Source organism: Cupressus sempervirens, chromosome 7 (genome assembly GCF_028749045.1).
Source record: "Cupressus sempervirens isolate cs-2001-9-10 chromosome 7, ASM2874904v1, whole genome shotgun sequence".
In the NCBI taxonomy this organism is placed as follows: Eukaryota; Viridiplantae; Streptophyta; class Pinopsida; order Cupressales; family Cupressaceae; genus Cupressus; species Cupressus sempervirens.
Genome location: NC_143124.1, coordinates 185,282,017 through 185,354,105, shown reverse-complemented (window position 1 = coordinate 185,354,105; position 72,089 = coordinate 185,282,017). Strand labels below are relative to the sequence as shown.

General features: G+C 34.7%; 1 pseudogene; it reads left to right on the top strand.

Annotated features, from left to right (window-relative positions):
* Positions 1-18,091: 18,091 nt before the first annotated feature.
* On the top strand, positions 18,092-52,935 carry LOC149546114 (leucine-rich repeat extensin-like protein 2 pseudogene; annotated as a pseudogene).
* The last annotated feature ends 19,154 nt before the right edge of the window (positions 52,936-72,089 follow it).

The following is a 72,089-nucleotide window of genomic DNA, read 5'->3' as shown; positions in this document are numbered from 1 at the left end:
AATATAACAAGTAAATTTGATGTTTTTGGAAACACTAGAAGAAACTCAACTACTTGCCCATGTTCTTTTACAAAAAAAATTGGAAGAGTCATTAAAATGTTAGGTGTAGACACAACATCAAAAAAGAATTTTTTTTATAACATGTAAAGTGATATTGTTGAAAATGTTAAGAAATGTTTGAGCTCTATAGGGAATAAAACTCGTAGTAAAGATAAGAGCACTACAAAAGAAGTTATGTTGCAATCTATTCTTGGCAGTAGTATACCAAAAAATAGACAAATATCTTCAATTTCATCACATACTAGTTTTAGTAGAAAAATCATATGAAAATATATTAAGAGAAGAATGATTTTGGATGATAGCACTTTGGAAGGAAATTGGACAATTATGTGTAGAGCTCCTTGTTGTGATATGATTGATGATAGAATAAAAAATTTGGTAATATCATTTTGGAATGATAATACTCATCCTTCATCAAATATAAGAGATGTTCTTAGACATAGGGTTAGACCTAACCTTTATGAACATCATACAAAACATTGGTTGGACATAACACAACATGAAATGTATGCCTCATTTTGTAGTTCAAATCCAGTTTTAAAGATTGGGCATACATTATTTGAAAGATTGAAGCCATATTATGTTAGCCGAAACAAAGTGTTTGAAACCTGTTGTTATCATTATCATATTGAATTTGATCTCCACTATCAAGTTTATTGGAAATTTATAGAAGAAACTTTTGGTTATAAAAATGCCCCTCCTAGTAGATGAAGTGAGTTCATCTCATCTATTTTGTGTGAAAAATAGATGATCCTATTGGTCAAATTAATTGCATTAGAGAAATATGTGACATGTGTTCTAATTTGGCACTTTTTCCTTTGAATAACGAAGATATTGATGTCACAAAAATGATAACTTGCAAGGGTTACAAGTATGTAATGAATCATACTAAACTTGGGAAACAATAAAAAAGATTAGTATATGTTGAAGAGGAGATGACTATGGGAGCATTTATGGAAAAATTCAATAGTTTGATACCACCATATATTTTTCATGCATATTTTGCAAAGTGGTAAGGACAACAATTTCAAACACTTAAAAATAACATCCCACTTGGAACCATTTTATCAGTTATTGACTTTGTAGAAAACTACTCCTTTGTTCATCAAAAAGCTATTCAATCAAACTACTATTTTTCATATTAGGTTACTATTATGCTATAAGTGTGCTATAATCATGCAGAATTAGATTTGGATGGTATTCAAAGCATAGTGGAAGCAAGAGTCATCAAAAAAGAATATCACTTCTACATAAGTGATGATAAAGAACATGATATTCATTATGTAGAACATTGTTTCAAGAATTTTTTTGCATATATCAAAGAAAGAGACATAAGTATCGATAAATATTATGTTTGGTCAGATGGGTGTAACCTATAATTCAAATCATCTCGACCATTTTATGCACTTTGCCAATATCATTGTGATGAAAACACACCACATGTATGGAGTTTCTTTGAGAGTGGACATGACAAAGGTGAACATGATGGTGTTGGAGCTTGTATCAAACGTGCTCTACAAAAGTATCAAATGAATTATAAGGGAGTTCATATATAAAAAATGCACATGATGCTATTGAATGGTGCAAGCCACATTTTGCATCAAATGAGGTTGGTGCATCATCAAGAGTGAGTCAAATAGTACCATGTAGAGTCTTTTGGGAGATATTAGGTAAATGTACATGCGTGTGTATATATATTTTCTCTTAAATCTAATTTAAGTTATACACACATGGCACATGCATGAATGTGTCTATTTTTGTCTCTAATTTATTATTGTGTGTGTGTGTGTGTGTGTGTGTGTGTGTGTGTGTGTGTGTGTGTGTGTGTGTGTGTGTAATATGTGTCTTCAAGTGTGGATAGAAAAACTATGCACAGTTGCAAGATGATAGAAAAACAAAATCCTTACATTCTATTATGAGTACCAATCATCATGATTAGACATTGTACATGAGAGACTATTCATGTTTTTGTTGTTATTGCATTGCTGAGAATTACAATGACTGCATCAATCAAGATCATGGATATGTAGGTCTATGGACTTCCGTGCCACTTTTTGTTACTGATACAGATAATCAAGATGAGGATGAAAACTTTGACGACATTCCTTTGATTTCTACTAATTATAACCATATATCTAGACTAGTTTGAATTGGTAAGTAAAATTTTAAAAATAATAAATTTAAATACAAATATATTAAATTCACAAAGAAATTTTAGAGCTGATAATATATATGTACATGATATTTAAATTGTGTGTAGGAAAAGTCTTTGCAATTATCATTGATCTTGGAAATGAAGGAGTGAGTTACTATTTATTGCATTGCACTATTGAAAGGATGAAGTTAACTAAACTTGAAGAAAGTGATGGAATGTTATGCCCTACAGGTACATGTGCATTAAATTAACTAATTTAAATTATGAATGTGTTTGTATTTAAATGATGAAAAATTATTTGAAATGCATTGTCTGTAGGTTTAGTTTTTTTGGAGGGAACATATCTCAGGCAACAAAAATTAGTGAAACATGGAATTCACTTTGTTGATTACCAAATTGACAATAAAGTGCTTCAATATAGTTACCATGTTATTGCTACATCCAATTAAACATAAAGGTGAATGTCACAAGTGGAGATTAGATACTGAGGACCAAGAGAGAATATTAAATATTCTCCATGAGTGTGTGGAACCACTTGGAACTATTTAACATCTAAATTTCCTATTTTTAGAGCTTTAGCTAAAGATATTTCATATTTCCATAACTTACTACATTTAATACTCATATTTATATTGTAACTTGGTTAAAGATATTTCATATTTCATATTTAATTTATTCCATTTCATGCATGTACGTGTGTATATGTTCATTATATGTGTCTAGAGTGTGTGGAACCACTTGGAACCCATTATACGTGTATAGTTGATTGATTTCATATTTGTAAAAATTACTTTAGATATTTCATATTTCCAAGACTTGCTACGTGTTTAATACTTCATATTTCTAGATCACTTGCTTAGATATTTAATATTTCATGGTTAATTTAATCCATTTCATACATGTACATACATTGAATACTTACATGTGTAACTTGCATACTTATATTGAATACTTACATGTGTTCATTAAATGATATACTTATATGTTCATACATTACATACACACATACTTGACATGTTCATTTAATATCCATTTCATATACATGTATAGTACATTGAAGACTTACATGTTCATTTTAAATATGAAGTTTAGGAGTTTATTTTTGTACATGTAAACTAATATAAAACTCTTAGGAGTTTATTTGAGTACTTGCATGTTCACATGGCCCATAAACTAGAAACATGAATACATCACATTTAGATTTAATTGAATAAATTGAACCAATCATACATGTACACATGTCTGTTAGAAATGCTTTAGAATAACTGAGAGGGGGGAGGGTGAATTAGTTATTCAAGGTCCAAATATCCTATTCAAACTTATTCATTCATCCAATCTTTAACTTTCCTATTCCACAAGTTACTGTGAATCAGCATGCAAACATAACACATAAAAAGTTCAATACATAACACACTGATTTATGTGGAAACCCAATTTGAGAAAAACCACCAGTAACATGCTACTCAATTCTAACTCTTCTGAAGTGATGCCCTATGAAAGGCCTACTCTATTAAAGGCTACAACACATTGTTAAATGTGACCTAGTTAAAGGACTTAATCACCCTATTAGAAGTGGGCCTAGTTAGAGGACTTTAGAACATTCACTTGGAATGCCACCCTATTAAAGGATTTAAAAATGGCTATTAAACCAACCTAAGTCCATAGGATTTTCTTTTACCCTAATTGATACAATTGCTAGAGAGTAACAATAAGGGGTTTTGACCTAATTACAGAATACAATTTAACTTGTAGATTTCATATCACTTCTTAGCTCATAACATTGCCTAGCTTTCAGTCTTTGCAACTTTGACAGCTTGCCATCCTTTCAAGCTTTGTCACTTTGAGTCTCCATTCTTAATGTACCAGTGTAGTCCTCTCTTTCTGACCACTTTTTGAAGTAGAGTCTCTATGCTATGTTCTTTCTTCTGCTAGATTCCTTCTCCTTGACACCCTTCAACCACTTTGCAATTTGGCACACTGGTAGCTCTTGTTTCTTGGTTTGTGACTCCTTAAATAGAAATTTGAAACTTCCTTTCTTGCTCAATTCTTCCCCCTTTTAATTTCAATTCATATGGATTAGGTAGGATTCATTGAATCTAACCCATATTTTGTTTCTTCTAGAAACATCATGAAGAATCCTCTAGAATTAACTCAAAAATAATTTACATAAAATTCTGTGCCACCAACTCATCATCCTTATCTTCCAACTAGTTCACAAAATTCAAGGTAACAACTCTATTGTCTTAGATCTGGTGAATCTTTGACATTTCCAATAATGTAGTAGCTTGGCACTATTGAAATTTTGGTGCTCGACACATACTATGTTACTCAGCACCAACTATGTTTTACTGATGCTCAGCACTTGAAGTTCACTCAACACTTACTAAGATTTTTCTGACACTTGGCTCCTTCTATATCACTTGCACTTGAACTTCACTCAGCAACTGAAATTTACTCGACACACATTAGTTTTTGCACTTGCTCAGCTCCAATTAAAAATTTTCTCAGCTTGAACTAGCTTGCTCAACACCCACTAATGAACTTAGTTCAAGCTTTGCAATCAACCTTGTTCCAACTTACACTTCTAGTGTTTCTAAGTGTGGCCAGCCTCTATATCTTCAAGTATGTTATCAATACATCATTTAACCATTGTCTTAGTTGATCCTTGCACTTCATTACAACATCATAAATCAACCTTTCCCTTAGGTGCTTTTGTTACATCTAGTTGATTAAATCCTCTTCATCAATCAACTAAGTGACAATACTTGGATCTTATAAGAAAATGTCATTCCTACAAATAGCAGGTTTGACATCACTGACAAAACAATGATTGAAAACATTCTTTTAACAACAATCTCCCTCTTTCAATCAATCTTCTTCATCAATGATCTTTTCAATCAGATTTCCAACAATCTCCCTCTTTGGCATTGATGGTAAACCAAATTGATCAACCATCAAACTAAAATATTCAACTAAATTATCAAAATGCTAACTAGGTTAGAACAGTAAGTCAAATGCCAAAAAGAAAATTGGATTGGATTACACAATTTCTTCCTCTCTTTATCTACTATCCTGATTGCTTTACTTCTACTTCACCCTCTTAGCTACTGTATCCTTTCTTACATTCTTTCCCTCTATATGTATTGCTCATCTTCTACTATTTCTTTCTATATCCATATTTTCTGATTAGCTTCCTCATCTTCTCCCTCAACTATTGATCAATTGATCAATTTCTGATATTTCTCCCTCAATCTTCATTCTTTATCTTCTCCCTTTATCCAATTGAATGTTGTTGATCAATTTATTTATCTTCTCCTTCTTTGAAAATAATGTCAAAGACATATTAACATCTTAGCATCTTATCATGCAAGTGTAGCATTTGCAGGTTCATTCAATTTCTCCCTCTATCACCTTGCTTGTGACTGATTTGAAACTTCAACACTTTAGTTACTTTAGGAAAAATCCTAAAGTAGGTATCCTCTGCATCAATGTGTAATATTTCATTAGTCAATTTCTTTGATGTAGGGTATTCTTTGCTTTTTAAAGTAGCCTTGGCTAGTGGTATCACCCCTAACTTACCTCTAAGATACTCAAATGCATCTTAAGGTAGTGCTTTTGTGAAGATGTCAGCAATCTATTCCTTTAAGCTAACATACTCCATCTTAACTTATTTGTCTTCCACCAATTCTCTTACATAGTGATACTTGATTGCAATGTGCTTGGTTTTGGCATGCATTACAGGGTTCTTTGATATGTTGATAGCACTTGTATTATCACAATAAAGTATCACCCGGGCTCATTCACTTCTTCTTTCATACCTTGCAACAGATTTTTGATCCATACAATATTGGTGCAATTGATAGAAATTGCAACATATTCATCTTTTTTTGTGGATTATGAGGTACAAATTTGTTTTTTGCTAGTCCATGTAATCAATCTTCTTCCCAAGAAAAGTGTTCCTCCGTTGGTGCTTTTTCTATCATCAATATTACCTCCCCAATCAACATCACTATAGGCTTTTAGTTCAAAAATTTCACTCCTCTAGTAGTACAAACCAAAGTCATCAGTTCTTTTTAGGTACCTCATTGTTCTCTTTACTACCATTAGATGCTTTTCCCCTAGATTTGCAAAAAATCTTGCCACTATTCCAATAGCTAATACAATGTCTGGTCTACTATTTACAACATACTGCAACTTTTCAATCATTGATTTATAAATTGTCTGGTTCACTTTAGTTGAATCATCATTCTTGGATAACTTATGTCCTATTACTATCAGTGTGCTGACTGGTTTTGAGTCTTCTAATCCAAATGTCTTGAGTATTTCCTTGATATACTTTGATTGGGTCACAAATATGCCATGCTTCAATTGATGTACTTACAATCCAACAAAGAATTTGATTTCTCCAAACATTGACATTTCAAACTCATGTTTCATTTGATCAGCAAAATCTTTGCATAGAACATCTTTTCCTCCAAATATTATATCATCAACAAATATTTCAGATATCAAAATGTCTTTCCCTTTTTTTTCCTTGATATACAACTTGTTGATGTCATCTATTCTCTCAAATCCTATCTTCACAAGATATTTGTGCAGTCTTTCATACCACGCTCTAGGTGCTTGCTTCAAACCATAAAGTGCCTTATGTAGTTTGCAAACCATATCCTTGTTTTTGTCATCAACAAATCCCTTTGGTTGTTCTATGTAGACTTCCTCTTCTAGTATACCATTTAGAAAGGTAGACTTCACATTCATTTGGTAGACTTTGAAACCTTTGTAAGCAACATATGCAAGCAATGTTCTTACTCCTTCCATTCTTGCAATAGGAGAAAATGTTTCCCCATAATTCAATTCTTCTTCTTATGCATAGCCTTTGCAAACTAATTTGACTTTGTTTCTAGTTATCTCACCATTCTCATCAAGCCTATTCCTAAACACCCATTTGGTACCAATTACATTCTTATTACCTAGTCTAGGAAGTAGGGTCCAAGTTTTGTTCTTCTCAATCTGATCGATCTCCTCTTCCATAGCTTTATACCAGTCATCATCTTAGGCTCAACCTTTCTTAGTAGACATGATTCATTCCTTAATCTATTCCTTTTCATTGGTCTGGCATCCTTATCACCAATGATTTGATCTGCAGGGTGGTGTCTTCTTACATACTTAGCTAATATTGGTTCTATCCTTCTTTCCATGTTTGACCCTTCAGCTTTAGAGTCATTTTGCTCTTCTTCATTTGGTACTTCATCATTTCTTTCATGTATACTATTTTCAGAGTTAGAATGTGCATTTTCTTCATTCTTCAACTCAGCTTCTGAATGTAGCTCGACATTCACTGGTTGTGACTCGACTAATACTGAGATTTGTTGCTGATTCCCAACTTAATTGGCAGTATTTTCTTCAATAGCCATTCCTTCATAGAAATATATAAAAGATCTATAATCTTCTACTTTCTTAGATTCATCAACTTGGACTTATGCATGCTCATCAAAATTTACATTTGCACTCTCCACAATCTTGTTAGTGTTAGTATTCAAACACTTATATACCTTACTTCTAGTGGAGTATCCAAGGATATGCCTTCATCACTTTTTGCATCAAACTTGCCATTTCTAGTATCTTTAAAAATATAACATTTACAAACAAAGATTTTGGAATTTTTTACATTAGGTGAGTGAACATACCATAGTTGAAAAGGTGTTGCAGTTGTTCCTTTCTTTACTTGGACTCTATTCAGGGTGTAAACAATAGTACTTATAGCTTCTCTCCAGTATTCTAGAGCAAATTTTTTCTCCATCATCAAGGTTCTAGCACAGTCTATTATTGATCTATTCCTTCTTTCAACAATTTCATTCTATGGTGGAGTTCTTGATGCTGATGTTTCCCTTTTGATACCTTTGTCATTGTAGAATATCTCAAATTCCTTTGATGTAAATGCTCCTCCTCTGTTTGATCTTAGGCATTTCAGACTCTTACCTATTTCCTTCTCAATTTTGGCCAAATACCACTTGAACATTTGAAATGCATCAAATTTTTTCTTTAAGAAAATAGAAATCATCATCCTGGAGTAGTCATCTACAAATAACATTATGTATTTGTCTCCTAGGTAGCATTGCACTTCTATTGGACCACATAAGTCTATATGGACTAACTCTAGTACTTCTTTGGAAGTGTAGGTTTTTCCCTTGAAACTAGACTTAGTCATCTTTCCTAGTTGACATTGTTTGCACATTGTGTTATCAAGTTTCTTCAGTTTAGGCAAACCTCTGACTTTTTTCTTTTTGCTGATGCTAATTAGATTGTCAAATTTAATATGACACAGTCTTTTTTGCCATAAACCTTTTCCTATTAGATTTCCATCAGTGTCATAGATTTTGGCAGTTTTGTTTCCAAAGTCTACTTTACAACCTACATTGCCTAACTGTGATACACTCAACAAGTTGTAGTTTAGTCCTTCAACATAGTATGCATCATCACATGAAATATTCTCTGTAAGTTTAATGGAACCTTTTCCTTTGATTTGACATGGAGCATCATTTCCAAATCTAACACTATTTCTATCATATTGAGTAAAGGTAATAAATGTACTTTTGTCTCTTGTCATGTGATGTGAGCAACCACTATCTATGATCCACTTGTCATTCTTGTTCACACAAGTCACTAGTGTTGTTGCTTCATCTTCATCCGATTCATCCTTTATGGCCACATAGACTACTTCATCATCATTCTCATCAGAATCTCCTTCAACAATGTAGCATCTTTTGCCTTTGTCCTTGTAATCTCTGCTATCATCTTCTCTCTTGTTCTTGTACTTATTTATTTCTTTTTTATTCTTCTTCTATGTACACCTTGCAATAGTACGTCTTACCTCATTGCAATTGAAACAAATGATAGGCAACTTACCTTTGAATTTACCTTTGCCTCTATGGAATCTTCTAGCCAGTAGTGCTTCTATTGTTCCACATCTTCCTTATTTGTGTTGTTGTCACTGGATGCATGCTTTCCTTTTCTACTCTTCTTCTTTGATGTTACCTCCTTAGTGTCTTTTAATTTTAGCTTGGCCTTGAAAGTAGATTCAAGGTTCTTAGGTCTATAGTTGTCAAAGTTGGATAACTCAAATGCAGTAAGTCTTCCCACTATTCCTTCAAAGGTTAGTGTGTTTCCTTATATACACCTTAGTTCTTGTATGGTTAAAACTCTAATAGCATAGATAGGAAGCAAGGTCCTTAAGTATTTTCTATCAACATTTTCTTCTTCCAATTGACCACCCAGACTTCTTATTACACTTACCACTTCTTTCATTCTAGCAGCATATTGAGCAACATTTTCACCTTCTTCCATTTTCATGTCATCAAACTTTCCTCTGAGGCTTTCTCTCTTTGCTCTCTAGACATTTTGATCTCCTCCATAGATATTTGACAAGGCTTTCCACATCTTGAATGCAATATCATAACCTTTGATGTCATCAAATTTAGTATAATTGAGTTTAGAGGCAATCTCCAACATTTCTTGATTGTGCTCCTTCCTTTTGTTCAAATCATCTATAGAGAGGGGTCTAGTTGTGTCTACATGTCTTGTTCCAATTGAGGTTTTTGCATAATCACCTATTGATCCAAGGTGTAATTTCATTAGGCTCTGCCATGCAGTGAAGTTATCTTTGTTGAGCTTGGGAACTTCTCTCTTGGACATCTTGATCTTCCTACTTCTAGTACCTTGAAACTAAATTAGCAGATGACTCTAATACCAATTGTTAGAAATGCTTTAGAATAACTTGGGTGGGGGGGGGGAGTGGTGTGAATTAGTTATTCAAGGTCCAAATTTCCTATTCAAACTTATTCATTCATCCAAGCTTTAACTTTCCTATTCAGCAAGTTACTGTAAACCAGAATGCAAACATAACACATAAAAAGTTCAACACATAACATAGTGATTTACGTGGAAACCCAATTTGGAAAAAACCATCAGTAACATGCTACTCAATTCTCATTGTTTTGAAGTGATGACCTATGAAAGGCCTTCCCTGTTAAAGGCTACAACACACTATTAAATGTGACCTGGTTAAAGGATTTAACTACCCAATTAGAAGTGGGCCTGGTTAGAGGACTTTAGAACATTAAACCAACCTAAGTCTATATGATTTTATTTTACCCTAAGTGATACAATTGCGAGAGAGTAACAATAAGGGGTTTTGACCTGATTACAAAATACAACTTAACTTGTAGATTTTAGATCACTTCTCAACTCATAAAATTGTCTAGCTTTCAGTCTCTGCAACTTTGACAACTTTCCCTCCTTTCAAGATTTGTCTCCTTGAGTCTCCATGCTTAATGTACCAATGCAATCCTCTCTTTTTTACCATTTGTCAAAGTAGAGTATCTGTAGTTTGTTCTTCCTTCTCCTAGATGCCTTCTCCTTGATACCCTTCAACCACTTTGCAATTTGACACACTAGTAGCTCTTGCTTCTTGGTTTGTGACTTCTTAAATAGAAATCTAGAACTTCCTTTCCCACTTGATTCTTCCCTCTTTTAATTTCAATTCGTATGGATTAGGTAAGATTCATTGAATCTAACCCATATTTTGTTTCTTCTAGAAACATCATGAAGAATCCTCTAGAATTTGCTCAAAAATGGTTTACATAGAATTCTACGCCACCAACTCATCATTCTTATCCTCCAAGTGGTTCATAAAATTCAAGGTAACAACTCTTTTGGCTCAAATCTATTGAATCTTTGACATTTCCAATAATGTACTAGCTCGGTACTATTGAAATTTTGGTGCTCGTCACATACTATGTTACTTAGCACCAACTACATTTTATTGATACTCGACACCTGAAGTTCACTCAGCACCTAATAAGATTTTTCTAACACTTGGCTCCTTCTATATAACTCGAAACTTGAACTTCACTTGGAACCTAAAGTTTACTCAGCACACACTAGTTTTTGCACCTGCTCGGCTCCAATTGAAAATTTTCTTGGCTTCAACTAGCTTGCTCGGCACCCACTAATGAACTTAGTTCAAGCTCTGCAATCAACCTTGTTCCAACTTACACTTCTAGTGTTTCTAAGTATGGCCAGCCTCTATATCTTCAAGTATGTTATCAATACATCATTTAACCATTGTCTTAGCTTATTCTTGCACTTCATTACATCATCATAACTCAACCTTTCCCTTAGGTGCTTTTGTTACATCTAGTTGATTAAATCCTCTTCATCAATCAACTAAGTGACAATAATTGGATCTTATAAGAAAATGTCATTCCTACAAATAGTAGGTTTAACATCAATGACAAAACAAAGATTGAAAATATTCTTTTAACAACAATCTCCCTCTTTCAATCAATCTTCTTCATCAATGATCTTTTCAATCAAATTTCCAACAATGTCTACCATAAACTAAATACATGTATATTGAATGGTATAAACTAGAAATGAACTGCATACATATAGATCATATATCCAATGGTCATAAACTAGAAACATATATGATGATTGAATAAATTTCAAACGAATCATGTGTGATATATGTCTCAATTAGATCAATAATAATGTAGACATGTGTGATATATATAGATATATGTCAAATCATAAATGTTATATGTCTCAATCAAATCAATGAAAAAGTAAACATGTGCATGTGTCCTTAACTAGAGAATCATCTAGATGCATACAAATAGAGTGACCCTCTGACCGAGAATCATGAGGATCATGTGTCTATGGAGTATCAACTAAGCCCTATAAATTAAAATATAACAATGTATTAGACATGTATAGGGATCTATATATATGTACGCATGGGTTCTAGAGTTTTAGATATATATATATATATATATATATATATATATATATATATGCATTGATACAAGTGCACATGTATCTAGTAAATTTCAAATTAATTTAAATTTCTATAATTAAAAATTACCTGAACACTAGTGGGTGTCACATCCATCATATTTGTACCCCCATGAGTAGTAGGTGTCACATCGACAACATCTCTCCTCCTACTATGATCAGAGCCCATACTTGAAGAAGCATGCTCTACTCCCTTTACCTACAAAAATATAACTCATTTGGAAATATGAGTACATAATTATAAGTTTGTACATGGAAATTTGTTATTGTAAAAATGAAACTTAAAAGAGGTGTATACCTGTGTCCGAGGAGTAAGAGGGTCATTAGTGACATGTACTAAGATGTCATCAACATAAACTCCATCTCTAATAGTCTCAATCCTCTGAAATAGTGAGGAGTGCAAAGGACTAACAAGCTAGGATGGAAGTGGTGTAGAGTCAGTAGACTGAAATAGCAACATGTCCATGTATGATCCTATGTCACTGGGAACATGAATCTAACTCAAATCTCATAACTACTGATCAAGCACGTCAATCTATCAGTAGAAATAGATATAACTCAACTAACTCTCGAGGTACCCTTAGGTGGAACTACAATAGACTATTGTGCTAAGTGCTAAGTGCTAAACTGTTGAGCACTAGAGTGCTATGTAGAGTGCTCAACACCAAAGTCCTATGTAGAGTGTTGTGTACTCTAGCGTGCATGACTTGATGACATGTCATGGGACACTTGAAATATAGGCCTCTATGAAATCTTCTCTATGACACTATGTAAAAGCATCCCCTATGTATCTGTGATGCATGAATATGCATGTACAAGATAACCTAGAAGATACAAGGCCATCTCCATATGTCTGTGCTCTCTAGTGAGGCCACATATATTTTTTTGGGTAGGAATACGTGCAACTCTATAGATCTCATCAGTGGGCAATGTAGTACTCGATGATGCCTTAGAAGATGATCTGTGCTGACTAGGTCTACTCAAAAGATACCTACCCAAAGTGTCAAATGTAATGTTCCTATCAATAGATGTAATGTGTCCTATCCGATCAACTACTTCCCTTTGAGAAGCCATGGCAACTCTATCTACAGTAGCAACCATCGTTGGAGTCACTGTTGGGGTCCTTGATCCTACCAATGCACGATGTTGACGAAAAACACGAGTCACCTCATGGTATGCATCATGATCAAAAACTCTACCGCATCCCTAACCATAATATCTTGGAATATCTGAATAGTTGACGCAGTGCCCCAAACAAAACTCCATGCACAATTGTTGGGCAAAATGTAATAGAATTCGGCCATTATTAGGATAATGACCACATGCTGCTAGGAATCAAAGGTATATCATACAAGAAATCTATGGCACAATACATCTAGTAACCTAATATGCTCTAGCCATGGTCTTCCCCTCATAAAATGGGAAGACCTCTTATTTGATAATATCCTTAGAAACTTGGATCTAAACCTGGTCTAAGGAGATACCAATTGAGATCTTTGCTCTAAGCTCATCAAAAATCCTCTCTATGAACTGTGGTGTAAATGGAGACTATGATCTAAGTCTATCAGTAAGTTCATCAAGACTAGTCAATATCTGTTGACACATACCTCTATATAGATGATCATGAGATTACTCAATAGTTCATCTTAGTCTTGTAGTCTCTCTAGTGGAAAATTAGAATATAATCGACATATTAGGAATGCGAACCTATCCTTGTCCTTGTACCTATGCCTGTCCTTGTCCCTATGCTGGTTCCTATCCCTGTCCCTAATCCTGTCCATATCCGTCTCCCTATTCCTGATCCCAAGGCTAATCATGGGATGCCATCTACAAGTACGACATGCAAACTAAATGTTAACTTAATATTACAAGAACACAAGGGGAATTTAATGTTAACTTAATATTACAAAAGTGATGAGAGAGAGAGAGAGACTGAGGAGAGAGAAAGTAAGAAAAGGGAGAGAGTGTGAGAAGAGAGAGTGTGTGAGGTGAAAGAAATTGATGAGAGAGAAAGTAAGGAGAGAGAAGTGAGAGGAGAGAGAAACTAATGAGAGAGAAAGTAAGAAGAGGGAGAGAAGTGTAAGGAGATAGAAATTGATGAAAGAGAAAGTAAAGAGAGAAGTGAGCGGAGAGAGAAAGTTTAAGAAGAGGAAGAAAGTTCAAGAAGAGAGAGAAAGTAAGAAGAGGGAGGGAGTGTGAGGAGACAGAGAACTTGTGTGAGAGAGAAAGTGCGAGGAGAGAAAATAAGAAGAGAGAGAGTTGAGAGAGAAAGTGATGAGAGAGAAAGTAAGGAGAGAGAAGTGACGAGAGAGAGAAAGCGATGAGAGAGAAAGAGCGAGGAGAGTGAAAGTTTAAGGAGAGAGAAGTAAGAGGGAGAGAGAGATTTGAAAGGAGAGATAAAGTGTGACTTGAGAGAGAAAGTAAGAAGAGGGAGAGAGTGTGAGGAGAGAGAAAGTTTGGAGAGAGAGAGTGTGAGGAGAGAAAGTGAAGAGAGAGAAAATAAGGAGAGAAAAAGTGATGAGAGAGAAAGTAAGAAGAGGGAGAGAGTGTGTGTGAGGAGCGAGAGAGTGTGGGGAGAGAGAAAGTGAAGAGAGAGAAAGTGTGAGGAGAGAGTGTGTAAGGAGAGAGAAATTGATGAGAGATAAAGTAAGGAGAGAAAAGTAAGAGGAGAGAGAAAGTAAGAAGAGGGAGAGTGTGAGGAGAGAGAAAGTGTGATGAGAGCGAAAGTGTGAGGAGAGAGGAAGTGAGAAGAGAGAAAAAGTCTCAAAAGAGAGAAAGTGAGAAGAGATAAAAAGTTTGAGGAGAGAGAAAGTCTAAGGAGAGAGAAAGTCAAGAGAGAGAAAGTGATGAGAGAGAGGTTTTCTAGATATGGAAGGTAATTTTTTATTAAATGTTATTCATCTCTAAGTTTTAAATCATTTTTTGTTTTCTACATCTAATCCTATTTTTGGTTTTCTATATCTTAGATTATATTTTTAGTTTTCTACATTGAATCCTACTTTGGGTTTTCTACACATAGTGAATCCTATTTGTGGTTTTCTACATCTAGAATCATATTTTTGGTTTTCTAAATCCAATCATATTTTTTGTTTTTATTGTTTACCCACTTAGCATTTTAAATAAACAAAACATATAAGATTTCTTCCATTAACTACAATTTTAACAATAATTCCGAACATTTAAACTAAAATACAACATATAAACATAAAATTAATTACTCTATGCTAAAAATAACAAAATACCCATAAAAAAGCTAAATAAATTCATAAAAATAACTATTATTTAAAAAACAACTACTAATAATTCATCAAAATAACTGATGAATCATTAAAAATCACTAAATATTCATTAAAAATATAAATATGAACATACTTGGTATGTTGAATGGTCGAAGGAGGTTGAATATGCTAGTTTCAAATGATGGTCTAATTGTAGATGTTGTGAACTATTAGGAATAATGTGTCTCAACCTTGGATAATTCCTATTCTTATTATTTGTTTAGTAAATGTATTTTTTACAAATAATGTAATTAAGTGTGTGTGTAATGTCTAGTTGGCATGTTGATGCTTCACTTCACTTGTATGTGTCGACATCTTGAATTGTGTGTAAGGAGATCATGGCTGAAATGGTTATGATGGATTCCTATGATGTGTAAGAGTTATCTTTGGAAGATTTGATGATGGGTGAAGATGTGAAGACATGTTGCAATTGAACATTGAGTACTATACACTCGAGTCCCCATCTAGCACGTGGGTCAAAATTTTTTTTACATTCCTACTTTTTCAGAGAATGGTAAAACCTTAATATGGTTGTTCTTTGGAAGTCACCCTAAAAATGAAAAGTGCATGATACAAGCATTTTTAGGGTTGTAGATAGGAGAGAGTGAAAAGTGTATTGTTGGTTGCTACTAGATTTGTCTTCCGTGTCCTAAAAGAACTTGCATTGCAAGTGTGTTGTAACCTTTTTGTTGAAGATAATACATTGTGTAGGTTTTGGAGGGGTGGGGTTGTTTTACCAAAAAGTTTTTGCCCACTGGCATATCTTTGTGTTTATGTGTTTTCTTTCTCTATTTGTTTTTGTATTCATCATTGATTGCAATATTATTGTTTATATAATATCAAATCTAATATTGTAAGGATTTAATAGGAATTTTCACAATAATTTCCTTAAGGGATTAGTGTAGGAAGCTATTTTCGCACCTAAGTTTCCTTACACAAACTTTGCTCCAACTGTTGGTCCAAAATAGTTGCTATGAAAATGACTTTGAAAAGTGGTAAATTGGCTTAAAAGCCACCGTGGTTAAGGTTTTCTTGGGCTTCAAACAAAGCCTTTAGGGCTTCACTTGAAGCCTTGGGCTTCCATCAAAGCCCTCTCCAAATGGTTACAATCAAAGCCATGTGGTGGCTTCAATGGAAGCCAATGCTTCGAGCGAAGCTCCCCAAAAAAGTTTTTCTCACTTTTCATCTGATCCATTCTTGATGGAAAGTGGGAACAAGTTGCGTGGGATGACCTATAAACAATAGGAAAGCATTAAAAATGACCACTACAATAACTAGTAATGAAAATTAAAACCAGACTATACAAAATATTTATGCATAGGGACATTGATGGGTATAGGAAAACATGTCATTATAGAGAGATTGGATCAAATATTGAAGAGATGTAGGTGTCATTGATGTAGATATGTTTATTTTAGGCTCTAACAAAATGTTTCTATAATTATTTTTCCTATAGTTTCTTGTTGTTGTTTAGATGGTGTTTAATTGTGAAAATGAATTATTATAAATATCAAGATGTAATGGATAGTTACAAAAATGTGCACCACTAAGACTTCTAACGAGTAGGTAGAAGTCACATTTCTAAATTAAAAATTTTGAATTTGAAAGTTGATCCCAAGCAACTCAAAATTAATAGGAGCTGACATTTTTTAATTAAAAATTAAATGTAAGGGTCAATCTTGAGTAGCTTAGTAATTATCTAAGTGTCACAAGATTGTGAGTAATTAAAGATGACTATGTAGAAGTATGGATTGATAATATAATGACTATGTTGGATCAAACACAAAGAGAATTAGGATTAAGGTTATATATCATAAACATGAGCTTTTAGTCTAGAAACTCTTTGCTTAAGAGTTAAGGGTTGAAGGGTACCCATTCCGTTCTCAAGATCAGATTTCAATCTCATTTCTTCTGATAAACAAGTCTTGCACTCAACAATATATGATACATGATAGATTCATTGAAAATCACTCAACTTTACTAGCAGTCTAAGAACTCATTAAACATACTATATAATTTAAATGTCAAATAATCAATCATCAAACTCGTATGCATTAGAATAGTTTTTAATTATATATATATATATGTTTTTTTTTTTTTTTTTTTTTTTGCAAAAATGCCATTCACAATTCCGAAAAAAAACATATTCAGGCAGTGAAGTGTAATTTCCAGATACAATTAGAGCTCAAATATTGATATTGTTAGGTGGTCTCATACAGCAACATTATCTATCCTTCTTATCAACTCAATATCTTCATACTCTCTCACAGGTGGCTAACTGGTTTGCTTCTTAAGTAATATAATTTTATTACCAATAATGCATACAGTTTGTTTATCTTGAAATATATGTTATATTTTTCGGTTGTTCTTGTCAATGTTGTTACAAACCGATTCAGATTCCAATTTGACTCAGATAACTGATGTTATTTTTTGTTGATTTTCTGTATCTAAATAAATAGTTGCAGTTTTCTTTCGGTTACATATTCATCTTTATGTTTATACCACTATTCAATATGTCAAGAAAAACATCTAGAGACGCCTGGTTGGCATTCTTTTCGTGGATCAGAATAGTAACGAAACATTTGTAGGAAATCTTAGCGTCATAACTTGTTCTTTTTTAACTAAGTTAGGAATTTCATGAAAGCCCATTCGGCTTTGCATCTCTATAAGTTTTAGGGTTGCGCAATTGCTCATATCCACTTGAGATTTTAGGTCCTTTCTTCTCAAAGTGTATCTATTGTACATGAGCAGCAACATAGGAAATTCTGCAGTTCTTAGAATGCAGGAAATCGGTTTCACTATCCTGCTTGGGTTGAGTTTTCTACTTTCAGGACAATATGGTTTTGTAGAGTCTAGGAAGTGGCTGTCGGATGCGGATGAAAAATACATTACTCACATGCAGTTGATGAACTACAAGAATGGATACGATGGCAGTAGAGAGAAAGTGGTTGACGATCCCTGCTTGAATTTCACAAATCCAAGGCTTAAAAATGCCTACATTGCTCTTCAGGCGTGGAAAAAGGCAATCATTTCAGACCCACTGAACATAACGAGCAACTGGCTTGGTGCTGACGTATGTAACTACACTCGTGTGTTTTGTTCCACTGCATTGGATGATCCAAACATGATTGTTGTTGCAGGCATTGATCTGAACCATGGACGCATTGCAGGGTATCTAGTAAATGAACTTGGGCTTCTTACAGATCTTGCATTATTTCATATCAATTCCAACTTTTTTTGTGGGTTTGTGCCTTATAGCTTCAAAAATATGACTGAGATGTTTGAATTTGATATCAGCAATAACAGATTTGCTGGGTCATTCCCATTGGTGGTGCTCTCAATGCCCAAATTGAAGTATTTGGACATCAGGTTCAATGAGTTTGACGGGTCTCTTCCGGAGAAGCTGTTTGACAAGGATCTGGATGCCATCTTTGTCAATAACAACAAGTTTACTCTAGAAGTTCCTTCTAACCTCGGAAATTCACCTGCTTCTGTTATTGTTTTGGCTAACAATAATCTTCAGGGATACCTACCTGCTAGCTTGGGTCAAATGGCTCCTACTCTCAATGAGATCGTTCTATCCAATAACAAATTGTCATCCTTTGTTCCATCTGATATTGGGAAGCTGAGTAACTTGATTGTATTCGACATGAGCTTCAATAACCTTGTTGGCTTTCTGCCAGACAGCATCGGAGGGATGATCAGCTTGGAAATACTGGACATCAGTCAAAATCAGCTATCTGGAATGGTTCCAGAGAGCCTATGTGCTCTTCCCAGTTTGAAGAATTTTAAAATTTCCTACAATTTCTTCAGTAGATTGGCACTCAAATGTATGGCTCTTCCTTCAAGAGGGGTCATCTTGGATAAAAAGTATAATTGTATCCGTCGCAGGACTTCACAGAGATCATTCTTGGATTGTGGTGTAGCACATTCTATGGGTTGTTTTCCGTTTGCTTCCTGTAAGCCAAGTCCATCTGTATTCAAAATCGCGCCTCCTTCATTAACTCCTCCATTTACACCACCCTCTCTCTCTCATGTTCATCCTCCGCCATTTTCATCTCCACCTCCACCTCCACCTTTGTATGCGGCTTCATCTCCTCCTCCATGTGAAAAATCAAACTATTGCAGTCACTGATTATTAATCTCCTATCACAAATGATTATTAAACTGCTGAAAATAAATTCCCAGCTAATATCGAAAAATAACACAACTGCAACTTCACTTAAAATACGGAAAGAAATGCGCAACAGAATCAACACAATATTTTCGGACAAATTGTCCCTGGAAAAACCCCTAAGGGAAAACCAGTTCTACAGATGAGAAATTATATTAAACTTCAGCAAATCAAGAGATACAAAATTCCTTGCCTCACACTGGCAGAACTCCGACAACCTCCTAATTTCTCCCGCTGATATTTCTCACTGCTATCCCTGCGCTAACACTGCGCCCTTGCTAACACTGCAAGACTGTTTGCTAACACTGCAAACTGCTTCACAAAAGCTTCTTCACATCCAAAGCTTCCTGCAAGACTGTTTGCTAACACTGCAAACTGCTTCTCCAAAGCTTCCTTGCTAGCACTGCAAGACTGTTTGCTAACACTGCAAATTGCTTCTCCAAAAGCTTCCTTGCTAACCCTGCAAAGCTTACTGTCCAAATGACCCAATGACCCCTTTCTATACTACTCCTGTTGGTAAACCAACGACCGAGATTAAATCTAACCAACGGCTGAGATTAAGACAACTCAACAGCCAATAATAGAATTGGTTGCAAGGTGTCCAAAAGGGAATCTCTAAAATTAGTAAATAATAACCATTTACTAATTTTTGGCAAGTGGACAAATAGCTGTCCAAACCACCCATAAATATAACCGCTATTCATAGATAAGGACGAACAGCTATCCAAGCTACCCATAAATAGTGCTGATATTTCCGGGTCAGAAATAACAGCTGTCCAACTAACAATAATTAACACTCCCTCTTAGCGAGGAAGCTGTTCTGCATGACACCCATCTTATCTCTGAATAAGATAAATTTGGCCTTTCCCAAAGCCTTCGTCAGAATGTCTGCTACCTGCTCATCTGTAGGTATGTATTGTAGTCGAACAACTCCCCTTTGTACACAATCTCTGATGAAGTGATATCTGATATCTATATGTTTAGACCTATCATGAAACACTGGATTCTCAGACAACTTGATGCAACTCTGATTGTCACAATGTATCACAGTAGTCTCAACCTTCTGACCAAACAAGGCTACTAACAACTTCTGAAGCCATATAGCTTCACATGTCGCCATGCTAGCTGCTATGTATTCTGCTTCTGCTGAACTTAGAGCCACAGACTTCTGTTTCCTGCTGAACCAAGATACAACTCCTGATCCCAAGCTGAAACAACACCCTGAAGTGCTCCTTTTGTCTGTTGTACTTCCTACCCAATCTGCATCAGTATAGCCTATCAACCTGATACCTTCACCTCGAACATATTTGATCCCATACTCGACTGCACCACACAAGTAATGTAGCACATGCTTAGCCGCTATCCAATGCATTCTCTTTGGTTCAACCATGAACTGACTAAGAGAGTTTACTGCAAATGCTATATCTGGTCTAGTGTTGACCAAATACATAAGCGAACCAATCAACTGTCTATATAAAGTGGGATCTACATCTTTCTCCTTAGATGTATCGTCATGCTCTGTGCTCTCATCTGGAACACCTGTCACTGTCTCACGAAGCAATCTAAGTGCTCCATGATGAATATGGCCCAACCTCCTATGCCATAGCTCTCCAAGATCTCTAGGATTACTGTTGCTCATAAGTGCCTTAGGAGTATCAAACTACAATCTATAAAGGCGACCACTCCTAACTCCAATAGTTATGGGTGATTTCCAATCCTTGTGCTTAATCAACACATGTGTCCCTCTAAAGAGTACATTATACCCCCTATCCTAAAGAACAGATATAGAAATCAAATTCATACCTAAGCCTGGCACATATAACACATCATGAAGAGGAATTATCTTTCCATTCTCCCTCTGAAACTGAACAGTCCCTTTCCCAATGGGGTTGAGTTTGGACAAGTTTCTCATAGAAATCTGGATGTTGGTGTCCTCCTCCTTGTAACTGGAGAAGTACTCTCTAACTCCTGTCATATGAAATGACGCCCCACTATCTATATACCAAACACACTGTGAGGTTGAGCTAACCATACAAGCTATGAGTGCAAACTCATCTTCCATTCTGCTGGAGAGTTCTTCTGCACTTGCTGAAGCTGCCACCTGCTTCTTAACCTTTTTCCTCTCTGGGCAATCACTGACATAGTGGCCAAACTCGTGACATCCAAAGCACTTAACCTTAGAAAGGTCCTTCTTCTTCTTTTCACTTTGTGAATTTGATCCTTTGCTAGATCCCTTCTTTGCTTTCCCTTTACCTGCTAGGGCAACGTTCTCTTGTTCCACCTCATTTTTCTGACTTTTGTTGGCCCCATTGACAAGACTTAGTCTAAACTCCTCCTAAGTAAAATCAGTCCATAGTCGATCCCAACTTGGTAAAGTATCTCGTCCACTGACAACTTGAACAAAGACACTCCATTGTTTAGTAAACCCATTTAGGGCTATTCTTACTAGCTCATCATCACTAGGGCTATCTCCAACAGCTGCTAACTCATCCTTGACAAGTCTGAGCCTGGTGAGGTAACTTGTGACATCTTCTCCCTGATTCATCCGGGTATTCTTTAGCTTCTCTCTGAGAATCAACTTCCTGTTAGTGGTAGCATTCTGGTACAGATTTAGAATGGCGTCCCACATCTTCTTTGCTGTATCTAGCTCCGAGATATGTGGAACAATATGATCCTTGACACCATCAAGGATAATCCTCCTCGCTTTGGCATCGTCCTTCCTATATGCTGCAAGCTGTGTTGCATCTGTTGGTACAGGTACACCACTGGTAGCATAATCCTTGATACCATTCTCTTCCAACAATAAAGAAATTCTGGCCTTCCAGACACCAAAATTTGAGGCACCATCCAATCTATCCTGATCTCTCAAACCAACTGAAGCCATCTCAAGGGTTTAAAGCAATAATAAATCTAAAGAGATCAAAATTTCTTTCCTAGGGCAAAACTCTTCTACCATTAACAATGCTCTGATACCATGTGAAAAATCAAACTATTGCAGTCACTGATTATTAATCTCCTATCACAAATGATTATTAAACTGCTGAAAATAAATTCCCAGCTAATATCGAAAAATAACACAACTGCAACTTCACTTAAAATATGGAAAGAAATGCGCAACAGAATCAACACAATATTTTCGGAAAAATTGTCCCTGGAAAAACCCCTAAGGGAAAACCAGTTCTACAGATGAGAAATTATATTAAACTTCAGCAAATCAAGAGATACAAAATTCCTTGCCTCACACTGGCAGAACTCTGACAACCTCCTAATTTCTCCCGCTGATATTTCTCACTGCTATCCCTGCGCTAACATTGCGCCCTTGCTAACACTGCAAGACTGTTTGCTAACACTGCAAACTACTTCACAAAAGCTTCTCTCTTGTGCCCTTGCTAACACTGCAAGACTGTTTGCTAACACTGCAAACTGCTTCACGAAAGCTTCTCCCTTGCTAACACTGCAAGACTGTTTTCTAACACTGCAAACTGCTTCACAAAAGCTTCTTCACATCCAAAGCTTCCTGCAAGACTGTTTGCTAACACTGCAAACTGCTTCTCCAAAGCTTCCTTGCTAGCACTGCAAGACTGTTTGCTAACATTACAAACTGCTTCTCCAAAAGCTTCCTTGCTAACCCTGCAAAGCTTACTGTCCAAATGACCCAATGACCCCTTTCTATACTACTCCTATTGGTAAACCAACGATCGAGATTAAATCTAACCAACGGCTGAGATTAAGACAACTCAACAGCCAATAATAGAATTGGTTGCAAGGTGTCCAAAAGGTAATCTCTAAAATTAGTAAATAATAACCATTTACTAATTTTTGGAAAGTGGACAAACAGCTGTCCAAACCACCCATAAATACAACCGCTATTCATAGATAAGGACGAACAGCTATCCAAGCTACCCATAAATAGTGCTGCTATTTTCGGGTCAGAAATAACAGCTGTCCAACTAACAATAATTAACACTCCACCACCTCACCCATCACAGATGCACTCTTTACCATAGCTAACACTAGTATACTATAATCCTCCTCTGCCTCCTCTTCTTCCCCCTCCTCCAGTCCCTTATCATTCACCTCCATTACCTCCTCCATATTACTCTTTACCTCCACTGCATTCCCCACCTCTTCCGCCTCAATGAAATGAGCTCTAATCCAACCATCACCCCATCCACTCCACCTATGCCATCCCCTTATCATCTACCAATCCTTCTCCTTAGTAAGTGATGTTTAAAAGCAGCTCTCTTCAATCCTTCTCCTTCCATCCATTGACGCTGCATTTCCATTCACTTCACTTTATCTCCATCCTTACCTCCTCCCCCTTATTATCTAGCCATCTCCATTCCCTTTACTTCTATCTCCATCTTCACCTCTCCTTCTCATTATCCATCATCCTCTCCATCTCTTTCCCCTTCATCCATTGATTCTAAAAACTCCTTTCCACCACCTCCTTGCATTTCTTCCCCTTGGCCTCACTCCAATGTCATCCTCTCCCATGCATTGAGTATCCACTTTCATCTCCACCACCATTTTGCATTGAATCTCCACCTCTAGATTACACACATACTCCACCCTGGATAACTATTATCAATAGTTTCAACCCCCACCACTTTCTCCCCTGCCTCCCTCCTGTTTCCAACTCTGCACCGCCACCTCCACTATCATTTTATTTTTCTGCGAGAAAGAAATTTCTCTTTCACCCCTGCCTACCTCCTGTTTCCAACTTAGCATGATCCAAGTTATTGTGTTCTAGATAGTCAATAATTTTGTTTTGCAAATTATTAAATGTATAATTCATCATGATAATTATATGAATTTTGTCTGTAATTCTCAACATTTCAATGAGTCCAAAGAAATGTACATGCAAAAATATATTGTGTGTATCAATTTAAAAAAATAAATGTCACCAACTAAATTGCACCATTCCGCCGTATAATTTGATTTAAAGAAAAATCTGTAGTCATTTCTTAAGTTTAGCTTTGATTCTCAATTTCTTTGAAAATCTAGTGTTGTTTCCTGTTAATTCAGCTGTGCAGCAAACCTACGACAGTTCTGCCTAAATTTAGCCTTGCGTCTCTAGCTTTACATCTTATATCTTATATTTTTAGGTGACTGTATTTTGAAATTTTGTAAATTAAAAATTCTCATATTTGTTGAAGAGGATCTTAGAAAGATTTTGATGTTTTTTTAAAAATAAAAAACATATTTCTATTTAACTATTTCGTCTAGCTTCTCTTTAATTTTTGTTAGTTTTGATTGCTTTCTAACTTTTGATTGATTTATTTCTAATTTACATTAGTTTTTCCATTTTTTAAACGTGTTTAAATTACTTGTTAATTTATTTTTATTTTTAAAAATTAGTTTTATTTTCTTATTTAGATTTAGTTTTTCTAAATCCACATGCAACTTCTTATGCACAAGACTTACACCATGCTAGGAGTCTTAATTTTTCTACCACTCTTTTATAGGTCACACCCCACATTTTGTGAGTTGTTTCAATATTCAATTCCTTTTTAGTATTGGTAAATTGTGAGTCTCTAATGTACTCAATATTAACACATAATAATAATTAATCTTTACAATAATAATAAATAAACTAGCACTTGCGCCATAGGAGGTGCAAGGGAATAGTTGATAGAAAATTTTGTACACATTTTAACTTAACTACCTATATGCCTAGCTATGTAAAAAGTGAACAAATTATCTTGGTAATTCCTACTGTGTGCATCATTTGCCTTGATCCAAGAGTTTTTTTCAGCTCCTATAGTCATGGCATGAAAAACAGAGTTGCCCAATAGATAGGTTTCTTTGCCACAAATTCTTGTCACGGTAGATGGACCTAGTAACTCAAGGAACAATAAAATGAAAGGTATCTCAACCTTCTTGACTAGCAAAAATTCTAGGGAAAACCACAATGCACTATCTTGCTTCTCAAATTTATAGGGAGAATTAAGTTTAGTCTCCTTCATTGTGACATTGATGGATGCCTCTAAGACAAAGCCTTCTTGTCTCCCTTGCTATTTGTCATGAGTGCATTGAGGCAAGAGTTATTTTCCTTTTAAAGTTTCAACAATCTTTACTTTTTTAATAGGAAACCAAGTGATTGGAAGTGACTAACTATCGGGTTCAAAAAATATTGGTTTAGAGCATAACCCAAGCATCCTTTCATGTTTTGTAGTTGCCCACTTGATGGTTTGATATTTTGAGAACTAGCAAGTGAACCATTCCCACATGTTTCTATCCAACCTTGCACAAAGAACTTTGCCTCATCCCAAAGGAGGTACTAATTGATGGAAATGTAGAGAAGGCTGGGTGATTGGGGGGGTGGTCAAATTAGGAATCGATAAAACTTTAACTTAAATTCACCAACTAAGCCTTCATAAACTATTTTGATCTAATTGTATGCTTGAAAGAATGAAAGTAATAAAACATTCATAACACTTGACACAATATTTGGTAACCTAAAAACCTTCCAAATAGAAAGTAAAATTGGGGTGGGGATGATACCCACAAGCTTTAGTATTGTAGTATAAAGTTGGTCTATTAAGGCTTACAAATTATCACTTTTGGTGATCTACCCTATTAGGAGCAATAAAGACTATTAGGTTCACCCTATAAAAGGATTTATACAATACAATGAAGTATGTACTTGGTTAGGAGATTCTGCATAAGATTATGAAGTCCACCTTGTTACAGGATTTGACTAATGCATTTGTTAGGATAAACCAATACTTGATCTCTGCTTTGTAACTTGGTTTGTTGAATGAGATTCCTTTGCTGTAAAATGATCACCTTAATGTGGTGGATGAGACTCTACTTTTCCTTATACTAATTGTAGCCTTCAAACTCACATGTTCTTCATATTCCATACATTTTATATCATACTTGGATATGACAAGATATCTCTCATTTATACCAATCCAAATAATTACCTTTTGAAGTTGGCTACAATATTATATTAAACAATCTTCACCTAGTTAGCTTAGTGCTAACACTCAGGTTTAGAAGTCCACTTGGGTGATATACTGATGCTTGGCAACATAGTGAACTCAACAATCTCTGACACTTATTTGACACTAGATGTTGGTCCACATTGATCACTTAGGAGTAGGCGTGAACTCGGTTACTATTGCATCTGAGTCAACACTACTATTTGCTCTACTTTGTTAACATGACTAGCTACTATGATCAACTAACACTCCATGCTCAGTTGACATTGCCTACAAGGTTTACTCGATGGTGCTCGTTGACAATGTAACCAACCAAATGACTAAGTGTTTTGGCACTGATTGAAAAATAGTCTAGCCATAAGGTCAACAATCTCCCCCTTTGGCATTAGTGACAAAAACACTCATCATACCAAAAATTCTAAATGCTCAAAATGGTGAGTCAAAACTCCCCCTATCAATATACCTGGCTTTGTAGCCTAGTTTTGACTACCATGCTGATACTCGACTAAGACTGACTCTATTTTTTATTTTTCAAAATTAATTTTGTAGCTTTGCTATATACATAGATTCTTTCTTCCTTGTATAAAAGACTCTTATAACTATAATTCCCCCTTGGATTCCTCACATGCTATATTCCCCCTTGTTTTTGACACAAATGTCAAAAATGCATATTTATAAGGTAATAGCAAAATGTGAGAGGAAATCACTATATATCTTCAAAATTAGAGACATGGTTTTGTCCCAATTTTCTTGCAAAATTTTAGAAGTATGCAAAGCTATCTAAACTTAGCTGATAACTGTAGGGCCCATTTGCCGTTGCACCAAAAGCCATGACTGCTAGTGAACATGGAACACCACATAATTAACCACCTGTGGGTAGGGGAGCGCGTCGCATCACCCAACAATCTCCCCCTCGACGCGCATACCAGGTGCTTACGCGGGTCGGGAAGGCACCGGAGAGATTTGAACCCATGACCAAGCCAAAACTAGGCTCTGATACCAATTGTAGGGCCCATTTGCCATTGCACCAAAAGCCATGACTATTAGTGAACATGGAACACCACATAATTAACCACCTGTGGGCAGGGGAGCGCGTCGCATCACCCAACAATAACTCCATCATATGATCAACAGTAGAGAAATTGTTGTCATGGATTAATGTCTTTTCATGAACAATGTGTTTCTGCATTACATCCATGTTTAGAATTATCAAACTCTAAATTTCTGATAGTGTAGCCCTAATTCTTGCTTCTTCTCTCAACAACTCTACTTGCAAGTTGGTCAAATACTAGATCTTGACAAAATGTGTTGAGCTAGTACTAGGATCAAATGACAACTAGTTTGCACTTTTCTTTAGATCAATATTAATCTTTGATAGCTTGTCTCTAATTTTCTCTGTTAAACTTTGTGGTATCTAACGAGCCTATAAAAAATGTCATATTTATATTAATCTATATAACACTTTACCCCATGGTTTCAATATATTCTCAAGCCATTTCCATACATTAACTTGATTTATGAAGCATTAACTATGATAAATGACTTATTGATTAGCATTTGCATCTATAGCTAGTTGATGCTAAATTGTGATAATTTATTATGATAAATGGTTATTATTGAATAATAATTATCTTGCGATGATTGACATTTTTCTTGTGAGATATTTGAGTAATTTATGCAGACAAAAAGAAGGAGAAGCAAGTTGGCACTTATCAATAATCAACAGTTGTAAGAAGTGTAGAAAAAGCCAAAAGTCAATTTTGGCAAAATAGGAATATCTCACTCAATTCTTAATGAAATTAAGAATGGCTTATAGATTTGGAAAGATGAAAACAAGGCACACAAACCCTTTTGAGAGTTTGAGTTAGCTCAAAACAATTAATGAGCACCATGGATCAGAAGTTGACCGAGGAAAAGGTGGCACATTTTTAGGTAACATAAAACCACTTTCAGTACATATGAATTTTAGATCCATGGAGAATAAGAATGAAGATCTATTATCATTTTCAACACATTTGAAAATCAATAAAGACATATTCTTAGCATCATAGAGAAATTTTGTTCACATATTGATGACAAAATGTTGATTTTTGAAGAGTCAAATGAAGACAACCTTGTTTTGCAAAATGATGAAATCACCATACACAAGGTTGTTGGTAATGATGATTGTGATGTCAAATCAGAACTCCTACTTCAAGAAGAGAGTTTTGATAAAGTGAAAAATATTCTTTTCATGTTGAAAAGTAAAGAAGATATTGAAGAAGATCAGTTTTGGGATGATTTAGAAGAGTTTTTCTTAATGTTAGATGTAAAACCAACATCTTTTGTAGAGAAAAACTATAAGCCTTATGAAGATATTGCAGAAATTCCTGTACTTTTATCAAATTAGCCACACAAATTGGTTTTTAAAAGTCAAGAAGAGGATAAAGAAACAACTCATCTACACCAAGCCAACAAGAAGGGTTCAAAATTTTTTCTTTTCATAAGGGTGTCCAATTAGACATCACATTCATATGGAGGAAAAAATGTTATCACAAGCTATGGTTGCAGCAAAGAAAGAAGTTACAACTGAAGATAAGCCTCAATATGCAATAGCAACAAAAGGGGACATATTTCAGCTTACTTATGTACTTCAATATAACAATATATATTATCAACATAAAGTAATAAGTGAGTCTGTTAATGTCTTTTCAGAAGTCTTGTTGTTTATTAAGTTTCTACTAATGCTGCAACTATTTCTCATTGCTCATTAGCATGTAAAGCATTGTAAGATTTTGAAAAAAGGAAGATACTTCAAAGAACTAGCAAATGGTTTTGTTTGAGTGGGTTATATAATCTAGTTAGTGTAGGATAGGATAGGTCAGGGTAAGTTTTTCATTCAATAAGTTTTCTTACACAACATCTTAGAGTTAGTAGTTTCCTAGCTTAGTTTGTTTCCGAGTTGTTCTTGTCTCATTGAGTATTTTCGAGGAGTCCATAGCTGGTTGGTTGGCCATATTTCAAATCATTTTTCAAGGGTTTGAGTGAGTCAAGTTTCTAATTGTGTAAGAGAGCCTTTGCATACATTTCCAAATGTTCCATTGTTTAGTTGAGTCTTCATGATGTTAAGAATGTCTATTAAATGATGATGTCTAGTTGGTATTATCTATAGGTTTCATGTTGTAAAAGTCAGCCCTGCAGCAACTACTGTCTAGTTTTAACAATCAATCTTGTAGCCACTACTCTTTGATTTAATAGATAGTCCTGCGGCAACTATTGTGTGACTAAAAAATTATTTTGTAGCAACTACTACACTCTTAGAGGGACCTATCCATTATTCAATAATAAAGTGATTTGCACTTTTAGCTTGTGCAAAGTTTGAAGCTTCTCACAACAACAAATGGTACTATGTTTATGATTTCTATTTATTCATAATATTTATCATTTTTAGTAATTTATTATCTATGCATTTCATTTTGTTTTTCAATAATCATTATTGTAATTATATGCTTCATAAGTTATTTATATTACAACCTTTATACATACATTATCATTTGAGGATAAACAACCTTTTAGCTGGGGGGAGCACATTTGTACTTGGTTTTATTGGCATGAACTATAGGAGGATAAAATTGCATGCATATTTTTATACTACCTCTAATATTTTTGATGATTTATTGAAGTTGTCACAAGATTTCATTCTAAAAGCTTTCATGACTATCTAATACTTATCCCTTGCTTGAGGACAAGCAAGATTTCAGCTGGGGGGAATGATGAGCTTATGAAAAATGTCATATTTATATTCATCTATATAAAAATTTATCCCTATGATTTCAATATATTCTCAAGCCATTTCCATACATTTACTTGATTTATGAAACATTAACTATGATAAATGATTTATTGATTAGCATTTGCATGTGTAGCTAGTTGATGCTAAATTGTAATAATTTATTATGATAAATGGTTATTATTGAATAATAATTATCTTGAGATGATTGACATGTTTCTTGTGAGATATTTGATGTTGGACTATCTTATTGGAAAGAATGCTTCTATGAGGGGGGGTGAATCAGAAGTACTAGCCTTTTCACCGTTTCAAATCCTTAATAACATATTTTTGAAATGAACATGCATGCATATAAATATTAAGCAATCATAAGAAAAAAATATGCATCACCAAATAACACTTAAGATTTGGTAACCCAGAAACCCTCCAAAAATAAGAAGGTAAAACTGGGGTGGGGATGATACCCACAAAATCACTGCAGTAATAATGTTTAACCACTTCTGATGGTTTGCCCTATTAAAGGCCTGCCCTGTCAAAGGCTTTACACTGTATCAATAGTGACCTGGATAAAGGATTTCAAACACTTTACATGAAGTATTACCCTATTAAAGGATTTAATCACCTATTGAAAGGATTTACAAAATCACTGCTAAGCTAACCTATCATCAAAGGATTTACTTTCTAATACAATGGCTAAAGAGTATTAGGTATGATAAACCTGATGGCTTACAATCCTTCGATTGTTGAATATAGGCACTTGATCTACTCTTCTATGATCTTGATCCTCTTTGAGATCTAATACTCTTTTCTGTGAAATAGTTTTCCCTACACACCTTTTTCATTCAGAACTCTCTATGGGATTTCGTCTTCCTTATAAAGACATTCAAAGACTTAGGGTTAGGTATGGATCTACGATCCATATTTAATCTCTAATTTTTTCTTATTCCTTGTACATCTCTTATTGGTTGCATGCCTTCTCCATTTTTCTTATTGGCTGCATGTAGATTGCATAGAAAATATAAATGATTTGATCTTATCACTTAAATCTTTCGAGATTTGTCTTATGTCAGCTATGAAAATGGTTTACATCTGAGTTTGTGAAGTTTCAAACTCATATGCTAATTCTAAGTTGCTTGGCACATACTGTTTCCTGATGCTCGGCACCTACTGTAACTCGGTTTCTATGTATGCTCCTATCTTGCTTGGCATCCTTTAAGATTCGACACTTGAATGATGCTTGGTACTTGGATCATGCTCAACACCTATACTCACTCGACACCTGATCTTCACTTGGTACCTGAAGATTTCTTGGCGCTACTTGGCACCTAAGGATCACTCGATACTTGTTGATTTTTCTTGACCCGGCACATGCTGTGGCTCGGCATACAAGGTGTACTCAGCTTCAATCTGAAGTGTGATTAAGTGTGTTGGCACTCAAGTGTCAAAAATCATTTTGAGGTTAACAATCTCCCCCTTTTGAAATGAGTGACAAAAACACTTAACTGACCTTATGAGTATATTCACTAATCTACTTGGTATATACAGAGGTTGAAAAAACCTTTCTCAAAATTTTGTAATTTACAATATATATATACCTCAAAATTTGTGTAACTTCCCCTGAGTTGATTTTTCCTTTATCTGTGCTATCTAGTCTCCCCCATTAACTCATAATATCTCCCCCTATGTATGATATCTTTTCTCCCCCTTTTTGACACTTATGTCAAAGGGTTCTAAATAGTAATGCCATGTTTGGCCAAAAAGTTTTGTTTACCTCAAGGAGTATCTGGAGAGCTACATCCCAATTATTTAAGGCAATATCCAATGACTTTTGTTGGATTGCAAGCTCTGCTGCGAGATCAACTAGTCCTTAATGTGTAGAAATAGTGGGATCCTTCTTCAGGACTATTTCTGCATATATTTGCTCCTTGTGCAATACTTCTAGGTGAGGAGTAATGGAGGCTTAAATTTGCATCAGTTTTTCTTTGATAGTGGCCTCCTCTACTGATAATGCAACGAATTTTGTCTAAGTGTGTAATGTATGAGTAAATTGCTTTTCACTCTGTGCAGGATCTTAGGGTAGTTGCGTGCTGGAGAATTTTAATTTACTCCCAAGATTCAAAATTTTCTGATTTATTTCGTGTGTGAACCTGGAAAAATCACACAATTTATTGTAAAGAGAAAATATGTTCCCTAGTACACTTTTTACACTTTCTAATTTCTTGGCTAGGTCAACCTGACCCAAAATTATATTATTAGCTATTTTCTGGTTGACTTTTCCTATAAACTTCTTTTCTAACCATTCCATTAGTTTTACATTAGTATCATGGTCTTCATTATTTACTTGGTCAACTATATCAGATAATTGCACAAGTATTGGCCTGTTTGAATCTGGAGGTTGAAGACTAAAAGCATCCATGAATATATCTTTTATTTCATTCATTATCTGCTTGTATTTTCAGTCTTTCCTCATTGCCTCTTGTCTCCTCCTCTTATCCAATGCACTCTATATTTCATTCATCTTTTCCTCATTTAGAGTTCTTAAATCATAATAGGGTATTTTGATTTCTTCATCAAGCTCAGGAATACCGTAATGGATGGTCTTGGCTACCCTTATAGAACTAGAACTTGGTGTACTATCATGTAAAGTTATCTTTTCAATGCTCTGCTCATAACTAGATTTGATGGGAGTTGCTGTTTTTGGTAATTCAACCAAAGTTTGAATTGTAGACTCCTCTTTATTCTGGGTTTCTTCCTTCTCCTCTTCTTCTTGCTTGTCTTCTTCTTGTTGTACTACTACTGCTGGAGGTGTGCTCACTGTCTGAATTGTTCTCCCTATGATTACCTTTGTTGTTTCACTCGGCTCCTGATGAGTTTGAGTGCCTAATCTTGGTGGTAGAAATGTAAGCCAAGTAGTTTGAGTGATTTGAGGTGGTTGTTGTAATGGCACCTTGACCTCTTTAAGTTTATCTACTGACTTTTGAAGACTATCCACACTGAACAATATGGGATTTGTACACAATTGTGCTTGTAGATTCGTTTGGTCAAGCATCATAGTAAGATCCACTGCAGTTAATGGATTGATGTTTTGACTTGTAGTATCAACAACATCCTTAATATTTATGATTTCTACAAGTGTGGTAGGTGAGTGAGGTGAAATATGTATGCCTTGCACACTTTGTTGTTCATCTGTTCCTTTGTCCTCATCTTTTCTTTCCTCCTCTCTTTCTTTCTTATTTTCCTCTTCTTCTACCTTTTTCTCTTCTCTCCTCTTCCTCCTTTCTTCAGGTTTAGCAGCAGCCTCTTCTTTGTATATTTCTTCAAGAACATCTTCAAATGTTTTTTACAAGTTTTTTCATACTCTTGTTGTTCTCTGCACAACTTCTTCAATTTTGTTTTGCAGGATGGAGAATGCCCTATATTTGGGTGTAAACCTTTTATTATGGCTTTTGACTTCTTGAGTTAGCTATTCTTTTGTCAAATCAGGTAGTAAGTTTGCTAGGGTTGATTCCCTCATCTCTTTCTCCATCTTTAGGCAGAAATGCCATCTGTCTTCTATAGTTTTAGATAATTCCTTTGGCAATTGTCCATCTAGTTCAAGAGGTGTATACTTGAACTGTGTCATAAATGCATAGACTAATTCTTCTATGCTATTTTGTTCCTCTTTACTGAACTTATTGAAATCATTCTTTTTCATTTCATTTATGTCTCCATTCCTAATCTTCTTACATAATATATCAATTGAAGATTTAGGAGGACTTACCTCTTCAGTCTGATCTTCTTCATCAGTATCAAGTTGGGCCACATATCTTTTCCTTTTCTTTGGCTCTTCCTGTTACTTTTTTTTTTCCTTCTTTGTGGCTTCTTCTTTAGCCTTTTTGGGTAGAGGCCCTTGTTGTAGCTCTAGTTGTTGGCTTCTTTGGTGTTTGCATGGCAGCTTTCTTTGGTGGGGGCTGAGAGGCAAAAGAGGTCTTTGTTTTCCTTTTAGTGAATCTTTCTCTAATGGGTGCTTCCTTGGTTTTTGTTTCCTTGACACTCTCATCTTTTTCTTCTCCTTGTCTTTGAGGTAGTTCAAGTGGCTCATATTTTGGCTCACCTTCTTCTTCTCCTTCACTAATCTCTTCTTCTTCACCTGCTACACTTGATTCTTCAACACCAAATTTCTTCTTTATCTATTTTACCAATTTGTCCTTTTTCTTTACTACTGAGGTTGTCTTGAGTTCTGTTACAACTCTTGATTTTACAGTGTCATACGTTCCAAATGCCTTGGCAGATATGTCCATTTCATTTACAAGTAAAGCTGTGATAGTTTCAAAAGCTTGGTCAACATCAATCTCATATCCTAATGGTCTAAGCCATCTTGTCCTTGGAAGGACTGCTTGAATGTAGGTGTAATCAATATCAACAAGAAAACATATGTCATTTATATGCTTCTCTACCAGTGAGACTGGTATTCTCATTCTATTCTTCATTGCATTTTTGAAATCCTCAAAATAGATAGACATTTGATCGTCAAAGCTATTTCCCATTTGTGCAATGAAATCATTAATTTGATCAACAATGGTCTTATTTTGGCTCCAATTGACTTTGCCAAATGAAGGGAATTCCTTCATTACATAGAAGAACATACAAACCAACATTGAACCAAATTTATAGTGTGCTCCCTTGGATTTTCTAATAGCTCTAAGATTTTCATTGATCTGTTGCAATAGGAGTTCTGCAAGATCATAAGTGTGGTCTTTCTTTACAAGTTTGTATGCCACATCAACTGCTATGTAGGGCACACTATTTAACCTACTGGATTGGTAGAGCTTATGTGATATGATCCTTACAAAAAAATCAAAAAGGGGATTAGTTATGGTGTCTATAGTCATGCCTCTATTGTTCCATTTTGCTCCTGTATTTTTCTCAATTGTTTCCTTCTTTTCGCTTCTCCAGGTCTTTGGCCGATATAGGGTTGGAAATCCAGTAACCCTATGAACCATTTTCTTGGTAATCTTGACTTGCCCTTGTTCTAGGTAGAATGATCCATCATGGATTTTGTTGAGTATAATGCATATCCACTCATTTTTTAATACAATTGGAAAAACTAGGGCTTTGGTTAAACCCTTCTTTTCTATGACAGAAAACTCATCTTTCAGAATATCACTATCACAAAGTTTTTCATAGGCATTAAAGATTTCCAAATCTCCTATGGCTCCTATTTTACAATTATAGCATTTTGGCACATCTTGAACCATAACAACTTTTTTAGGGATGGCGGATAGGGCACCAATAGGATCATTTTTGTATGCAACCTCTGGTATTGGTCTAAACTCCGGTTGCTTAACTTTGTTACTGACAAGTTGAATTTCATGACTCATTTTCTCTTGGGTCATTTTTGAGCTTGTCACCATTTGTATCCGAACTAGGGTTTCAACAATTTCAAGAAAAACTTTTCAAACTGTAAAACTCAGCACTTGAAGGAAATACATCGATAAATACTTTGATCTCTTGGGTGGATGTTGATTTGCTGCAAATCACTGATTGAAAGCTTGAAAATCGCTCAGACATGCTCAAGGTAATCACTCTTCATTTGAATGGCTCAAGAATGAATTGAACTTTACTTTTAAACAATAGAAGAAACTTTTTCATTTAATGCATTTTAATATCTACACTTTCTTTTATGTGTGTTTGATTGATTGATTCTTCTACTCCTGCAAATATTAGTAGTATGTCCCTTTTTATTACAGTAATGACAAGTGGGTTTAGAATCCTTACCTTTGTCACTTCTTTGCTCAACACTCTTTGATGATTCACCAACTTCAATACTGTTGTATCCAAGTCCTGATGTATCATGGAATGATCTTGGGAATTTCAATAATTGTTCAAAGTACTTTATGGCTTCACTTGACTTGTTGAAATTTTCTGCTATCTCCTTTTCTCTGTTCAGTTCATTCTATAATTGTTCATGCTGCATCCTCAGAGTAGAGATCTCAATATCTTTCATATTAAGTTCATGATGAAGGTTCATCATTTGAGCAAGTGTATCCATCTGCATGTTTGAGATCCTTGTTAATTCAGTACTATTTTCTTCTAGTCTGTTTGCAAGATTTATTTTGCCATCTTCCATCATGACTCTGTCCTCAACTGCTCTTTTCTTTTGTTTAGTGATTTCACGTAACATTATGGCTTGTGATTCATGTTCCATCTTGAGAGATCTTATCTCATTTGCTTGAGTTTTTTTTTTCTCCATCAGTTCTGCTATTGCTACATCAAATTCTTTAGTGTCTCCATTGGCAAACACTTGTGTGGTATTGATCTCCTTGTAGTGTATGCCATTTTCAGCTATGGCTATCTCCTTTCTTCTTTTCAAAGATTTTCTTAATTCCACTCTAGCTTCCTCTACCTTTTGTAGCGCGAGATGCACATCTATTACCTAGTTTTCAATGATCTTTCCAAGTTTGAAGACTTCCATCCTTAGATCTTTTCCTCCAAACTGTTAGGCTCTCTTTGAGAGAAACTGGGCTCTGATACCAATTGTTGGACTATATTATTGGAAAGAATGCTTCTGTGAGGGGGGGTGAATAAGAAGTACTAGCCTTTTCACTATTTCAAATCCTTAATAACATATTTTTGAAATGAACATGCATGCATATAAATATTAAGCAATCATAAGAAACAAATATGCATCACCACATAACACTTAAGATTTGGTAACCCAAAAACCCTCCAGAAATAAGAAGGTAAAATTGGGGTGGGGATAATACCCACAAAATCATTGTAGTAATAATGTTTAACCACTTCTAATGGTTTGCCCTATTAAAGGCCTGCCCTGTCAAAGGCTTTACACTGTATCAATAGTGACTTGGTTAAAGGATTTCAAACACTTTACATGAAGTGTTACCCTGTTAAAGGATTTAATCACCTATTGAAAGGATTTAAAAAATAGCTGCTAAGCTAACCTATCATCATAGGATTTAGTTTCTAATAAAATGGCTAAAGAGTATTAGGTATGATAAACTTGATGGCTACAATCCTTCAATTGTTGAATATAGGCACTTGATATGCTCTTCTATGATCTTGGTCCTCTTTGAGATCTGATACTCTTTTCTATGAAATAGTTTTCCCTAAACACCTTTTTCATTTAGAACTCTCTATGGGATTTTGTCTTCCTTATAAAGACATTCAAAGACTTAGGGTTAGGTATGGATCTACGATCCATATTTAATCTCTGATTTTTGCTTATTCCTTGCACATCTCTTATTGGTTGCATGCCTTCTCCATTTTTCTTATTGGCTACATGTAGATTGCATAGAAAATATAAATGATTTGATCTTATCACTTAAATCTTTCGAGATTTGTCTTATGTCAGCTATGAAAATAGTTTACATCTGAGTTTGTGAAGTTTCAAACTCATACGTTGATTCTGAGTTGCTCGACACATACTATTTCCTGATGCTCAGTACCTACTATAACTCGGCTTTTGTGTATGCTCCTATCTTGCTTGGCATCCTTTAAGATTTGACACCTAAATGATGCTTGGTACTTGGATCATGCTTGGCACCTATACTCACTCAGCACCTGATCTTCACTCGACACTGCTCGGCACTTGAAGATCACTCGGAAATTGTTGATTTTTCTTACTCGGCACATGCTGTGGCTTGGCATACAAGGTGTACTTGGCTTCAATGTGAAGTGTGATTAAGTGTGTTGGAACTCAAGTGTCAAAAATAATTTTTATTTTAACAATTTGAGTCATTCATGTAGCTAGAAAGAAGGAGAAGCAAGTTAACACTTGTCAATAATCAGCAATTGTAGGAAATGCAGAAAAAGTCAAAAGTCAATTTTGGTAAAATAGGAATATCGCATTCAATTCTTAATGAAATTAAGAATGGCTTATAGATTTGGAAAGCTGAAAATAGGACACAAATTTTTTTTGAGTGTTTGAGTTAGTTCAAAATAGTTAATGAGCACCATGGATCAAAAGTTGACCAAGGAAAAGGTGGCACATTTTCAAGTAGCATAAAATCACTTTCAGTAAAATGGCCATAAATTCCAAATTTCTTAATGAAATTTAGATTTTGAAAATGATATAGAAAGATAAAAAGGAGGAACACAATGTGGTATAAGGGTTTGATATAATTCATAATAATGAAGGAGAACCATGCATTTTAGTGGGCTGCTGAAAACGTGGAATAGAAAATCAGCACACTTAGTCACTAGTTTTGTAATAAATCTCTTCCTTGTTTAAAAGAATGATGAGAAACTTGTTAGATTGTTGTTAGAGAGTCAATAATCTTATATATTTGAAATTTTAATCAAGTATTTTATATAAATGCGGACATATATGAAAAGTTGTAGTTTGTAGTATATAGTTCCTCCAGCCATTATTGTGTATTTAGATTTATTTCTAGCATTGTTATCATTTATATTTTGCAATGATAGAATAGCTTAGAGAGCTTCATGGTGCATATGCTTTGTAGAATTGTTTCAAGTACACGTCCTGGGGTTGACAATTTAAATGAACCTTCTCTATTAGAAAGATAATTGCTCATTTTGGATGTCCAATCCATGAGTTGTGATTGTAAACCAGGTTATTGATCTAATTGGGAAGCCAATAGTATCACTTAATTTTACAAACAAGGAAACATCATTATTTACAATGCTTTCAAAAGAAATAATAATAGTGGATAACTCCACTATTATGACAATATTTTGTGCTACATTATCCAAAACCTTATTCTCAAATTTTCTCTCTACCCTATGTAGTAGTTTCTCTTGACCATTCAAATCTTCATTGAACTTGTGGACTCTGTCAAAAAATTGGTCCAAAATAGAGTTCTTTTCATCAACTTCAATACTCAATACATCAAGAAATATACCTTTGATGTCTTCTAGCACTTGATTTCTTTTCTTCTATATTGCTCTAAGTTTTTGCTGTTTGGCTCTTTTCTTCCAAAGTTCTCCAAGAGTGTCCATTTGATTAGGAGTAAGATTGGAGATATCCCAATCTAGAATTACCATGTCTTCATTTAGATCAACTTCATCAATTGAAACTTCTATCTCTTTCCATTTATCCTTTTAAAGAGGTGAAGGAATGATTTCCTCATCTTTACTCATATCTTCAGTGCTCGGTTGAGGATTGAATTCCATTGTTATTGCACTTGTTGTGGATTCACTTGCAATAGCAACATCATGACTGATTGGAGAAATGACAACAATTGTAAGAGTACTTGTAGTGCCTCACCGTAACTTGGTTTGACTTGATTCTAAGATTATTGGAGCCCGTAGCTTGGTAGATGAAGTAGTGGTAATAGTACTCACCTCTGAACTTGGTAAGATAGATCCAACAACCAATTGAGTGATTGGTTAAATGCTATTTAACCCAATGGTCTAAGACTCAAATGTTGTCTTCTCTAAACTTGATGTTACCAATGCTTTTCTCAGATAGTTAGGAAGGGAGGTCATTACCTTTGCTACAATCTTTTCTAGATTTGAAACTTCAATGTTCTAAATTTTAGGTAGATCCTCACTTACTATTTGATCTCCCCTATTCTCTTCATCTTCATTCACATCATCTATGTGAACTACTTCCTTAGTGACCTTTAAAACATTTAATCCATAAATGTTTTTCCATGCCTTTGTATTGGATTTCACCACAGATTCAATACATTTGATAAAATTAAGAATGCATTGAACTTAGGAGTTAATATTTGTTCATTCTTTTTCAATGCCTCCTTTACTTCTTTGTCTTATAGATTTGGTAGTAGCTTCCTCAAGGTTTGATCATGGATATCCTTGATAACCATTACTGCATTTTCCCAATGATGTGATACTACCTTAAGTAGAATATCATTAACTTGTGTTCTTAATTCACTTGGAGAGTATTTCCATTTTTCCATCTTTGCTACTAAGGCTTGTTGTATTTGAATCAACTCTTCTTTATTTCTAGATTCATATTTAAGAAATTTGAAATCTAGCATACCTCCACCTTCTTTGAGTTGCTTTAGTCCTTCTTAAAAGGTTTGAGTAGACCTTTTGAATGATATATGATTCTCTTCTACTTTATCTTCTTCTTCAACTTCAAGTTTGAGCTTCTTTCTTGATCTGGTGGATTTGTTGGTGGTAAAAGTAGGAGTTGACCTTGTAATTCTCTTTGATATAGGTCTTCCCTTTTTATTAGTTGGTTCTTCTTCTTCTTCATGTTCCTCTGCTTCTTCTTCTTCACATCCCTCTCCTTCTTTCTTAATTTCATTACCCTTACCTTCTATGAGTAGAAGAGAGCAACCAGATTTCACATTCTCCTTAATCTTTTCTACCTTCTTCCTTCCTCTCTCTAAATTCTAAGGAATCTTGATCTCAATGAGATCCTAGTTTTAGCTTCTTCATAGGTTCCAAAATAAGGTGCTTTGGGGTCTACAAGCTCATTAACAAGAGCCTCTGTGATGTCCTTAGTATCATCAATATTTACCTCATAGCCAAGTGGTCTTACCTATGTAACTCTAGGTTTGACTACCTAAATATATACCTTATCATAGTCTATAAGGAAGCATATGTCTTGTTCATAGTTATCCACTAGTTGCTTAGGGATTCTAAATCTACTTTGCCTCCTTTCCTTGAAAGTTTCAAAATATGCATCTATGATGCCCTCAAAGTTGTCTCCCATTTTAGTTATGAATTCATGAATCTCATACACAATGGGTCTGTCCTTCTTCTATACTACATTTCCCTTGGAAGGAAAAAAATTCTAAACATAAAAGAATAAATAGACTAAAAGTGAACCAAACTTACATAGACTTGTCTTTGGTTCTCGGATACTTTCCATGTTTTTTATCAATTGGTTTAGCTATAACTAAATGACATCAAAAGAAAGATTGTTTTGGACTACCTTGAAAGCCAAGTCTGCAGCTGCACATGCAACATTGTTTGATTGATGGAACCACATATCTTATGTGCAGGGTGAATGCACCTAGTTGTGGTGCCAAAAAGATGACACAACTAAAATTTTAATTTTTTTAAAAGCTCACATGCTTTTAAAAAAATCTATGTATGGGTTGCAAATCCATGGCCCACTCCATTTGTGCTTGTTTATTTTGGTATCTTCTTTTCCCTCAAAATTGTGAATGCATTTTGTAGAAGTTGAAGAATTTTCTTGCTGCCCTCCTCAAAATGCCTCCTTGTCTCTAGAGATCAAGATCAAGATCATCAAGTATGTTTTATACTCTTGATTTTGTATTGTTTTGTATGTTTTAGCATTATTTTGTATATTTTTTTAGTTTTTCTTCAAATTTGTTTATTTATTTAAAATGCAATTGGTTTCTTATCAAGAAATGTGAATAATAAACCACCACATCCCAAGCTGAATCAACAAAATTAAAATAAAAACCCTCCACAAGATCAAAATGGAAACCCTCACGAGGAAGAGAAAGAACTTTCACAACCTCCACTGATTGAAAGAGCTCCTCCTAGAACCCAAGACAATATAATAAATGAAATAGAAAGAAGGAAAAATGAATTAGAAGCAATCATTGGTAGGTTGAAGGATTGGAGGAAAACTAATCCTATGAGAGCATAATTGACATCCTTCCTTGAGTCCATTATGAGCCATGTAGCTTCTGTTAGTGGTCAATTGGATATTTGGCATGTTAAGAAAGAAGAACAAAGAAGATATTATGCAAAAAAATTATCCTATAAAGATGTAATAAAAAAGGACATAGAAAAAGGTAACATATGTGCATTGTTTAAAAATCCAAGAGAACAAGAAACTATTATACATACAACTAAAAGGTTCCCCATCCACTTGTGCATACATGATGATATTAGAAATAACTTTTGGGATAGATGGTGGATGGTCTTTGATGCCCCTCCCTACAATAATCACGAGGTTCTAATGTATTTCTTAAAGAAATTATACTGTGAATTTTTCCTTAGGGAGATCCCCAATTATTTTGACATGTTAGATTCTTAGGGTAGAGGTGAGGGTCATCATTTGAGAGGTTGGGGGCACGTCGTGACCCTAATGTAGTTAGGGTACCTTTTTCCAAGCCATAGGGTGAGCATGTCATTATTCTTTCAGTTGTGAAGGAACATGTAGAAACCAGTACTCTAGGGACTATCAATGCTTTGACATAGACTCTCATTCATTGTGTAAGTCCATTAGTTGAGGAGGAGCCTTCTTTGCATCATGGTCACATGTGCATGTCATGTAGATCCTTATGCATGTTTGACAGTCACATTGGAGACACTATGGATGATGAGCTAGTTACTGATGAGTTCTTGAGTGACACATTTGGAATTGACACAAAGGTAAATTACAATTATAACAAACTAATTTGATCACATTTTGTATGTATAGTAAATGACTAATTAATTAGCATATCTTAATAAGGTTCAAAATTTAGGGTAAGAGTGTTGATGGCCCTAGTACAGATTCCCCAACCACATTTTGTGTCCCATTGAGTCAATAGGTATGTATCAATTTAATCATTTAAATTAATACATATATTTATTAAGTAATCATATGAAGGATCGATAATTTTTTTTCCCATGTGCATTAGTTCTCTATTGGACCATTGACATTCACAAGGGACTCTGAGCCTAGGCATGATAAAAGCTTTGTAGAGGTACATCTGTTTCATGTTAATTTAATCCATTTGATTATATTATATTCTATAAAAAAAATGTAAATTGTATTATATGATTCTTCATCTTTGCTAGTCCATCGATCATGAAGTTGCTACTAAGATGGCTAGTTCAAAGACATTGACCGAGGCATGAAAGAGTTTTCATACTTTTAGTTGTTATTTATAATAGTTAGTATTCAAATTTCAAATGGTATTTATAATTATGATCAAGGGATTATTTTGATTGAATTATTGTAGGACCTTGTTACTCTCGATCATCCACGAGCCTTTGAGGTGGATGTACAGAGTGACTATTTGATGGCAGTAAGAAAGTAATTAATTTTTTGTGTACATATATTTGATTTCAATTTATAATAATCATTTATTCATATATATATATATATATATATAATTAACTCTAGTTAGAGAGGAGCCTAAGCAATAGGATGAGAGAGCATGTGAGGAAGACCCCATCATCCCCATCATGTCACTCCATGCAATGAACAAAGACCTCTAGAGGTTTTTTTCCTTTCCCTCATGGGAAGGAGAAGATATAGGGATGGACACATGTATACACATTAATAGACATGTATCTTGGATCTTATGTTAGTGGACATATTTAACATACATTGGATGTATTTATGACATTTTATATTTGATGTATGACATATATTTGATGCATAATATTATTAGACTTACAACTTTGATGCATTGGTTTGTTCATGTATAACATTATTGATTATCATAATATATATCTTATTTTTCTTGTTTAAATTTTAAGTATTTCATGTATTTCATTTTAATGTAATTTCCATCCAAAATAAGGGTAGGAATCATTATAATAAGCTTTGATAGTATCTTTTTACATGTGAATAAGGCTATGATATTAATTTTTATTTAAATTTACAAGTTATGAGTACTTTGATTATGAGTAAATTATTTGGAGTTTATGTTGGGATGAGAACATTGAAGCTTGAATTCTTATTATGGTTATACAATTAACATTGAAGTTTGACTCTTGAGTTGGCTGCATTACATAAATATCTAAGCTTGAATCTTAGTGTCATGTTAAACATGTCAAGAGTTTATAAATGCTTGATATTAAAAACATGTGAAGACTTGAAATAAATTTTTTACTTAGTTCATGGAATTTGATATCAATAATTCTTGCTTAACCATCTTTTCGAGAGCTTCATTCATGGAAACACATTATATATGCTCTTCTTATGATTTCTATAACTATAGTTGTTGCATTTTTTCTTGCATATCTTATGTCTATCATTATCATGGTGTAGGGAACCTAACAAATCTTGTTTTGGCTTTGTTTACGTCGTTACTCCTTTGAGGCTATTTGTGACTCTATCCAAGTTAGGGTGGTGTGTTGGTGTGCTTAGATCAAGTTGGTTTGACTAAGCCTTGTTTAGGTATGTGTAAGCTAATAAATACTAGGGGGGACACTAGGTGGTCAAAATGGGTCAAAGTTTGTACAAGTCATTGTAAGTGGGATATGACCTAACTAGGTCCTAAATAGAGATTTTACATCTTTTTCAAGAGTTTGGAACTCAAAAATGTAATTTTGATTGATTAGGATCGAAAATACCAAAAGTTGCTAAGTTGTCAAGAAGTTTCTCAAATAGGTCTATGGGACAAAAAGAGGCATATTGGTTACCAAGGGGCCACATTATGTCTAAACACCTTTATTGAACCTGTTTGGTTCCATTCAAAAAGGTTTCAAGGTCTAGAAGTTAAAAATTAAAAAAATGCAATGTGGTCAACAACTCTTAAAAGTTGCTCCACAACATTTTGTGCTACTTTTTAGTTATGGAATTGAAGGAAGGTGAGATGGTTGGTTTAATTGAATGCATGACTTGGGAGGTCCTATAAGACTTGGAAGAAGACAAATCTATTGGTTCGATGTTGGAAGAGTTCATTCTTGAATATGAATACAAACATTTTCTTATATTTTCTTAACTATTTTTGGATATTGCAAAGCAAGTTTGAGACAATGGATTGAACATTGAAGTTTTAGCTTGGATTAAGTTATTTCATGCTTGTATAATATTTTTTGATTCATTAAAATTTTCATTAATTGTTAAACTTCTTGTATCTTTTTCATTCTTCCAAGTATTAACACACAATATTTAGTGACTCTTATGGTCAATTCCATTTGGCATGCCTGAGAATGTTTAAGTACTCAATGGGACAAGATAAGCTTAGAACTAGGGTTTACTTGGTCACTCAAAGCTAACGAAGTAGATATTTTAGTCCCACGATGAACGATTAGAGAGATTCATTGGTTGGTGACTTTGTACTCACCAAAAGTACAAGTTTTAGGATCACCTAAGATGGGGCTACAAAATAAAAAAAAATCCAATCTCCAAAAAGAGAGACAGAGATTATTGTAGGTTTCAACAACATGATCTTGTAACATGTAGAATTTTATCCATACCTCACATGAGCTTAGAGATATGTCCTATGAAAGATCCTTTTCCTTTGGAATTTAGTGACTTTAATGGTCAATTCTATTCAGTGTGCTCAAGAATGTTTGAGTGGTCAAAAAGATGGGATGAGCTTGGGACTAGGGTATACCTTGGCACTTAGAAATAACAAAGTAAATAGTTCAATCTCATGATGAACAATTAAAGAGATTCATTGGCTGATGACTTTGTATTGGCCAACACTATGAGTTTCAACATCACCTAAGATGGGGTTGTAAAATCAAAACAAAATTCAATATCCAAAGAGAAAGAGAGAGAGGTTATTGTAGGTTTTGACAACACGATCCTATGGCACCTATAATTTCATCCATACTTGACATGATCTTTGAGATATGCCCCATGAAAGATCACTATCATATGATATTTAGTGACTCTTAGGGTCAATTTTGTTTGACATGCCTAAGAATAATTGAGTAGTCAACGGGATGGGAAAAGATTGGGACTAGGGTTTACCCAGCTATTAAGAGCTAACAAAGAAGACAGTTCTATCCCACGATGAATGATTAGAGAGATTCACCAGTTGGTGACTTTGTACTAGCTAACACTACAAGTCTTAGCATCACCTGAGATGAGGCCACAAAATCAAAATGAAATCCAATATCCAAAGAGAGAGAGAGGTTATTGTAGGTGTCAACAAATTGATCTTTTTGCATCCAAAATTTCATCCATACCTTGCATGAGCTTTGAAATATTCCTTGTCAAAGATCGTTTCCCTATGGCATTTAGTAACTCTTGCAGTCAATTCTATTCAGCATGCCCAAGAACATTCAAGTGGTCAATGGGATAGGATAAGCTTGGGACTAGGTTTTACTTGGCCACTTAGAGCTAAAAGAGTAGACAATTCAATCCCACGACAAATGGTTAGAGAGATTCACTAGTTGGCAACTTTGTACTGGTTAACACTACAAGTTTTAGCATCACCTGAGATGGGGCCACAAAATCAAAATGAAAGAAAATCTCCAAAAAGAGAGAGTTTATTGTAGGTGTCAACAACATGATCCTATAACACCCATAATTGCATTCATACCTTGCATGAGATTTGAGATATGCCTCATCAAGATCACTACCCTATGGCATTTAGTGATTCTCAAGGTCAATTCTATTCAACAAGCCAAAGAATGTTTGAGTGGTCAATGGGATGAGATGATCTTGGTATTAGGGTTTAACTAACCACTTGGACCTAATGGAGTAGATAGTTTGATCCCAAGATGAATAGTTAGAGAGATTCACTAGTTGGCAACTTTGTACTGGCCAACACTACAAGTTTTAGTATCACTTGAGATGGGGATGCAAAATCAAAATAAAATCCAATCTCAAAAAAGTGAGAGAGGTTATTGTAGGTGTTGACAACGTGATCTTTTCGTACCTATAATTGCATCCATACTTCATAGAACCTCTAAGATATGCCCCATCAAAAATCATTGCCCTATGGTATTTAGTGACTCTTAGGGTCAATTCCATTCATTGTGCCTGAGTAGATTATGTCTACATATTCCTTAGAGATGATGAATTAAGCTTTAGTTGATTGAAGTTGGCTTGGGAAGTCATGCTTTGAGAAAGCCTTAGGTTTGAGGGTTTGTAAGAGATCAATTTTGGGATTTCTTACTTCTAGAGGTTGAAGAATCAAAATGACATAATATTCCTTTGATAGGGTCCATTTGAGGATACTCTTGACAATCTAGAGCATTGGAAGCAAGTGCAACATGTAGTTGCTTTGGAAAACCACCCTATTTTATGCTTTAAAAAGGTGCCTAGTTAGAGGATATGTTTGTTGGTCCAAAACAACCTATACTAAGGTTAAGATATATTAAAAATGTTGAAATGGGTATCTAAAAACCTATTTTATTTGAGAACTCCTTTGGAGAGTTTGGGAGAAAAGTTAATATCATTCTCATTGGAGACCTAGTTGGGGGAAATTAGGCCTACTAGGCAATTTTGATGAATTTTAGTGCTACAGTTGGGTTGAGGATCTAAAACAACTTGAAATCTCTTGAATCCATCTAAGGCAGGTGAAATACATCCACCATAGCCTTTGGGGGGATGTTGGAGTTGTAGAAAGGATAGTTGTTGTTTTGTGGGTTTGAGGAACATTGCCTTTCCCTTGCACATTTTTACATTGTGAATTTGGTTGGGCCCCATCACACTTGTCCACTACATCAGAAGCCTTGTAAGAAGGTTGGATATTTTATAATTTTCTTTTTGGGTGAAAGAGTGATGTAGAGGGTCAAGGGTTCTGTCAATTAACCACTATCCAATGGTTCTTGTTTTCTTGATCTTCTCACCAATCTTAGCCTCCAAGACTCTAATTAAGGTTCCTAAAATTGGATGAAAATTCCATGGTTGTCAATCCAAGATACCATTTTGTATGTCTATGTAACTTTATACAATTTATAAGTAGAAGTTTCTCATTAGGAAAATTTGGATTTTTTAATGTTTTTGGTCAAGAAAGCCTAGGATTAAGTAGTTTTAGTTTGTTTTAGGTATGTTGGAACCTTTTCCAAGTTATAGGTTTCTAATCCCTCTCTCTATCCCACCCTCTCTCATCCCCTACTCTCTCTCTCTCTCTCTTTGTGCTTCTCTCTCTACCCCTATCCAACTCTCTCTATCCTATCCTCTCCCATCCCCTAATCTCTCTCTATCTCTCTCTATCTCACTCCCACCCCTCTATCTCTCTCTCTCCCTCTCTCTCTCTCTCTCTCTCTCTCTCCCCCTCCCTATCCCACCCCCTCTCTCTTTGTCACACAAACATTCTCTCTCTATCCCATCCTCTCCCATCTCTTTCTCCCTCTCTCCCTCTCCCTCTTCTCTCTCCCCCTCTCCCTCCCCCCTCTCTCTCTATCCTACCCTCTCCCATCCCCTAATCTCTCTCTCTCTCTCTCTCTCACATCCCACCCTCTCCCATCCCCTAGTCTCTCTCTCTCTCTATTTTTCCATCTATATCTCTCTAGCACACCCTCTCCCATCCCCTATACTCTCTCTCTCCCCCTCCCTATCCCACCCTCTCTCTCTCTATTTCTCCCTCCATCTCTCTCTATCACACCCTCTCCCATCCCCTACTCTTTCTCTCTCCCTCTCTCTTGCTCTCTATATATTTTCATGTATCTATCTTGATATGCATCTCCCTATTTCTCTATCTAAATCTTTCTCCCACTCCTCTCTTTTACTATATATTTCTCTCACACATGCCCCTCTCTCTCTCTCCCCTTATCACACCCTCTTCCATCCCCTACTATCTCTCTCTCTCTCTCCATTTCTTTTTTCCTCCCTCCCTATCCCACCTTCTCTTATCCCCTACTATCTCTCTCTCTCTCTCTCTCTCTCTCTCTCTCTCTCTCTCTCCCCCTATCCCACCCTCTCCCATCTCCTACTCTATCCCCATCCTCTAGTCTCTCTCACTCTCTACCCTCACTCTATCTCTCCTTCCCTCTCTCTACTAAAATTTAGGCTTACAAAGTGCATGTATATTATAACACATACACACTATAGTATAGATATTTAAGCCTGACTTCAAAAATGCTTTAAATAGAACACACATGCTATGGGAAAACACACTAGTTAAAGCTTTAGATTCTACCAAGCCTAAGGCTTGGATTTTCCTTGGGGATCCAACCTAAAGGCTTGGAGTCTCTAAACTAGTCTAAGACATGTTTTGCAACAAGCATACAAAAAATGATTGATTTTTCTTGTGTGCTCTCCTTCAAGTTTCCTTGTGGTTGAGCATTGATAAAATTAGGTTACATGATATTGTAGTTCTCTCTGTTAGCTATATAACCATATAATTTATTTTAAATTTGAACTATTTCAAGCCTTTCATTCTTTTGAATGTATGCAAATTTTCTATCAAAATCCAACATGTACTAATCAGGGTGTATTTTTTAGCTCATTCATCAAATTTCACAACAACTTGGTTTTTTAGAAACTAGACTCTATTATACACACTTTGAAAAAAGAAGTTTTGATTTTAGATTAGTTTTCAAACATTTCTAAGGGAAGTACATAAATATTTCACATTTTTGGGATGTGTCCAATTATAAAATTACCCAAAAAATCCAGGATAAACTACATGGTGTAAGGTAACTTTTGACCAAAGTGATTAAAGAATTTTTTTTAAAAAGGTCAAATTTCAGGGGGGTCACACTTTGTAGTATGTTATATTTTTTTCTAAAAAAATAGTACCACTTTCTATGGCCCCTTTTTTTGAGGACTTAAAACTAAACCATTTTGAAAAAAAAACTTATTAGTTTGGAAACTAGGTTTGAAGGACTACTACTTTTGTTTTTATCATATCTTAAAATTTTGAGCATAACTATCTTCAAATTCTTGTCAAAGTTCAAAAATTGTTGATTTTACGAAAAAAAAAAAGTGGCCACTTATACCCCCCCTTTTGGCACCACAACTTGGTGCACTTACCCTGAAATCACATGAATAGAAAAATTAATCTCCATTTTAGTGACTCCATTTAGCTTCATTCCTCTACCATCCCACTTGGCGAGAGTCTTATTTGCTAGCTCAACCTAACATAGGGTTTTGGTCATCTTGGATATATCAAGCATGGCAAATATGGTAACCCTATGAATCATTTTCTTCATGATCTTGATGGGTTGATGTAGCCAGAATTGCTTGTCATGAGCATGGCTCAAGATGAACCTAATCCACTTGATTTTAAAATTCATTGGCATATACAAAATATGGGTTAAACCCTTCACTTCCAAGTGTTTGTGTTTAGGTTTGAGGTTTCTATTCAAACACAATTCCTCATATGCTTGATTTAGCTCTAGAGTTCCTAATTCTTGAATTGAACACAAATAAAAAGATCTAACACCATGAATTAATAGTACCTTCAGTGGAATTTGTGAGTGGGTCCATTTCCTCTACAATCACAGGACAATGCTTGTGTTGGAAATATAAGAGGAGTAACTAAGAGGGGAGGGGTGTAGCAATTACTACAAAATAAATCCTAGATCCCTTAGATGTAAATAAAAAAAAAAAATTATGATTAAACTACATTTTGTTGTGACTCAGCAAACACACATACACTCGGTTTACACTAGTAAATCTTATAACTCAGTAAACACTGAAATAGCAATAGGAACTCAGCAAATGCATGATTATTCTTATTTAACTTAGTTGTATACCAATAAAATAAATAACATGAACACAAGTGACACCAAGATTTAACATGGAAACTCAATTTGGGAAAAACCACCAACTGTATCTAGTTACTAATTTTCACTCTTCTAAAGTGAGCCCTATTAGGAGCCAACCCTATTAAAGGTTACTAAACACACTGTATGGTGTGACCTTGTTAGGGGTGGCCTTGTTAGAGGTCTTTAGAAACTTCAAATATAAATTTCACCTTGTTAGAGGATTTAAAAATAGATATTAAGCCAACTCTATTAAGAAATTTTTGATCACTGCTATAATGGTTAGAGAGTAACAATGAAATGACCTAGTTTTTAATGCAACTGAATTGCTGATTACATATCTCATTCTGGCTTGTATACTTGATCCTTTCCTAGTCAAGTGTATCTTTTTAGCTCAATAAGGATATTCTTATTATCTTTCTAATTCGCTTCCTCTAAGCATCCTAATCTTCTTTTTATGCTCCACACATTCAATCCTCAATATGACCTTATATTTATATCTTACTTATTATCAAGTCATCTTGAAGAAAACTTAGAATACTTAATATTCATCTCCTTAGTTGGCTAGAACCAACAAATAAATCAAATTAACTTAATATGCCAAAACAAGAAAATCCTTTGTTAGCCGACCCTGCTCGATAGACACTAACACATAAATGATTTTCCTATGTTAACCAAGTGAACTAGGTTAACACTACATCTTCACAAAGTTCCTTTATTAACTAAATGGGCTCGGTTAACTAGTTCCATCCAAAATTTCCTTCATTAATAGAGTGATCTGTTAGATTAGGTGAAAAACTAATCTCCCAAGAACACCTGCATGCATAACCCTATCACATGGATGAAGCAAAGAACAGAGGCAAGGAAAAATCAAGGAGGCCAAAAAGCCAGATCCATCTTATGGACATGCAAAGAGCAATATCTCATATAATCCAATAAGTGAATGTTTAAAATACAAAGAGGTGAATCCTTATAAAGGAATCACAAAACTCGAAAAGGGAAACTAAAGCCTAAAAAAGCTAGGGTTGCACAATATAATTAATAAAATATTAATTATATGCACCTACAAGATAGCTTAAGAAAACTAGAGTAATAGGAAACTTAATTAATTAAATCAAAGTGATTTAATTAATCAGTTAGAACAAATAATTACTCTAACACCCTCCCTTAAGCGAAGCTTGGGAGGAAGCTAACCTAGCACAACTATGAAAGAGAATTGGGTCCCGGCAACAAGGCCAGATCAGGTACCCAATCACAACAAAATCTCTATAAAGAGGAGAAATAGAGAAAACCACATGGGAAAAACCCTACTCCAAAAAGAGATAGAAAAGAATGTTCCAGAAGAAGGAACAAACAGATCAGAAGAGAATCATTGAAGCATGAAGAACCGCAAAACTCTGTCAAAATGTTGATCTGTAGAACCTCCATGGAAATAGAAGGCACAGACCATCAACCAAAGGAACCTCCATGGAAATAGAAGGCACGAACCATCGACCAAAGAAGCATAGAACAACAATATAATCTCCCCTTAAAGCAGGTGAGGTGACAGGCAGCTGAAAAGATGGGCCAAAAATCTCCTACAACATAGGAGCCAAACACATCGAGAGTGAGGTACAAACACAAATAAAGGCACGTGTCATCAACACTGCATGAGGAATTAGAGAAAGAGGGCCTATAAGCGGCAAACAACTATCCCCCCCATGGCACTTTATAAAATAGTGCGAGTACAACGAATCACAATGATGAAAAGGATCCCGAAACGCAAGAGTGGCACTTTATCTCAGTGCGTTGCATAAAGATGCTTACAATGAATATCAAAAATAATTAGAAAAAACATAAGGCTGAAACAACAGAAGGTAAAGCCCAAAACAAAGCAACTGAAGCAACAAAATTGATCCCCAGACTTGAAACAATCAAGACATCCACCAGAATGCTAAAATGCAAAAGACTGAATAAGATGTGCCTGGAATAGAATCTGGAACAACAACTAGCATCACTGGAAAGAGCACAGAAAGAGATTTCCAGTGATATAAAGAAGTCCAAAATCAGAGATCAGAAGCTCAAGATACGCCTCCCGAAGTGCAAAATAGAACATCTGGCATTGACTACCAAAATAGGCAACCAAACTACATCAAAACCCAAAAAAACCTATACCAGCATCTCCATCTCAGAACCAGCTTTCTAGTGCATTTTTTGGATTGAAAAAATACGTCCGTATGCTCAAGTTACAGAGAAAAAACCTCCAGGACCTCTGAAAATGCAAAATTATTATTTTTTTTAATAAAAAAAATAATAAAAAAACAAAAAACTCCAAAAAAAAAAACTCCACCGCCAGTGGAGCGGCGGTCGGGCGGCGGGAGGGAGTTGAGCCGCCGCGGGGTGGAGCTGCGGTAGCGGCCGCCTGCGGAGCCGCTGCGGGCTACTGGCGGACCGCCAGTGGTAACCGCTAGTGGTGGCTGTCAACGGTGACCGCAGCGGTGACTGCTAGTGGCTCCGCTGCGGTTATTAATCGCTGTGGCTAAAAAAACACCACAGTGTAATTTCTTTTTGCATTTTTTTAAAATTTTGATGCCTCGTACTACGTGCAGGGGGCCATACGGCCCTGTCGGACAATTTTTTTTGCCTCCCAGACCAATGGTGTCCAAAATGGACAAATTTTATATTGATTTTGACTGCAAATGGCCTTCTGAATCCAATGGAAGTGTTTGTTTGAGCCCAAAGTGCTCCAAAATTTTTTTTTGTAGTTGTCCATACAACCTCCCACTGCTCTGAAAAAAGAAGCTTCTAAAACGCTTCAACAAACCACGAACAACAAGCAGCAAGCTGGCTCTGATACCATGTTAGATTAGGTGAAAAACTAATCTCCCAAAAACACCTGCATGCATAACCCTGTCACATGGATGAAGCAAAGAACAGAGGCAAGGAAAAATCAAGGAGGCCAAAAAGCCAGATCCATCTTATGGACATGCAAAGAGCAATATTTCATATAATCCAATAAGTGAATGTTTAAAATACAAAGAGGTGAATCCTTATAAAGGAATCACGAAACCCGAAAAGGGAAACTAAAGCCTAAAAAAGATAGGGTTGCACAATATAATTAATAAAATACTAATTATATGCACCTACAAGATAGCTTAAGAAAACTAGAGTAATAGGCAAGTAATTAATTAAATCAAAGTGATTTAATTAATAAGTTAGAACAAATAATTACTCTAACATGATCTTGGTTAACACTCAACTACTATAAACATTTCTTTGACGATCAAGTGAACTCGGTAGACACGCCTTCTAAACTTGGCAAACTCTAGAATGCTTGGCAGACACAGGAAATTATCTTCGTCACTTAAGTGAGCTCAAAATAGATTGACTAGAAATGATATGACATTTTGTGTAACATCAAAGGCAATACAAAATACAAAATTATTTTCAACAATCTCTCTCTTTGGCATTGATGGTAACACAACATGTCATAATATAATGAAATTTTAGAGAAATAATAGAGTAAGGAAAATCGTTAGTTTCATTTTGATCCTCATCCATGAGAATTCCCTCTATTAGTGTGAACTCCCTCCACCTTCAATTTCTCCCTCCATCTACAAGACTTTGCCTTCACCATCTTCTGATAGCAAAATCTCCTTCTTTGATATCAGACCAAATTCTCCCTCTTTGACATCACTAGAAGCAATTAAAATTCAATGAGATATGACAAAAAACTCTCCCTCTTTGACATCTCATGCCAAAGACAATATTCAATAGATACCAATGTACCTTATGTACTAATTCATATGCAATGTGCCTTGTCAATACTACATCAACTATCTGATTTTCAATATGCTTTTGTTGATGCATCATTAAACTCCATTTAGTGAGCTTTAGATAGGTGAAGGACCCCTAACTTACCTCTTAGATACAAAAATGCATCCTTAGATAATGGCTTAGTGAATATATTGCAATTATTTCTTTATTATTCACATATTTCAATCTTATCTCTTTATCTTGTACCAAATCTCTCAAAAAATGATATTTTATAGCAATGTGCTTGATTTTGGTATGCATCATAGGATTCTTTAATATATTAATTACACTGGTGTTATCATAGAATATTACTCCTAGATCCTTGATTTCTATCTTCATACCTTCCAATAATTGCTTGAACAAAAAAATATTGGAACAATTAACTATTGTTGCTACATATTCTACCTTTGCTATGTACTAAGAAATTCAATTTTGCTTCTTTCTTGTCCAAGACACTAGTATTTTACCAAGAAATAATACTCCACCACTGGTGCTCTTTTTGTCATCAACACTTTCTTCCCAATCAACATCAAAAAATTCTTTCAAATCCAAATTGCCTTTTCTCTGGTACCATAATCCATAGTATTCTATACCTTTTAGATATCTCATGATTCTGTTTATTGCCATCATGTGATTTTATTTGGGATTTTCTGAGAATCTTGCCACTATACCAACTACTAACACAATATCAGGCCATGTGTGCACTACATACTACAATTTTCTAATCATTGATCCCTATGTGGTTTGATCTACCTCTTTGGAATAATAATTTTCCAAAAGCTTATGTCCAGTAGACATAGGTGTTCCAACTAGTCTTGAATCTTCCATTATAAAATTCTTTAGTATTTTCTTTATATATTTTGATTGAGTAATGTAGATACCATCTTTCTTTTGTTGGATCTACAATCCAACAAATAATTTTATCTCTCCAAACATGAACATCTCAACTTATTTACTCATCTCTACTAAAAATTCCTTGCATAAATCATCATTTCCTATAAATAAAGTGTCATCCACAAAGATTTCAGCCAATACAATCTTCTTGTCTGCTCCTTCTTTGATATACAGATTACTATTATCATTTGTTCTTTGAAAACTAATCTTTATCAAGTAGTTATGAAGTCTTTCATACCAAGCTCTAGGAGCTTTCTTGAGACCATACAATTATTTGTGCAATTTTTAAACCATATCATTTTTGTTAGGATTCATAAAACCTTTAGGTTGTTCTATGTAGACTTCTTCAACAAAAATTCCATTCAAGAATACAAATTTTACATCAATTTGATAAACTTTAAATCCTTTATGTACAACATAAGCAAGTAAAGTTCTAATACCTCCTAATATTGTAGCAGGAGAAAAAGTTTCACCATAATCAATACCTTATTCTTGAAAATAACCTTTACAAGCTAACCTTTCTTTTTTCTAAAAAATTTTCCATTCTTCATTCAACTTATTTCTAAAAGCCCATTTTGTGCCAATTACATTTTTATCCTTGGGTCTAGGAACAAGAGTCCAAGTCTTATTTCTCTCTATTTGTTCTATTTCTTCATTCATAGCTTCAATCCAATTTTCATTATTCAAAACATCTTTAACATTTCTAGGTTCAAGTTCAACAAGCAAACATGTACCTTTCAATTTGTTTCTTGTCATTGTTCCATCTAATTTGTCTCCAATGATCTAATTGGGTGCATGGTGCCTTTTGACATATCTTGCTAACATAGGTACTTTAGATTTAGAACATGTTTCACTAACCTTTTCATGATCTTCTATATCAAGCTCAGGTACCACTATTTGTGACATGGGTTCATTAGAATCAGTTTGCTCTAGAAACAACTTGGTAGCTTCTAAGTGCAACTCAGGTCCTTCAAACTGTGACTTAGGTTGCACTGATTGCATCTTGGTAGCTTTTGGAGATTCTGGGGACTTGGGAGGTGAGGCCTCTTGACTTCCAAATAGATTTTCTAATGTATCAAGTTCATAGTAAACAAACCTTTTGTAATCCTCGGGTTCTTTGTTACTTTTTTTTTCACTCTTTTCTACAAATTCATCAATTCTTACAAGTGCACTTTCTATAATCTTATGAGTAGTTAGATTCAAACACTTTTATGCTTTACTTTTGTAGGAGTATCTTAGGAATAAGGCTTCATCACTTTTGACATCAAATTTACCTTCCTAGATTCTTTCAAGATCTAACATTTTCTACAAAATACATTCAAGTAACTTACATTAGGTTTGTAGCCATACCATAGTTCATAAGGAGTTTGATCTAAGTCTTTCCTCAAGTGTACTTTATTCAAGATATGCACTACAATACTAATTTCTCCCTTCCAGTATTTGATTGCAACACTCTTTTCTATCATTAAAGTTCTTGCACAATCCATGATGGATATGTTCCTTCTTTCAGCTATACTATTCTATTGTGGTGTACTAGGGGTTAATACTTATTTATTAATTCCTCTTTCAATGCAAAATTTATTGAACTCATTGGAAATGAATTCACCACCTCTTCCTGATCTCAAATATTTCAGGTTCTTTCCATTTTCTTTATCTACTCTTGCTAGATACCACTTAAACTTTTGATAAGCTTCAAATTTTTCTTTTAGATACATTACAATCATCATTCTAGAATAATCATCAACAAATAGAATATAATACTTATCTACATTGTAACTTTCTATTCCAATAGGTCCACATAAGTTTGTATCAACTAGCTCCAAGACTTCTTCTAAATGATAGTCTTTTCTTTTGAAAGTTGTCTTTCACATCTTGCCAATTTGTATTTTTTTGAATAGACCCATATTAGGTTTCCTCAAACTAGGAATACCTCTTACTCTTTTTTTTCTTCTTATCTTGAACACATTATAAAAGTTCACATGACACAACCTTTTATGCCATAACCAACTTTCTTCTACTTGAGCAATAAAACATGAATTTTCATTGAGATATAGGTAGAATAGGTTACCTTTTGTTTGATTGCCAAACCCAACCAGATTATCTTTTCTATCTAGTAGTTTGGCCTTCCCCTTCATGAATTCTACCTTGAATCCAATGTTATTTAGCTATGCCGCACTTAGTAGATTATGCTTTAGTCCGTCAACCCAATAAGCATTGTCAAATCTAAGTTTATTTGTTAGTGAGATACAACCTTTTACCTTTATGCAACAAGGTTCACTATTTCCAAATCTTACACTACCACCATCATAATATTCCATGTGTTCAAATTTTGTTTTGTCACCAGTCATATGATGTGAGAAGCCACTATCAATAATCCATGTATCATTTTTTTAACATGAGAGATAAGTTTTATTTTATCTCCTTCATCATTAGATTCATCTTTTACAACAATATATACCATTTCATCATCTTCATTGCTATTTGAATCTTTAACCATAAAACAAGGTTTCTTACATCTATCCTTGTAGTCTTTGAAATCCTTCTTTGCTTTGTTTGTACAAGTGAAATAGATTAAAGAAATCTTACCTTTATACTTTCCTTTGCCTTTGGCATACCTTCTTACAAGCAATGCTTCAATGGTTTCAAGAACACTGTCAAAACTATCTTTCTCTTTACTTTTAGATCTTTTAGCTTTCTTCTTGAGTGATACCTTGGCTTCAAATGTAGACTCAATATTTCTAGAACTAGGAGTATAATTATCATAGTTATCTAGTTCAAATGCTATCAATCTTCCCACTAGAGCATCTAAAGTAATATTGTTATTTGGATCATATCTCATCTCTTGAATAGAAAACACTTTGATTACATATATATGAAGAATATTTCTTAGTACCTTGCTTACTATTATTACATCTTCAATTGCTCCTCTAAAATATTTGATAGCATTGATACTGGCTTTGATTCTTTCAACATATTTTGCAATGTTTTCATCCTCTCTCATTTTCATTTGATCAAACTATCCTCTAAGACTTTCTGTTTTGGCTCTCCTTAAATTTTCATCTCCTCCATGGATGGCTTTTAGCTTGATCTACATTTCATAAGTAGTTCCACAATATTTTACCTCATCAAATCTGATCTAGTTGAGAGATGAAGCAATATCAATCATCATGATATTATGACTCTTCTTCTTTACAATTTCTTCAACAGTCATAGTTCTAGTAGGAGCCTTGTATTTGGCATCTAGATATTTTAGCCATGAATATCTAATGGTTTCTAAGTATAGCCCCATGAGTTCCTTTCATGCCTTAAAGTTATCTTAATTTAGGTTTGGGGTCTCCCCTCTATAAGACATCATGATAATTAGCTTAGGTCTTTGAAACCCTTTCTGCATGCACCAAGAAGCCCTGATACCAATTTTTGAAAATTTAAGAGGAGTAACTAAGAGGGGAGGGGTGAATCAATTGCTAGAAAATAAATCCTAGATCCCTTATATGTTAATATAAAACAAAACTCTAATTAAATTGTATTTTGTTGTAACTTGACAAACACACATACACTCGGTTTACACTAGCAAATGTTGTAACTCAGTAAATATAGATATAGAAAACAAATTCAAAAAATGCAAGTCCTAAGATATTTTCTATGATTATCCTTATTTAGCATAATTTTATACACATAAAAGAAATGGCATAAACACAAGTGACTCCAAGATTTAATGTGGAAACTCGATTTGGTAAAAACCACCAATTGCAACTAGTTTCTAATTTTTACTCTTTTGAAGTGAGCCCTATTAGAAGACAACCCTATTAAAGGTTATAAAACACACTATTAGGTGTGACCCTATTAGAAGATTTAATCACCCTATTAGGAGTGGCCTTGTTAGAGGTCTTTAGAAGCTTAAAATAGAAATTCCACCTTGTTAGAGGATTTAAAAATAGTTATTCAGCCAACTCTATTAAGAGATTTTGATCACTACTACAATGCTTAGAGAGTAACAATGAAATGACCTAATTTCTAATGCAACTAAATTTTTGATTAAAAATCTCAATTCTGGCTTGCATATCCCAATATTAAATAATTACATGAAATATTATCACAATATTACAATACAAATCATCAAGTATATCTCATGGGAATCTTTATGTATTACATGCCCATCTAGGTGCTCCTAGATATAAAATTATATAATAAAACAAAATAATACAATATAAAAATATTATGCAATGTGTGTAACACCCATTATCTCAACAATCTCCTACTTATTGTATACATTGCATAGGGTCAATTTGTAGCCACATAAATGAATAAAGGAACAATCCCTCCTAGTACATCCACCATCATAGATCAAAGTACACAAAGTGCTCCATCTTGGTACCTACAATAAAATTAAAGTATTCAACATCTCAAACATGAATAATCTCACCTCCTATTATGCCACTTCCATTGACCATACATAGAATCCATTCAAAGAGAAAACCAACCAACCTATTGTATTAGAAGATCATAAAATCCTATACCAACTAAAATTCCAAGCACAATAGCTTGATCCAAAGGTAATCACATGTATTTTTAGTTGTCAAACTATCCATAGTTAAATGATACCCCTAGCAACTACCGACACATCCAACTATCCATACCTCCAAAGGTATTCCATGTGAATCTCAAATCATGAACATATGTAATCTATAACTTGCAATTACAAGCCTCAAAAGCAATACCTAACACATATATACCAAGAATCTCTCACTCCAAAAGATAATGTCAAATCTACAACCAATACACTCAAAACATCTCAAAGAAGTGAATTTATGTAAGGAAATCCAAAAAACATAAACCAATAACTTGCAAGAACAACTCTCATAAAAAATCTCCAACAGTCCCCCAATCTCTCCACATTCTATAGAGGAAAGAGATAAAGGAATAACCATATCATCCCTCACATGACATACATGAACACAAAATAGTGAAGACAATATCTAACCAATCTCAAATCCAATGTAAAAAGAAACCAAACATCCAAGAAGATAACGAAGACCAAAGAGAAACAAGGCAAATCATAACCTGTATCATGTCCTTCTACACACACCTCTAAATGTAAACAGTGCAAGTATGATCTCCTCTATAAAACTTAAACACGAAGCCATAACAACACCCAAACCATACCATATAACTAATCACCTATGTAAGCCTCTCACAAAAAGATCAAATTCATAAACCATTCCTAATCCAAAGAATATGCCCAATATAAAACCATCTCCCAAAGTCAACCAACATAACACCATATGCACATGTAGATAACCAATGTTAAACCATCTCTCAAATGAACCCTCCATAACTAACTCATATACCATAGTTCAAGATCCATAACCATGAAAGACATACATAAATATAATGCACATAAGAGAAAAATGGGCTATACCTCTCAAGTAGCAAAATTGTCGAGTAGACCAAGAGTGGGGAATGCCCCTTGGACTTCCTACTAAAACTAAATAATTATCTCAATAAATAATTCTCTAATCCTAGAGAAATCAACATCACCACTTTATGTAAGTATCCATGAGCACCTATAACCAATCAATCCATGCCAACTCCAAATGCAACATAGCAATATCATGAACTATCCAACTTATGATAAATGTACTCAATACCAAGAAACTAATCCAAGATCAATGTCAAAAATCCAACCATGTCCTTGTGAACATAAACATGACAACATGATCTAACCATCTCAACCAAAGAGATAACATGCTCCATATGAATGTACTATAACATGTCAAAACTCTAAACGCATATCAAGAGTATATCATGACATAAAAATGAAGCCATCCTAACTCCAAGGATAACTTGCCAAATGAAAGTATAAGCCACACCTTTACCAAGAACCAAATTAATCCTCAAGATGCAACCATCACCACACACCATGAAGATAACTAAGAACCCCACGAATTCTCAAGATCTAACCATCTTCACACACCATGTAATGCCCTGCCTAACGATCATTGGAACAAGGATTCAATTCAAGAAAAGATTTTTTTTTTGAACAAGTATGAGTGCACATCACAACATCATACATGGATCACATAGATCACAATGGAAGACTTAACCACAATCTTGACAACCAATGAATCTCCAAACACCACTATTGAAATAATACATACAAACTCAAGAATGAAAACCAAAGATGACATCAGAACACAAAAAAATTGATTTGTCAAAACATAGACCCACAAGCAAACCTATAGGGTACTCAAAATCCAAGTTGCACTCCCCAAAGAACAATAGAGAGGCCCCCTATTTTTTGCGTGAGAGATTAACAACTAACAATCTCGAGAAAGGAAGCACCTCTTCACATAAGAAAGTACACAAAGCCATGCGAGGAAACACCATCTTGCATGAGGACATGCTAGGATTAGTAGTCATAAGCACTACACTGGTGTGGGGTTTTGTATGATTATTTACCAATGTTGTGCAAGAAAACCCAACACACCATGTGATCAATTGCATTCTTGTGCAAGAAAGTACATTTTGCATGAGGATACAATTTAGCAAACCAAAAAACATAAAGGTAAAAAAAACCAAGAAATAGATTTCCTCCACACCAAAGTGTACTAGATCCATGTATATTGAGGAATGAATGCTTGAGAGCTTAAACAACAAGGTGCCATAAAATAAGAAAGAGGAACATCTATCCATCTAAACCATAACTATAAAAGAATGTACTAAAAACAACATTGCAATAACTAAACAACTAAACTAAGCATGTAGTTCCTCCCAACCATCAATAGTATCATAAGACCATCATAGATCCTAGCCATCCCCCATGCGTAACATCCCAAACTACTGACTAGATCATCGGTGCTATATTATTAGGACATCACTACTAAAATGTGCTACACCATAAGAATAAGGAAATCTAACATGCTAAAAGTAAAGCATTAGATTATCCAATAAATCAACCACATCATCTATCATATGCTAAACATCATACGAATAGGAAATCTAACATGCTAAACCAATAAGCAATAGATACACCAATAAAGAAATTTTCATCATCTAATCATATAATAAACATCATAATATAGGAATGCATCTAATAAACTAGCATCATCTAAACATGATATTCAAGCATTCTAATGAAAGCATAAAATCACAAGAAAGCATACTCTAGAACCTAAAGTATCAAGTGAAAACATCTAGTAATAGTCATATTGGGATAGTAGACCATCTCTGTACACTAGTCCCCAATAGTGGCGAAGGTAGCTACACCTCCCAACCATGTGGAACCTATAGGTCCACACCCACCATGCTAATGGAGATAATGATCCAACCACAAACACACATGAAGCACAACATCCATGGCTAACACTCATGCTAGGAAGTATGATGACTAAAATAAAAAACATAGATAATGCATAAACTACAAGTCCTAGTTAGACACTCAATGGGATACTAAGTAGGGGCTGGCATCATGGAGAGTTTCTTGGTATCTACAAGCCCAAGCTAATATTGGTAGCTCAAACTTGCCAATGAAAGGAGCACATCCTGAACCATTTTATTATCTTATGTTTTTATTAACACTCACACATTTTATTTAGTTATCACTTAATTAAAATTTCCTTTGCCAACCCTATTGTTTCATAACACCAAGCTATGAGATAGAAGCCCCCTCCATATACTACCCTATCCTACCCATGCTCATCCAACAATGAGTGCCTACAGACATACAAATTCCCAATCTAGCCCCAAATGATCATAACTTGTGAAAGTACCATAGAAGATTGGGCCTTGCAAGTCACTCGAGAGATGTATGCACATGTAATTGTGTGTGGCACACCACCATCATGAAGATAATAAAATATGACTCAACCAAAATAAGCTCAAGATGATGGATTCTACATGAATCCCAAAAAATAATAAAACCATTCATCATGTAGTCACTTAATCGGCCTCAATCTAGGATAATGGATTCTACACAAATCCTATCCCAACATAAACATAAAAGTACAAAAATAGGCTGACTAACATCCAAATGGATGATCTAGGTCCACAACCAAACTCATGGGAAGAAAACTCAAGAAAACTAGGTGACACACAAAATGAGGTGAAAAACCTCAAAACTCAAAAATTTTGAAATTAAAACCCATTTGGTCTTTGTGTACAAAAACCCCAAAAATAAAAAATAATTCAATTTGGACATCATATGCAAAAGTGGCCAGCATAACTACGCAAAACCCCAAACCTCATCCTGAAAATAGGGAAAATGTTCATACCCAACCAACTGGGTAGAACCAACAAACAAAAATGGAGGGGAACACTAGTTCTCAGCCTCCTAAAAAATGACTACCAATAATAGAAGCTCAAATGGAGTAAAAACAATAAAATGGGAGAGCCCTATCTTATAGCCAAAAGGGAAAATAGAAATTTGAACCATAAAATAAAAACACCATAGACATTGCCAAAAATTGTGGCAATCCAAGGTCTCCCTAAGCTAGATCCATCAAGATCAACCTTGTAACATTCCCATGCCTCCAACTCCCACAATGAACAAAATAGTAAATCCTCATGAAGAAATTTTTGGGTTTTACTCTCAAACTTTCAAATTCAAAAGTCAAAAGTGAGGAATTAAATTCCTTTTTGGATAGTTATTCACTTTTTGAGTGAATAATTGATCAGGGAAAATAACTAGCCAACCTAGTTAAAACATTGAATCGACCCAAAAAAAAGAGGCTATTCCTAGAAATAGGAATTCATCTATGGCAAAGCTACTATAAATTAAAATAAATCAATTAAAATTCTAAAAACCCAAAAACACAAAAAATTTCTTAACAACTTTTGCGACAATGTGAAACTCTAAATGCATAGACATGCTCCCTAGTCTAATCACATAATGCAAATGAATTCAAATTTAATAATCACCAAAAAGTTTAGTTAAAAAACTAAAATAAGGATACATCGACCATATATGGATGACACTGGCAAAATATGAATGGCCAAATCACTAACTCCATGTGCCACTGCCAGGGATATAAATCTTGCACACTAAACAACACAATCAAGTGTAATTGCATATAATAACATAGTCAAAGAAATAAATGCATTAAATCACCTAATTTAACCATTTATTAAATTATATTAAAATAATCTATTTACATCATTCACATTCACATAAAGCATAACAACACACAAATGAAGTAAATAACTATAGCATTAAATCCATCACATAACATAATCAAAGATATGTCCAAATACCAGATAACCAGATATCATCATAAAATACAATGTCATCTCAAAATGACATCATCATGCAAATATGATCAAATGAACAACATAGTAGTCTAAAATCTATGATATTGAAATCAAAGTATAACATCTGACCCTCAAGTCATCTCAAATGTAAAACATAACATAAGTAACAAATATCTCTCAAATCAAAACATAACAAAGTAGATATCTGCAACACATAACCAATGAACTCAACATGGACAATATAGTTCTATTTATTTAAGAAATTAATAATGTTTGATTAAACAACATTAAATGGTACTTAAAATATATAAGTGAACATAATCATAAACATGACTAACCATTGCTATAGGAACCTAGTCCATTGTAGTTGGTAATAGTAAACAATGCAATATTTGCACACATCTCAGGGTAATTATGAAACAACATCATGATATCACATCAATCCTAGTAACCACTGGCACAAACCTCATTGAACCATAAGTCGAATCATAATCTCAAAAATTAGGCATAAGTATATTTAAATTAATAGATATAGTAACATAAATTCGGTCACATCAATGGAGTAGACCATTCATGGTCACAATCATGATCCCTTCTCAAGGAGAGATCAACAAGGTTGCATCCTTTGGGATGACTTATAGAAGTTAAATTGGAGAGGCACTACATCATCCCCCCCCAAAGACTAGGCTTAGTCTTGGAAGCCCGCAATCCAAGAATAGAAACCAAAAGACACCAAGAGAAAAATAAAAATCAAGCAATAGGAGTGACTCACTAACTCCTTCACAAGTCAAACCCAAATCATGCTAACACTCGAAAACCATCATGTCAACCCCCAAATAGGTCAACTAAAAGTTGATTGGTGTCACACAGACACAATGTCCTCCAACAAGGAACCTCCTATGTGCTAGGAAAACTCATCTAGCCATAAGATCAATAATAAAAGGTAAGGAAAAAGCCACTCTACCTCGTCAGTAGGTGCCCAACTAATCATGTACCTACCATGTGACCAAAAAACTAGGTCTAAAACACTACACACTTCCAACAAGAGTTGGAATCATGGGGAAAAACCATCATAAAATTCCGAAGAATACCATCATGCCACACATGAGAATCCTTGAATCCACATAAACTCATCCTTCAAACATAGAGGATGATAGTTTACCAAAAAAATTGCACACCAAAGGATACTCACCACTACTAACCACTACTCACCACTACTAACTGCTAAACTCAATCTCTAGCCTCAAGTCAATGGTCAAAGAGAAAACTCAACTAAGACAATCTCCTTGAAGAAGCAAGCTTACATAGAAAGAAACTATAGAGTATTAGGACTAAGAGGGAGTCTCATTCAACCTTTGCACTACACCAACCCTAGACACAATATGGAACTCATAATTCTAGCAACCATCAACATACTCAAACAACACTAACTGGGCTAATGGCATAACCATGCTAGCCTACTTTCTCAAGAGAGAAAAGGATACATAGATGCACCAAAGTCAACATCCAAAAGGTGGATCTAGACTCATCAAAAGACTAAGTCATTCTCAAATGAAAAGGTAATATCCACCACAAATAAGGAATGCTCACAAACCACACTTCACCTCACAAGGGTGGGTCAGTGCTATAGGAAACACACAAATCCAAGAACAAATCCCAACAAGTACCTAGTAGATTATGAAGGATTTTTAACACCTCCCTAAGAATAACATGAAGGGTTAAACTTCTCCAACAACTATAAATGTGATGTGTCATGATTGAATTGGCCTCTACTTGATAAAGGTACTCAAAACATTGATCTGCACCTTTAGAAGTGTAAATGATTTTCTCATTATTCCCTAGGTGAAATTTTGCATTAACACAGTCTTGTGTGAAGTTTCTCATCAAACTAGGTGAGAAAGTGAACTGAACTAGTTTCTCGCACAAAATTTCAAGTCAGCACATAAATTGCCTTGACTTTGGAGGCCATAACTTTCATGTCTAAACTCAGATTGACTCCATTCAAAAAGAATTAGAAAGATATTGAAAAGGCCTACAACATGATGGAGATTAGAGAGTCCTAAAACCTAAGATTTTTAATAATCAATCAAGATAAAACATCATAGGAAACTTAGATTGTCTCAGTTACCAAGACAAGCAACAGACAAAATATCGAAAACAACCAAAGAGCACACAAGACCAAAATGACACAAGACATGAAAAGAAAGGTAATTCATACATTGAAACCATCATTACTTCTATTTCATAATTTCATTAGCTAAACATAACATAAGCACTAATTTACAATGAAACTGAAAGGTTTTCAAAGCAAGCGTTCAAGAGTCAATTTCCATATAACAAGTACCTATCTTTTCAAATTTATTTCCAGAAGATCATTATGTTCACTGACCATTTAAATCATCCAATTATACTAACAAATTTACATCTACTACAACACACTAGCATGTTCTCTATGATATTATCCCTTGTATGTACTACCTAAGGTTTGAGATGAACATGATAGGGTCACAACACACAACTAGGTAACAATTAGAACCACATTCAAAATAGTCATCATGAACCAACACAAAAAGCCCAAATGGGGAATTTTCAATTCCAATAATAAATCATAAAAGATATCAGTTCAACAATAAGTCAAATGTGACAACTGTCACAAAGAGAGTGATAGATAAAATTTAATGACTAGTCCAAGAAAGGGAAATACTAAAAACCAATGCTAGGCCAACAACATGAGGAATGTATTTGCAACAAAATAAAATAAGGCATCAAACATATCACATTACATCTAATGATTAAGAACAATCACATAAGAGGGATAAATCACCACACAATGCTAAGGAATACATCATCCCAATAGCATTAGAGAACACACTCACACACATCAAGCAATATACCATCAATAACCTCATGCATATGTAGACTACAATAATCTTCTTAATTATTTTTCCATGCAATGCAAGATTTAGATATTTATCAATTTAATGCAATTTACATAAGCTTATGAAGCAATCAGATTGGGGACTTTAGTCATTAACCCAAGGATATAATGCAAAACCTACTTCTTTGCAATGATTCACAACGAACAATCATTTTTTAATGAAAGGAACCATTTCATTACTATAATGAAAAAATAAAAAATCACAATAAGATTCATTTATTTACTTACAAATAGGAGAAAACAAGGAACCAATGCACTTTACTCTACAAGGAGAGGAAAAAGAAGGCATTGAAAGCCAACACATGGAAAATAATCAATGATTCCATCCAAAAAAGTCACACATATGAAACCAACCAACAACTCACATCGATTCTACTAACAAAACTAGGAAGACTCACTTCCTTCTCCTCACACTACTCTAATCACATCTACTAGTCAAGCAAGTCCATCACAAGTAGATACCAAAGCAACAAAAGATCATGAGCTCTTCATCAAGACACTTGTACTCAACCAACACAACAACAACCATATGGGAAACATATACATAGAGATCCCAATGTTTGAACTTTGCTTTGATACTAGATGTAATGCCCTACTTGGAGATCCTTGGAACAAGGATTCAGTTCAAGCCAAGATTTTTTTTTGGAACAAGTATGAGTGCACATGAAAACATCATACATGGATCACATAGATTGCAATGGAACACTAAACCACAATCCAATGCCACTATCAAATTGAAATACACAAACTCAAGATCAAAAACCAAAAATGACATTAGAACACAAAAGCTTTGATCTGTTGAAACATGGGCCTATAAGAAATCCTAAAGGGTGCTCAAAAATCCAAGTTGAATTCCTTGAAGAATAGGGGAGAGGCCCCATGTTTTTCATGTGAGAGAATAACAACTGATAGTCTTACATGAGGAAGCACCTCTTTGTATAAGAAGGTACATAAAGCCATACAAGGAAACACCATCTTGCGTGAGGAAATGTTGGGATTAATAGTCAAAAGCACTGCATTGGTGTGGGGTTTCATGTGAAGATTCAACAATGTTGTGCGAGGAACCCAATGCACCATGTGATCAATTGCTTCTCACATGAGAAAGTACAATTTCACATGAACATACAATTCAGCAAATAAAAAAATATAACTGTAAAAAAACTAGGAAATAGATTTCCTCCACACTAGGGAGTATTAGATCCATGTAGATTGAGAAAAAAACAGAGAAACAAACACTTGAATGCTTAACCAACAAGATGCCATAAAACAAGAAATAGGAACATCTATCCATCTAAACCATAGCAGTAAGATAACATACTAAAAGAAACATTGTAGTAACTGAACAACCAAACTATGTATGCAATTCCTCCCAACTATCAATAGCATCATAAGACCATAATGGATCCTAGCCATCCCCCATGCATAACATACCAAACTACCAACCATATCATCAGTGCTATCTTATGAGAACATCACTACTAAAATGTGCTACAACATAAGAATAAGGAAATCTAACATGCTAAAAGTAAAGCATTAGATAATCCAATAAATCAACCACATTGTCTGTCATATGCTAAACATCATACGAACATGAAATTTAACATGCTAAACAAATAAGAAATAGATATGCCAACAAAGCAATTGCCATCATCTAATCATATACTAAACATCATAAAATAGGAATGCATCTAATAAAATAGCATCATCTAAACATGATATTAAAGCATTCTAATGAAAAAATAAATCACAAGAAAGAATACTCCAAAATCTAAAGTATCAAATGAAAACATCTAGCAATAGTCACACTGGGATAGTAGATTGTCTCTATACACTAGTTCCTAGTAGTGGTGAAGGTAACTATGCCTCCCAACCATGTGGAACCCATAGGTCTACACCCATTGTGCTAATAGAGATAATGATCCAACCACAAACACACATAAAGCACAAATGGCTAACACTCATGCTAGGCAGTATGATGACTGAAACTAAGAACATAGACAATGCATAAACTATAGGTCCTGGTTAGACACTTAATGGGCTACTAAGTAGGGGCTGACATATGGAAAGTCACTTGGTATCAACAAGCCCAAGCTAATATTGTGTTAGTGAATAGATTGTCCTTTGAGAAAATGTATGTAATTCTGACCCCGAATGCCCAAATGAAAGGACAAACTAGCACCACCAGTTGGACAGGTTATCACTGGGTTGATAACCTTCCTCTAAATTTTATCGAGTACAGCTCCTCGTATGAAATGTTCAATGAATTTAAATCTTCTGCACTTTTACCTAAAAGTACGAAAGGGTCTCTCACAGATTCTTAGATTGTGAGGTATAAATTATTTCTAACAACAAAGAGATGCTTTAACTAATCTACAGAAATGAATAATAACACTAATCTGCAGTAAAGATAGTAACAAGATATCTAGAACTGATAAATCAGGATTCACAAAGTAATACTGACTTAACATGCCTGAACACAAGGTTTCTAAGCCATATTCAAGAAGATACATATATAGACATCAAATCTCTGTATGCACAAAGTCATGCAAAAACTAAAACACCCATATCATATCTACCAATTACTATCATTACAATATTTGCCTATCTAAAACTCTAACCATTCTACCCTCCCCTTTGCAGCAGCATAAAATCTCCTGTAGGGAAAAAGCAGAACTCTCAGCCCAAAACTCTCCTGTATTGCAGCACCAAAGTCTCCCCTACAGAAAAGAAATGGAAATCCCTAACACTGTATTCATAGCCTCTGTCCTTCTATAGCTCAAAGTCTCCCAACCAAAATTCATAAAATTGGAACCCTTTGCTTTGTCTGCCACTGGCTTATTTAAACTTTCTCCTTCCCATGACTTTTCAGTTTCATAACTGATTCTTGAAAAAAAAAACCTTTATGATTTCCCTTTTTTGTTTTATATTCCTAAAAACATCCTCTCATATTCCTATGAATACAAGGCCTTTGCTATGTTCATCAACAAATCTGATCATTTCCATATGGTTATGAGTGCTCATTTTGATCCTTCACCACGGCCTCTTCCCATTTGATCAGTGTTCAACAGAATATGAAAGCATGATTGTTTAGGCATAAGTCATGATGAAGATTTTATCCCCACTTTAACATAATGTGCCACTTCTCATTGAGTTGATTCCCCAAATAGCCATGGGCCCACATATATATATTTGAATATATGACTTCATCATGCTAATCACTATACTCACACCCTATGTTTTTCTTCCTTGAGAATTTGAATTATGAGCATAAGATGTGGATAATTGAGTTCATTTGGGCTTCACAACATCTCTGTTCCATTGTCAAATATGAATGATTAAGGTTCATTCATTCATTAGATGCATTCAGATTTGAGCTTTGTAGAGAAATGCTTTCATGAATTGAAGTTCATTATGCATTAGGATTGTCGGCTTACACCTGTCATGCTTGAATGACACTAGACTTTAATACATACACCGACCACTATGATTAAAGTATGAATGTTCGATGTGTAGGGATTGTACTAGAATATGTATTTAAGAATTTTGCATTCCAAGCCTTAAACTTTGTGTCTTGACCAACTTCAATTCTGAACTGGGAAATGAATCCTTGAAACCAAGCCATTAAATCATACATGTGAACTTCTCAAAATAGACCATGAACTTGCAAGACAATCCACTCCAAACCATTTTGACTATTGAACTCTTAAACTGATTTGGACTGCTTTGAACCTAAGTCTGAACTTCATCTTAATCTATACCCTTGCACTTTCTTGAAGTCACGGGGCAAACAAACTGAACCTGGCAAATGCATTGAGATAGATTTCTGAACTTTTCTTACTGTTTCACATTTTTGAATTGAACTACTTCGAACTGTCGAACTACTTTGAACTACTTCAAACTTTAGTTCGAAGTGGTTCAAAGAGGTTCAACCTCTGAAACTAAAAGTTTAAAAACTGAGACCACCTTGGGTACTAACATATTGGTAGCTTAGACTTCCCAATGGAAGGAGCATATCTAAACCATTTTATTATCTTATGTTTTATTACAACCCATACATTTTATTTAGTTATCACTTAATTAAAATTTCCTCTGCCAACCCTATTGCATCATGACACCAGGCTACGAGATAGAAGTCCCCTCCATATGCTACCATATCCTACCAATGCTCATCCAATGATGAGTTCCTGTAGGCATGAAAATTCCCAACCCAACCCCAAATGATCATAACTTTTGGAAGTACCACAAAAGATTGGGTCTCACAAGTCACTCGACAAATGTACGTGCACATACTCATGTATGGTGCACCACCATCATGAAGATCATTAAATATGACTCAATCGATATAAGCTCAGGAGGATAGATTCTACATGAATTCCAAAACATAATAAAACCATTCATCATGTAGTCACTCAATCAACCTCAATCTAGGAGTATGGATTCTACATGAATCCTAGTATCCATGAAACAAGAACAAAGGTCCAAAAGAAACCATAACACTAGGTATAATGTCAGTCAAAAAAACACAATGTCAGGAGTACAAATGTGGCACATATCCCAATGTAAACATATAAGTACAAAAATGGCTGACTAACATCCAAATGGATGATCTAGGTCCACAACCAAACTCATTCAAAGAAAACTTAAGAAAACTAGGTGACATGCAAAACGAGATAAAAATCCTCATAACTCAAAAACTTTGAAATTAAAACCCATTTAGTTTTTGGGTACAAA